The sequence below is a fragment of the Marmota flaviventris genome, chromosome 3 (genome assembly GCF_047511675.1).
Source record: "Marmota flaviventris isolate mMarFla1 chromosome 3, mMarFla1.hap1, whole genome shotgun sequence".
Lineage (NCBI taxonomy): Eukaryota > Metazoa > Chordata > Mammalia > Rodentia > Sciuridae > Marmota > Marmota flaviventris.
The window spans coordinates 44,778,614-44,850,702 of record NC_092500.1 but is presented as its reverse complement, the minus strand read 5'-3'; the positions used below and the strand labels follow the sequence as shown (position 1 = coordinate 44,850,702).

The window sequence follows — 72,089 nt, the reverse complement described above, 5'->3', positions numbered from 1 at the left end:
TGTGGGGAAATATAAATGAACATTGTTAATTTTAAAATCATGAGTTATTTCTGGAATTAAATATCCATCTTATTTCAAGAGCTCTAAATTCATACAGCATATGTAATAAATACAGTAACATAGCCACATAGATAACTTAAGTGTTTCCTTGTATTCAAATTTAATATAATGTACAGCAGGCCAAGATTTCTGAACGGGTACATGTGATTTCAGGCTCTATACAGCATTTTGAATGCAGAGATAAATGTTCATACTTCTTGCTGTATTTTTCTCAGTTCACAGGGAATCTGAAGTATGTGTTTACATGTATCTTCTCTATTGGCAGAAGGTTGGAGGGCTTAAAGTTGTGATATATGAGTATTCAGTAGGGAAAAAGAGGATTTACACCCTTTCTTCACTGGGAAAAATAGAGGCTTAGAACTAACTAAAAGAGAAGCATATAAGATAAAAACTTCCTCAGAGAAGTAACTGTAAGAAAGAACAGTTATACAATGGGTGGTATGATATTCAAGAGTGACAAAGTAAGTGCTCAGAATTCAAAGGGACCATGATATAAACACTAATTAGATGTATAAAGGAGAAAATTTATTTTTGGAGAACTGAACTATATAATTGCTTAGTTTTCATTCAGAAATCAGGTTATTTATATTTATATTGGTGAAATCAGGTTCTCAACTAGAAGTGATTCCCTGCAACACTTTGGGAAGACTTGCCAATGTCAGAATATCTATGTATTTCTTATGATTGGGATAGTTCTATTGGTACCCTGAGCACGGAAACAAGGATGCTGTTAGAACTCCTATCATGAAACAGGGTACTCTCTGCAATGAATTATCTAGCTCAAGATATGAATAGTGACAATGTAGGGAAATGTTGTTCTAAATTGATAGAAAACGGTTTGCAAGTGGATAAGTATAATCTTTTCCATGTGTATGGGCTGCTTAAGTCTGAGGAATGTTTGTGCTGGTTAAAAAACAACAACAAAAAAAGACACACCCTTAGCTTATTGCATTTGTAACAGCCTTTTATGTTTTTTCACATTTTCAAGACAAACTAGTTCATATTTATATTCTGCGGTCCATTTCATATCAGTTTATGTTCTTTATATCTTACTTGGTATGTGTTCCTTTTATCTCATGGCTGCCCTGTTTTATGATTTTGTTTAACTTTCACTTTACAACTAAATTAAGAGTTTTCCTATTCTACTTCTTCGAACATCTACATCTTCTAACATTTCCTATTCTACTTCTTCCCCTAAATGTCTGGTCAATTCCCATTTAGCAATTATATTTTGTCTTTCAGAATTTATCTTAGAGTTTCTGTTCTGAAATTTTGGGCAGTTTTCTTATATGCTTGGAATATGTGATATATAGCTCTAGCAACACTTCAAGAGAAGAAATAAAAGGCAAAACCAATACTTATATGATGCATGTATTGTTACTATTATTTTTAATTATGAAATTTTGACAACTTTGCAAAAAGAGGGGGTGCCGACACAGAGATTCACCATTTCTTTCTATTTGTTTTCCTTTTTGTAACATTTTGATGTTATTAAGTACTAATAGAAAAACATCAGTTCAATTTAATAAACAGGTATGCAACTTTTTATGTGACAGTCTAGACACTTTAAAATTACTAACTCATTTAATCTTTTTAACAATATATGAAGTATACATAGTATTATCTCATTTGTATGTGAAGAAATACAGTCACATAGAAATTAAGTAACTTATCCAAAGCCATTCAGCTTACATGTCATAGGGATGAAAATCCAAGGTAGTCTGGCTCACAATCTACAATTATAAACACTAAGCTTTAGTGTCTCTATATTTAGTACCACATATGAAATATGGACATAAACAGTCATGTGCCACATAATGTAGTTTTGGTCAGTGGTGTACTGAATTTAAAATGGTGGTCCCATAAGATTATGATGGAACTGAAAAATCTCTATCATAACATATTTTTACTGTTTCTTTTCAATGCTTCTATATGCTTAGATACACAAGTAACTTTCTGTTAAAATTATCTAAAGTATGCTGTTCAGGTTTGACTAGAAACAGTCAGCTATACCATATAACCTAAGTTTATAGTAATCTATATCACCTAGGTTCATATAAGTATATTCTATGGCGTTTGCATAATGACAAAAACACTTAACAATACAGTTCTCAGACCATATACCCATTGAGAAGAGACATATGACTATATGTGTGTGTATACATGAATATATATAATATATATTATATATGTGAATATATATACACATATATACATGTATATGCATACTTGTCTAAATGACTGTAAATAAAAAATTTAGAACAGAGTATTTCAAAATTTATATTATATTATTAGTTTATTTTACATGCACAAATATTCTATGAGATGGGTACACTTATTTCCCCTTTTAAATTAAAATAATATTTTCAAGTAATTAAATATCTTGCACAAAATTATGCAACTAACCAGTGGAAAAATATGATTTGAGCTCACAAATTTGACTCTAACCCACAATGAGAAATACTATTGTTCTTTACTCAAAACTTATACATTGACTTTTCATAATAAGTAATACATACTTTAAGTTGTAATTATCTTAGTTTTGCCAGTTGTTTTCTAACCTGCTACCTTACTTCAATACTGAGTGTAAATGAGGTGTGTAGGTGAATTCTTAGCCTTATTACATATATATCTTTCTGTTACCTGAGGAAGAGTTTCTTTTCTGTCTGCTAAATCCAGGTCAAGTTCCAGCAAAGAAAATATGTCAGACAAAAATAATTATCAAAACCATTTGGCTATGTGGGCCATAATTTCCCCTTCATACTAGGTCCTTATTGTTTTCACATCAATTGCTACTTGTGCACAATGAAGGTCCTATTTCTAAAAATTTAAGAGCTGAAAGTGTTTTATTCCAGTATAGCTATATTATTGTATTATTCTCCATAATATCTAGTATATATAAAATAAAATTCAGCACAAATAAGAAATATAATGTTAAGCCAATTATGATATACTTATAAGATATACTATGCTTCCTCTATTAAGTGTTATGAAGAATTTCTATTGTCATGGAAATATTTTTGCTATGTTATAGTATAAACAGATAAAATTAACATCTATTAAAAACATAGCATAAGAGATTAAAAGAAAATATTTTAGAACATACCTTGTAAATTTATTTATAAAAATGGTACTTTTTTACTTAAAATCTTAATATTTAATTTTCAGAGCTGAAATGTGAATTAAATCTTGAAGTTAATTTCTGTTTAAAAAAATTCTTAAAAACATGTTTTTATTTATTGAGGGAAGGGTGAAATTTTGTTTGCAGCCGTATGCACTTTCATACAAAAGTGTAAGGATAGAAAATATTTTAGCTTATTGAAAAATTATTGAGAAATTGTTATGTGTGTAAACCTATCCTTGAATTTTTAGGAATTAAAAAAATATATATTTCAAGATAAGGTCTTTGCTTTCCAGTACTCCACAGGCAAGTATAAATTACTCTAACACTAAGTAGAATATTAAAGTTTTATGGAAGAGATACAAATAAAGGAGGACATTAGCATAGGAAAGTAGACCACTGGACTATGAATACCTGAGGAGACTTCATGAAATGTAACATTCATGTAAACTTAGACACTTGGTGAGAGCTTCACATACAGATAGAATTTTTAGAAAGTGACTAAGAATCTAACTTGTTCTAGTTTCAAAATTCTTATATCTCAAACTCCAAAATGCCATTTTCAATGTCAACTCTAAGTGAGTCTTCTAACATCTTGTTAACTTGTAATGATGCTTCACCTATGCTGTTTTGAAACATCACTGCATTTTTTCTACTACTTTCCATGTTCATTCAAGTCAAAGTGACAGAATATGAGCACAGTTTTCATATACACAGAGTAGTCATCTTTCACATCTCATCATTTTCTTAATCTTGAGCTTCTCTTTCCTCTTGTGAGATCCAAAGGTGACAAGACCCTTAAGTAATAAATTCTTTCTGTAAAATATCCCATTTACTATTACTATTAATTTCCATTTATACCCTTTGCTGAAAATCAGTAATCACCATAGGAGTTTACCTGGATATATTTCCCAATCTGGTTACAGTATCAAAAAATATGCCTTAATTTAAATATTACAATTACACTGAAGTAATGAGAGAAAAACATTTATTTAATAAATGAACTAAAAATTCACACGTTTTGGATTTGAATTTGAGTTGTATTATTTAATTGTTTAAACATTTTTCCTTAGAAATCCTATACCTTAACAACATGGTTATTGGAAAGAGGAGGATTCTTAATTCTTTTCAGTATAAATCATGTCTAAGAAAGTTTTCCTTCAAAGATGAAATCAGAGAGTGAAATGAACTGCTTAGATTATTGATACCTGCCATCAACTAAATCTCAGAGTAGTATATCCTAAATCTTCTAAGTCTCAGCTGACACTTTCATGCCATTTTTATTTCACCCAGACCAAATTTGAAAGTATTTTAAGAGGAAATGCAGTCTGGTCATATTCTTATTTCTATCTAAAAAAAAAAAAAAAGCCACAGAATTGGAACAGCAATTCACATACCTTCTCTCAAAGTGTTTAAAACTTCAAGATAGTTCACCATCTAAATCACTGGGCAGTTTTTACCAGTTTTTATTGCGGTCGTATTCCTTTAAACTTCTTTGCCGGATGTTCATTCTGTTCATATTCTTAGTGCCCTGTCATTTTGACTGCTCTTGGAAAATGCTTTCTAACTTAAAAAATATGGTTTGAAGGAAATTGGCTCTGGCTCTGATCATAATAGCACAAGTGGCAAGTCTCCAGGTGACCTACAGTACTATAACACAGAGAATATTTGCATGTTCAGTCTTACCTGGTAGACAATTGGGATACCTGCCATTGTTAGAACACAGTTCAGAATGATGGCAAAAGTAAGCTCATTCTGAAGTGTTTATGATATTGAATTGCAAATCTTTACTTATATGGTTGAATTATCATTTTAAAAAATATAAGTAGTTCAACTTAGGTTATGGAAATACTCTTCATATTCACTTGGTGTACTTATTTCAAGCAAAATTGTTCTCTTTGGTGCCATTTAGTTATGTTTTCATTTCTCTTTCTCCATACTTCTCCCTCCCCCCAGAAATCATACACTCTCTGAATGTTCATGCAATACTAGATTGTACTACATACACATTTGAACAGTAGTTCCCAAAATTATAGTGATGGGAACAGAAAAGAAGAAATTGTATGGAGCATACATGATTATCAATATTCTGATCTTTAAGAATTATTATGTAATTAAAATGTGTAGACTTCTATAGGTATTCTGATTCCTGATATACCCTATGGTAAAGACCAATAACTTGAGAGGATAGAACTAAAATATTTTTTGTAAAGATGAAAGCCTTAAAATCTCATGTTTCCTAAGATCAAGTTTCCTTTACCATTTATAAAACCACTACAGATTTTTCCATTTTCAACATCAGTAGAAGCAAGACAGCCAAACCAGAGGAAACTGATTTCACAGTTATTGTTTTTCTCTGATTTGATTTACTTTGTGGTTTTCATACCTATAATTTCAAGAACTACAAGATTTAAAAATTGCCGGCACACACAAGAAATGTAACATTGAACATCAGTAAATGACAGTCTTGTGTTCATACATTTTTGTCATATCACTGGCTACCTGCTATGTTGCAGACAATTGTAGAATTTTTAATATAGTCATAAGTCAATCATAGCTCTTGGACTTAGAAATGAAAATACCACAACAGAGAAAATTTCCTAAATTTTCAATAAAAATTAATATAAATGAGAATATCTGATGTGTTATGTCACTGATGATTTATAAGCTAACTAGCTATATAAAAGGCATTTTGAAAGTGAATTTATTATACTTCACAAAAAGTTTGACTTTCTATTTCTTTTAGTTTATAATATTCTGTTGCATTATTTAGATAAGTTAAATAAAGAAGATGTAGCAAATATATCAAAACTCTTACATATGGTTACTTCACTTCCTTTTACAGTCCTTTTATGGGCCTTATCTCCCTTGATCTAAAATTCAGAGCATGGAACTAGTAGGAAATTCACTGTGGTCTTAGTATGGGAACCAAAGGACCTGCTGAAACCCTGCAGTAATATTGAGAAATGAATCACTATGAACTGATTTCAGTCTGAATAGCATATGTCTTTATACTGCATGGTTATATAAGCCTTGCTTTAAGAGGCAAAAAAATTGGGATTGTGTGGGTTGGACCTCTGGAAGGGAGACTAAATGGAGTCTATTCAAAATATTCAGGTCTGATTTATATTTGAAACATCTGAAGGAAGGAAAGAAGCAGACATTGTGGAGGGGAGTAGGACTGGAAATTAATGGTTATAACCAGAAGAACTATTTATCTTGATATTTTAGTTCTTAAATTTTATAGCAATAAATAAAGTATAAATATAAAAAGACTGGGTTTTTTATTGACTTGAATACCAATCAGGGAAAATGAAATGCCTGTGAGTTTAAAATGAAAGTGATTTTGGTTTTGCTGATCACTGCTGGTAGTAAGCAGCCAGCTAGGTGTCTCGAATCTCACTTTCAAAAAGCCTATTTTCTATTGGCAATGACAAATTTGCCCCTTGCTTATACTTATCAGTGGGTGTTCAGTTGTTACAGCAAGTTGGAAGTGATTCAGTCCATTTCTTGGGTATTTTCAAAAGCAGGGAAGGATTTCACACTCTGTGGAGTGCTGCTTCTCCAAAAGTAAAGAATATCGCAGTTTATGGGAGTGATAATTAAAGCCAATAATAACTTAGAAGTCTCCTGGGCTCTTCAATGCTGAGAGTGATACTTTACAATTGTATACCTGTCTGGTTGGGGATGTTCTCACTGGCTCCTGAGTCAGCCTGAAACTTCAGTTCTGATGAGAAATATGAAATCCTATTCCTAAACTTTCATATGGGGAGTTAAAATATGCAAATAAAAGTTGCAGTGATGAAGATAGGATATAAAAGTAATATTTTAGGCTGGGAAAACAATGGAAGGCTGTTTCTAAGTATGATATACAATTTTGTGTAAATGTGAGAAAATTAAAAAGAAAAACATATTTTTAGTCAAAAGGAAAACAAGATAAGCTCACAAAGAAAAATGTCCAGTGGATTCCAAATTTTATGAGGATATATTACAACCCATGCCAAATAGATAGTCTCTGACTGTAATGGGTATTTACCCATAATTTCTCCTGCAAATTAGTAAGAGTCCTGCTTTTGTTATTGAAAAGGAGACTAGTTGAGGTATTCCAAATTAAATCTATAGGAAAAAATAGCATTATCCAAAGAATATAGTTATAGATGATAATCATTGTGATGGTTTAGAATGCTTCAATGATAGAAGTAATAGTATCAAAAGCCATCAAAATATTAACTGGATAAGGGCAATCAGTATGTTTTTGATGCTCATATATTCAATCTTGGATTTCACATTTTTGGAAAGAAGTGCACAAGTGTTTCCAGAAGAAAGTACTTTATTTTACACTGGGTGTTATATGTTTGAAATTACTTATATAGGAGTTGGTGTAACAGAAACTGAGCAAGTAGGATTGAGTAAGCTATTTTGACCACTTCTTTACCATTTAAAATGCAAGCTTCCAGAGAAAACCAGTTGGGATTAATTGAACTTCTACATCCTTTGCCTAAAAGTGATATATTGCCTAAACATTATTTTTTGAATGACTTGGTAAAGTATCATAGAGGGTTTCAAAACCAGTATTTACCATAAATGTCTGGTCAACCTTGGAAAGTTGCTGAACCTTTTAGCCTCAACTTTTCACTTTTGTAAATAGACATACAAGTCTACTAGTAATAATATAATCATAATAATATAATCATAACTAAATAATAAGATAGTTATAATGATAACATTACTTAGCAGGTGTAAAGTGCTCAAGACAAGGCTGTATACATGCTAAGTGTTATACTAAATGGTGCCTATGTTATTATAATTATAAATTCCTCTAAATAAAAGAACTCATCTCTAATAATACTGACAATATATTTCTCATGTTATTATGACTCCATATTTCTTCATTTCTTCATTAATTCATGAAACACGTGTATTTTTATGTTCTACTGCCCTAGGCTACTGAAATAATAAGATTAATAAATATGTTTAGTCTTAATGAAAATATTTTTAAAAATAAAAGATTAATAAAAATATTTAGTCTTAGCCCAGACTGTTGTAATAGGAAAAGCCAACTTCAAAATGCTGAAAATGGAATCTTATTTCTCCTTGTGAGCAATCCTAAGTCATATACAGCTCTTTTCCATATGACAATTTGGAAAACCAAATTCCTTTCATTAATTTTCACCATCTACAACTATTATTGAGTTAGACAGCCACCACATCTGGGGTATATTAGTTGTGAATTTTAAAAAAAAAAATGTGTGTAAAAAGCACACCCACTCTCTTAAGGGGTCTGAAGTGACGTGTACAGTTTCTTTACACTTATATTCCATCTGTGAAACTTAACAAGCATGGCAACTCAAAATGTGAGGGAGACTGGAAATGTAAGATAGATAGGCAGCCAAGTCTGTGGCTATTGCCAAGAAAAATGGGGAAAGGGGATTTTGTTTTACAGATAGTAGTCTTTAGCAAATAGCCTTTTGAACCTCCATGCCTCCTGGAAAAGAATCATAATTGCAATGAAATATGAAACTTTTAATACAGTTACATGTGTATAACCAACTTAGGTATGGTAGAAAAAAATATCACCTCAGTGTTTTATTATATCTGAGTTTCTCTAAATTTGGTTCCTGGATCAATGGTAAATTTTGGTAAAGTTTTTACCTGACTGCTACAAAGTGAAAAAAATAAATAAAGATGTTACAAGCTTTCATAAATCTAAATTTATTTTTAAAGTTTTTTTTTTAATTTTATGTTTAAATTCTTCCTACATTCTGGTATTAAAATATCATTTCATGACATGATGTTGTCAGAAGATTCATTTTGTTTGGCTTTAAATGTTTTTAACTTTCACCTTCTTCTTCCTACCAACATTTTCTTTTACCCAAATAACAATTGCACAATTGTATGTTGAGTCTCAAAGAGTGGGCAGAGAAAATTTAATGATTTGTGTCAATGAACTGTTTGTCTTTTCTATGTCATGTTGTAAAATTATTGTATTAATTGGAAGGAAATATAAAAATGTTTGCCACATGTTAGAGAATTTAAAAATATGCAATATCATGGCTCTCATAGAAATATGAAATAAACACTAGTCAACAACTTCATCTAACTAAACAGGAAACCAGTAAGATGAATTCAAAGAGCCACATATTTAGGTAATGCAAAATGCTAAAGTGAATTTACAAATACATGCAACACTATCCAGTATCCAAAACACAATGATCACTTACCTCTTTGCCAGATATAATTCAATTAAATTTCACTTCCATAGATAAGAATAATTTGCATTATAATCCTATTTCTGTAATTTGTAAAACTGTAAACAGTTTGAAAATACAATGAAACAGAAATAATTCAGAAGTAGTTCATAGACAGGATGCCCACTCACAATTTTCTAGGGCATTATTAACTGCTCAATGCTGTTTAAAAATTTTTGGCCTATCTTCCCTCAAGACAGATTGATTGCAAAAACACTTAAATTTCTCTTTTAGGAGACATGGATGACACATTATTTATTACAGTATTTAGTTTACTGTTGTCCAAAAATTATTATTATTACTATTAATAGTAATAAATAACACTTTTATCACTAAAATAAGAGTAGACTACATGATTCAAAAAAATACACAAAGCCTATGAATAAAAGTTAGGTTCATGAAGATACTGAGGAATCTTAATGACACTATTTTAAAACACTTTATTGCTTGGGATTGAGTGTCAGACCTAGGCTTCTATCTTAGCAAATGTGTAAATTTTTATTCTCAGAGATGGTATCTCCAAAAGTTAATCTAATTTTACCAGTTATGTGGTTATTAATTGAATCAATAAGTGAAAAAAGAAATTGGTGTGTGTTCTATGTAGTGAAAGTGGAAAGAAGGTCTACCAAGTGCAGTTATAGAGGGTTCATGTGGAAAACATGCACAAAGAATATAACAAAAAAATCTTTGAATAACTTAATTTTGTCTTCTTTTTCTATTGATTTGTAAACTTTTGTCTGTATCTCTTAACTTTATTAAAAATTGTTGAGATGACTAAAGAACTTATTGCTCTGATTTATGTCAATGATATTTGTCATACTATATGCAAATATGAGTGATAGGGAGGAAAGTAATTTGCTCTCTGTACTTTCATTTCTTATATAAGATTGAATAGTACATGGCTTTGCTCTGAAATTATTGTATTAAATAGGTTTCGGTGGCTTCTTTTAAAATGGTGCTGATACTGGAAACAACAATGAACACACATTGAGTAAAAGAATCAATACCTGGATCTTCACCCATCTTGGGTCTCCTAAGATAAAGAAGCTCATGAACTAGTCCCTCACACAAAATAAGAAGCACTATTCACTCCAATGGATGAAGAGACACATAGATCATATGAAAAAGCAAGGGAGATAATTCTATTTTTCCTATCATAATGAAATGACATTAAAAATCAACAACAAGAACTAAAAATAGAAATCACAAAATAATGCTTGGATATTAAACAATACATTTTTGAATGACAACTAAATTGCAGAAGAAATCAAGAGAAAATGCAAAAATAAAAGAACAAATGAGAATAGTGATTCAGCACATCAAAATCTCTAGTACAGTAGGAAGGCAGATCTAACAGAAACATTTATAGCACTGAGTTCTTACTTACAAAAAAAAAAAAAAGAAAGAAAGAAAGAAAAAGAAAAAGAAAGAAAGAAAGAAAATCCCAAATAAATAATCTAATATTATACTGCATGTCCCTAGGGGCGGGGGCAAAACCAAACTAACACTCATATCAGTAGAAGACAGCAAATGATTAAAATCAGAGCCAAGATCAATTAAATTGGAAATTATAAAAAAAATACAAAAAATCATCAGTGAAACACAGAGTTGGTTTTGGAAAGGATAAACAGGATGGATGAATCCTTAGCTAAACTAACAAAAATAAAGGGAAACCCCAAATTAACAACAATAGAGATGTAAAAGGAAATGTCAACAGAGACATTAATGAAGTCTGGAAAAACCACTAAAAACTATTTTCAAAGTTTACAGTTCAATAAGCTATAAAATCTCAAAGATATTGAGAAATTCCTAGAGATATATGACCAATACAAATTGAACCATGAGGATATAGAAAATTTAAGCAGACAAATATCAGGCAATGATTTTGAAGCAGTTATTAAAACTTTTCAACAATGAAATACCAGCACCAGATAGATTCTCAACTGAGGTCTACCAGATCTTTAAAGAAAAACTAATGCCAATCATCCTCAAATTATTCAATACAAAAGAAAAGGAGTGAAAACTCACAAATTTATTCTATGAAGCTAGGATCCCCACATACCAAAACCGGACATAAACAAAGAAAAATCATTTTAGGCAAATTTATTTGATTAACATAGATGCAAACACTCTTAATAAAGCATTGTCAAACCACATTCAAGAATAAATTAAGAAAACAGTGCACCATCATAAAGTGGGTTTCATCCCACAGATTTAAGCTCTGTTGCAATATATGCATAAAGGACAAGAATCACATGATTATCTCAATAGATGCAGAAAAAATATTCAACAAAGTGTAGTGCCTATTTTGTTAATACGCTAAAGAAACTAAATATAGAAGCAATTTTCCTCAACAATGTAAAAGCTGTATCTGATAAATTTAAGGCTAATATCATACTGAATGGAGAAAAACTGAAATACTTCCTTTAAAAACAGATGGACAAGGAAGTCTACTCTTATCACTCTTATGATAAATGGTTTTGAAACTCTAGCCAGAGAAATTAGGCAAGAGAAGAAAATAAAGAGATATGAATAGGAAAAGGATCTATTTGCTGATGATGTGATCCTACATTTAGAAGACCCCCCTCCACAAGAAAACCAAAAACTTCACCAGAAGATTTCAGAGCTGATAAACAATTTTAGTAAAGTAGCAGGACACAAGATCAAAATGCTAAGTCAATCACTTTCCTGTACTCCAGTGATGAATTCTCTGAAAAATAAATTAGAAAAAACTATCCCATTCACAAAACAAAAACAAACAAACCAACCCTTGGGAATCAGTCTAACAAAGGAGTTTAAACACCTCTACCATGAAAAATATAGAAGACTGAAGAAAGAATTTAAGAAATTGAAGATCTTCAAGGATGAAAAGACTCCTCATATTATTTTATAGAAGGAATTAATATCATCTAAATGGCTACACTACCAAAAGTGTTATACAGATTGAATTTGCAATCCCTGTCAAAATACCAATGACATTCTCCACAGAAATAGAAAAAAAAATTTAAAAATTTACTTGGAAGAATAAGTGAACCCTAATTTTATATATAACTAAAATAAACTAATAAAAAATGAAAAAAGAAATCTGTGATAATATATAAACAAGACTATAAAAAATATCAACAAGGAATAGTAAATGCCATTTATTAACCCTCAGCAGAGTCACTTAAAAATAGTAAATATTTAAGAGATCAGGAATGTAGAAATATTTTATTAGAACTGTATAAAATACATACCTCAGAATCAAGGGGCAACATGAAACAAACTCACTAAAGACATAGTTATTAAAATCAAGAGCAAATCCAGGATGTTTGTCATCTCTATTATCATTTTATGTGATTCTAGATGTTGTAGATGTTCATATACTCATGTCCAATTCACGAATACATGAAATATATATGAAAGTTAAGACTCTTAGAAAGGAAGATATTAAATTATAATTTCAAATGACACAGTTATAGATCTAGAAACCATAGAGAGTCAATTGAGAACTATCAGATTTAAGAAGACATTCTTTACAAAAGTTAGATATATGATATATATACTTGTAATGATATTTCTAAATTTTGTGAATTAGGGATAAGTATCCATGGGAAGTTCATATGAATAAGCCTTTTCATTAATAACAAAATAATATATTGTGGGGAACTATTATCTGTGTTGAAGAGAGTCCATTCCACTATCCAAGTACTCCTGAAAATTGCCCCAGATGAGTTGTTTTCCATTTGGCATAAAACTGATCCTTAGAGGCTTCACTTATCCTCTCTCATCTTTTCACAAACAGTTCTCTAAGCTTCTGACATTCCATTATGCCTCAAATTCTTCTCTTAAATCAACAATTCACAGGTAAAACAATGCTGCATTGTCTAACAAATTTTATCAAATACCCGAGGACAACACAAAGAAATTACAGTGCATAAAATAAAAATGAAATATCAACTAATCAGTTCTATCTGTTGGACCCTTCTCCAGGAGCTCTCCTTCTCCTTAGATCTATTCTAAACAAAATTTCCATTAAACAACAACAACAACAACAAAACCTTGCTCTCTGGATTCTAGATTCTAATAACCCGATGTCTAACAGGGTACCCTTGTACTACTCAAAAAAGGAAAAAATAAAGAAGAAAAGAAAAGAAAAGGCATGCACAGTCAATAATCTCACAGAGATAATCCTGTGCCATAAATGAGTCTCTAGTTCATTGTTAAAGTGAATGCTTAATATCTTAATTGATATTTGGACACAATCCCAGATTCTGGACTCCCTTTATATTTACATAAATGAAAAGGCTTGCTAATGTTATTCACTCTAAAGAAAGGAGAATATGCTTCACAAAAAAAGCTCAGTTCTACTTTTAAATCCACAAGAGGAAGAAAATGCAGTCAATTTGAAAATAGCATTTTTCCTCAGCCACTATCCATCATGTTGATTTTCAGACCTGTTGGGCTTAAACTTAGAGAAGTACTATTCCTAGTAAAATAAAATAAAATTTAAAATGAAATGAAATAAGTGACATTGTATTCTAGCAATAACTGGGAATGTATAATGTATTTTTTAAAAAGCCAAATTACAACAGCTGCTGCCAAATAAACTGCCACCAAAAAACCATAAGAGGAAATGGGTGGGAACATGTGAATAAAATCACAATCCTTTACTGCAAAACATAAAAAAGAACTTGAACAATTTATGATATGACTAACATTTCTGTATTTTTCTGCCAAATATAAGCATAAGGCAATTTCAATAAAACTCTCATTCATATTGACATGGACTAAAAGAAAATAATAAGCTAGAAAAATAGAACTTAACACAAATTTTCCTGGAAAGATTCCAGAAAATTCTAAAGTCAAGGATAGTGGAAAATGAATGAAGTGGGAAAGTTTGTCCTTTAAGATATAAACTGGAATTTAACACGTATTAATTTAAACTAGTCATGGTGTTGGCTTAAAAGCAGATAGGGAGTTAGCAGACCACGACTAAAATACATAAAACAATTCTGGTCTGTGTATACACACACACACACACACACACACACACACACACATAAAACAAGATTAGTGGTATAGTGAAGCTTGTTGGGCAAATAAATTTGAAACTAATGTTTAAGTGTTTTTGTTTTGTTTTCCTTATTTACTTTTAAAATTTTACTTATAAAGACATTTTTTATTTTCATATTTTTCTCTGTGCATTATAATTATACATAATGGTGGGATTTGTTGTTATATATTTGTACATGCATTCCATATGACAGTATAATTTGGCTAATATTATTCTCTAGTATTTCCCTTTTCCCTCCCCTCCTTGTTTTCTTAATTCCCTTCCTCCACTAGCCTACCTTTGAGTTTGATGGAGTTCCCCCCGACACACCACATATACCTTTTATTTTTCTTTTACTCTAGCTTCTACATATAAGAGAAAACATATGACCCTTGACTTTCTGAATTTGGCTTATTTCATTTAACATACTATTCTCAAGTTCCATTTTTCCCCTACAAATTACATAATTTCATTATTTAATTCTTCTTTGTAACTGAATAAATCCATTCATTCACTGACAGATGTGTAGACTGGTTCCATGGTTTAACTATTGTAAATCCCTGCTGCTATAAAACATGGTGCGCAGGTGCCCTATAGTATACTGACTTTAACTCCTTAGGGAATAAACAGGAGTGGTATAGTTGAATTGTATGGTAATTTCATGCCTAGTCTTTTGAGGAAAGTTCATAATTATTTCTGTCATGGTTGAACTAATTTACAATCCCACTAACACTGAAAGAGCATTCCTTTTTCTTTACATCCTCTCCAGCATTTATTGTTTGCATTCTTTGATGGCTGGCATTTTAGCTGGAGTGAGATGAATTTTCAGTGTAGCATTGATACGCATTTCCCTAATTACTAAATATATTGGACGTTTTTTTTTTTAAAAAATTGGCCATTTGTCTTTCTTCTTTTAGAAGTTTCTGTTTAGTTTATTTGCCCATTTATTAATTGGGTTATTTGGATTTTTGGTGGTATTTCAGGGGTTCTTTTCATGTATTCTGGATATTAATTCTCTGTCAGAGAGTGGGTAATTAAGATTTTCTCCTGTTCTGAAGGTTCTCTCTTCATATTCGTTCTTTTATTGAGCAGAAGCTGTCCCATTTATTAACTAACTCTTGGCATTATTTCATGAGCTTTATGTGTCCTATTGAGAAGATCATTGCCTGTGTCTATTTGTTGGAATGTTGACTTTGTATTTTCTTCTAAGAGTTACATAGTTTCTGGTCTAGTTACTAGGACTTTGATCCATTTTGAGTTGACTTTGTACAGGGTGAGAGACAAGGACCTCGTCTCATTATTCAACATATGGATAACGACTTTAATCCAACACGATTTTTTCAAAAAGCTGTAATTATGCCAATGTATGTTTTTGGCACCTTTGTCAAGGATGAGATAGATGACTGTATTTATGTAGGTTTGTCTCTGGACCTTCTATTCTGTTCCATTGCTCTATCTGTTTGTATGCCAGTACCATGCATTTTTTGTTACTATAATTCTGTAGTACAATTGAAGTCAGGTATTGTGATGCCCCCAGCATTGCTTTTTTGGCTTAGAATTGCTTTGGCTATTCTGGGTCTTCTATTCTTCCATATTTTTGTCCTTAATTCTGAGTCACTTATTCTTTCACATTTTTATCCTTAATTCTGCTTGGAATGAAACCAACTTGGTCATGATATATAATATTCTTATTGAATACAACTCGCTAACATTTTGTTAAGAGTTTTTGCATATATGTGCATAAGAAATATTGGTCTAGAGTTTTATTTCCTTGGTAGGCCATTATTTGATTTGGGTATCAAGTGATACTGACTTCAGAAAGTGAATTTGGAAATATCCCATCTCTCCATATTTCATGGAATAATTTGAGGATCATTTGTATTATTTCTTCTGGCACAATTCAGCTGAGACTCCACCTGGTCCTGGGCTTTTATTTGTTGGAAGACTTTTTTTAAAAAATTGTTGTTTCTATTTCATTGCTAGTTACTGCTCTGTTTAAGTTTTCAGTGTCCTCTTTGGCAGGTCATCTGTGACTAGAAATGGGTCTATTTCTTCTAGGTTTCCAATTTATAGAAGTACAATTTTTCAAAACAGTTTCTAATGATCCTTTGGATTCCTACAATGTCTGTGGTGATCTTGCTTTTTCATCTCTAATTTTATTAATGTGCGTCTTCCCTATTTTTCCTTTGATTAGTTTGGTTAAGTATTTATAAATCTTGCTTACTTTTCTAAGATATATCTCTATCTTTATCTATTTATCTATGAACCAATCAGCAAAATATAATCTTAATGAAAATGAAAGCATCACCTCCACTGAGGTGGTCAAAACTGTCAACAAAGATTGATGATCAGTGCCTATGTTTGACTTTCCTTTCCATTTCTTCTAGGACTATGTACTCCTTACAGAAAGCAAATGATGGAGGTTGTTAAGCCCTTCCTCTTTTTATATTGCTCACTGAACTGCCAGCTGGAGTAGCCTAAAACTGAAAGAGCTTTGTAATGTTTTGAACAACCAATAAAAAAAAAACAAAAAACTGAAACTGGTTGGTTTAAGGGGTTCAACTTCCCTTCCCACCATATAAGGATGTAATGAGAAGTACTGTTGACAGGATATTTGTTCAGAAAGATCAAATCGATGCCTTCCCAAGTTGGGGCTGCTGCAGGGGGCTTAGGTCTAATCAGGCTTTTTGGACTTAGTGTGGTAGTATCCACTCCAGAGAGATTAGATCAACCCATCCTTAGGGCTAGGCAGACAACAATTTCTGCTGGATCTCAGGAACCTCTGGAGAATTTTACTCATAGGGCAGGGAAGCAACCCTCCACAGGTCTCTCATACGCTGCTGCTCACAAATATGGTTTCCCCAAGCTCAGTCCCTGAGTGTATTTATGCCCACATTATCAGTTTGCTGACTCTCTTCAGATGATCACAAAGTGAGTTGTACTACTCTCCATATCTCACTTGAGATCCATTGCATATAATCTTCTCTGTGCCTTTTTCAATTACTTTCAGCTAGGCTAGTTATGCCATAGACCACGCAGTAGGCAATTGCCAAGAAAGTATTGCAATATTTGCTATGATCTCTTGGGCTCCCACAGCAGTAAAGTGCAGCATGGCTTCCTCAAGCATGACCTCCTCAAGATGGCTCCTACCTTAGCTCTCCACTTTCCTGCTGAAAAAAACAGAACACTTTTCAAACACTGTGTAGCCTCTGATCAGCTAACTTCCTGCTGCTTTTCTGTTCTACAGGTTTTTCTATGCCATTTATCCACTGTGTTTCTTTCTCTGTGTTAACCTTCCCCTCCCTGGTGGATGAAAACCACTGACCTGCCACTGCTACATTTGGCCTGGCTCCAACATACTCCTCCTAGTTCTTTGTTCAATGCAACCAATTTTCTGAGACTCTAAGGGACTCTAACTCTTTGATATTAAATGTCAATGAATCCCCTCTTTAATCTACTTTACTGAGTGACACTATTCCTACTGCTTAAATTCTAAGTCAGGGAACAACTAGAAATGCAGCCTTCCTGGAAGTGCCATCTTGAATCCTCAATGTATAAGCTTAAAAAATCAAATTGTTTTTATATCAGGCCATACAACAGAATGAATGCTAAGTGAATTAGTTGGTTGGTTATAAAATAAAAAGCAATTTTTAAAGAAGGGTAAAACATTGGTAAAAATATATATTGTCCATAGAGAGGTCACAATTTTGTCTACATATATATTTCCACAAATTTAAAATAAAATATCTGTAGAAATTAAATAAAATAGACAAAGCAGAAACACTAAAGAATATACTAGTGAAATATTTGAAGAATATATGAAAAGAAGTAAAATTAAAACATGTAAAATTCACAAAAATAAAACTCCAGTAGAAATAGAAAGCAATGAGGACATAGAGGCAAATTAGAAAAACATAAGAAAGAAGAAAACTGTCTTGAAAATATTTGTAAGAAAAAATTAACCTCACTTAAAAATCAAAGACATTTAAAAAATTAACCTCACTTAAAAATCAAAGACATTTAAATACATTAAAAGGAAATATTTTTCAATGTCCTTTCAAACATATTTAATCTAAGTTCTGAGAGGTGCAAAGTAATTTATATCCTCGTTCACATGATGAGAATTCAAATGGCTGAGACTGTAAGACAATGTGTTAATACTTATTAGAAATCTTAGATATGTTCCTATTCCTTAACTCAGTAGTTCCATTTCTGGCTTTAAAAGACACATGGGAATCTATTTTAAAGAAATAATCATAAATATGAATAAAAAAGAACATATAAAGTACCAAAAGTACATCTGTGTTTATAATAGCAAATGAGTTAAATATAAAATAATGATTCTGGAACAGTGAAATCATTAAAAAAATATTAGGAGCATCTTATTAGGGAAATGTAACCATCATTAAAATGATATTCTGACAAATATGTTCAAGATATAATACTGAATTAAAATTTTAAAAAATTCATTACAACACTGTGAATTTGGTGTTATTTCAATTACATGAAGAAGTTGCCCTTAATGTGAACTGCGGTTCGCAATTGGTTTCCTCTCCTTGTGGACTTTTTCTTTTCTTCCCTCTTCATTTTCCTCATCCTCATCCTGTTCTTCCTTGTCTCTTATTTCCCAAGTTTTATACAGTAAGCATGAATTTATTTTGCAAATAGAATATGTTAAACAAAACAAGGGTGCTAAGCAAGAGAAAGGCTTAAGGGAATTTATGTGATAGACAAGGCTGCTGAGATAGTGACAAAGTTGTTACTGAATCCTTCCTGAGCAACCCTTACCACCCAATTTAGTTTCTGTGAGACAGCTGTTTGGGTTTTCTTCCTACCACATTGGCTATTTTTAGGTTCATCTAGAAGAAAAGGGAAGGATCCTTTCTGCTACCTATATTCATCCCCAACACACCCACATGGATATTCATGTTAAGGCCCAATGCTATTCACTAGCTTAATAAATCTACAAAGTAATTATGCAAGTTTCTTGAGATACATATTCATTACCTCAAGTTGAATAAGTTTGGAGTAAAGATACATTGAATTAGGAATGAAATGAGAAAAATAACTTGTAAGACTTGATGAAAAACAACTCTCAGTATGAATCAGGCCCTAAACATGAATTCCAGCAGTAGGTATCATTTCTGGTAACTCAGGTGCAGATCTGTCAGCCTTGAAGAATGAAATTTCAACAGTTGTGATGAAGATGGGAAAAACATTCCAAGTGATAGGGAATATTGAGCTGTTACATGGAATTCAGGTACTGAGGGTTTTATATTATTTGTTTATTGGTGCATAATACATCATCCCCAAACTCAGTGATTTAATCCATTTTATTTCATAAGAGTCTCTGTCTCATCTCCTGCTAATCTAAGGGCTTCTGATGATCTGAGCTGGATTTGTCTGACCTTGGCTGGGATTACACGTGTTTGTGGTCAACAGGTAAATTGGCTGGGGCTGATTGTCCTAGGATGCTTTCACTCACCTGCATAGTACTATTTCAGATGTCAGTTGAGACATGGAACTGACTAGGCCAGGCAATGATTATGCTCATCACTTAACAGGCGTATTCATATAGTGAAGTCAGAGTACAGAGGCACGCAAGTCATCTTGAAGCATACATTTGAGATTGACAAACTGGCAATTTCAGGGCATTCTACTTGACAAGGCAAATCTCTCAAGATGGAGAAATAATATTTACATCTTGTTGAAAGGAGCTTGAAAATCACATTGCAAAGGGTGTGAAAATGAGGACAACAAAGGCTTGCAGTCATTTAGCAACCAATCCATCACAAACAAGGAATGGCTGATAAACATTGGGGATTAATGAACAATAGAAAATTATTCTGACCTTCCATATGCAGAAGAAAGCACTATTAGAATCCTGCCTTGAGATCAACTGATGAGAAATGAATTCAATTAGGGATAAACTATAGATGGAAAATGCTTTAATCATGTTATTTTCAATATGTATTCATATGACAACATGAGTTGGAATTCAGTTCATATTTAAAGGCAATGGTAAAGCTGAGTTGTTTATATAGAATTGGACAAAGCATAGGACTTTCTAGTAAGAGGAAGGAATGAAGCCATGCAGGGTTCTATGTTCTTGCAACAGTAGACTGGTGTCAAAATCTAAACATGAAAGCTAAAATGAAAGGATATAATTTTAAACAAAATTTGATATGGTATGTCATTTTATTATTATTTGTGTGTATATGCATGAAAAACATGTAACACTTCCTGGAAATAATCAAAATCAGTTATTGACATAACATGAGAATTCTTACACAAGAGTATAGTCCTCCTCAAAATTCATGTTGTTCCCATTTCCTTTCCTTTGGTACTTTTTCTCATGGGGAAATCCAGACCTCCTCTTCAGGAGTGATTCAATCAATATCTTTCAGGTCATGCTTCTGAAGACTTTAGAAATTGAATTATCCTCTTGGAGAAAGTAGGAGTACTTTCAACAAGAACTGTTTCTCTTCTTTTTATTTATTGATGTCAAAGAAATAAGGAATGAAAAAGAATCCTTTCCTTGATTTAGCTCCTATTCTTAGAGAATTTGTGCCATCCTTTCTTAGAGAACCCAATATTCAGTCTTCCTTAAATATCTACTCTTGTTTGAAAAATAATAGCTCTCATCTGCTGAGTACTTGCTATTATGAGGATGTATTAAGCTGAATTGTGGATACCCCAAATTCACATTTGGAATTTTTAAGCATCAGTACATTAGAATGTGACCCTATTTGGGAAAAAAAAGATGTAATTAGTTAAGATGAGGTCACTATAATGGGACTTAATTTAACAGGGCGGGTGTTCTTACCAAAGTAGAAACTTTGGATCCAAAGATATACACACAGTGAGAATACTATGTGGAGACAAAGGCAGAGAACTATAAGCCAAGGGTCAAAAAGATTGAAGCAAATCAACAGAAGCAAAAGAAAAAGAGTGAAACAGATGGCCCCTCAATGTCCTCAGCAGAAATTCTCAGAATTGCAACATTGAAACTTTGCCATTTTGCCGGTTGATGCCTTGAGACATCACACACATTCTAATTCCTTAGAATAACACAAATTGCTTAAACTAAAGATAGATGTATCTATAACTATCCATAAGATTTATATCCTATTGGTTCTATTTCTCTGGAAAACACTAACACAAAGGAATTATGCAATTTGCTAATGAGAGAGCTATGAAAATACTCATCTCACATATGACAATACTGATGTTCAATAATTTTCATAACTTGCTCATGGTCATACAATCTATAGGCGATGAAGAGGATTACATTTAAGTATCTTTGACACCAAAGCCCATTATCTAAGGCAATGTGATATATAACAACATATTAATTTAAATTGGTTTCTGTTTTCATTTATGTGATCTCAGAGAGAAAATCTCCCTGCTATTCTTTTGGTACATTGAGGAAAATTGAAATTGCATTTTGTTGGAACACATACTTATAAATTCAGTAATGTAGATGATGAGAAGATACAGTATCTTTAAAAATGTTATGGTCAAACAACTAAGATCATTAAAGTTTGTCCTACTGTGAATTCCTGCTTATTCCCGGACAGAAGCACAGAGTTCAGGAATTAATCATAACCTCCCTTCACCAATGCTTTAGAGTAGTTACATCAAGGTGAGTCTTTGTATCTTTAGCCTCTGAGCTTCCTGAATTCAATTTGGAAAACTATTTTCTTTCATATATCTAAAAAATATGCTCTGAGCAGCCTTCAGTAAAAAAAAAAATTAAGAATTTAAGAATTATTTTCCTGTTAGAGAGCTTCTGACAATCTAAGAATATACCCCTGAAACACACACATGTACATTAAACTCAACGTTCTCACTCTGCAAACTAGACTTTTCAAGCAACTGAAAAGTAGACATTTCGATAACACAAAGAGGGATCAAATGATAAACTCAGTTAGTATGTCTATGTAAAAATACAGAATTTCATTAGAAGCAATTAAAAGACTTAAATGGATTGCATGTAGGAATAGCTGCACCTTATCCTTCACACCTGTCAAATTTGTTTTAACTGATTCTGTCACTTATCTAATCATTCATCTTTTTTTTCTACTTCCCATTGTGAATGTGAATCCCTTGCCTAAAGCTGACTCTGTGAGAAGCTTTGAGTTAAAGAAGGAAAGTGTAAATATATTCTCCTAATCTAGGGCCTGCTGTACTTTCAGATAAGACAGACAAGGATTGAAACCAGGCCCACTCAAATTCTACTTATGTCAGCCTTAGAAAATAACTTTCCCATTTTTTATTCTCACCTGTAAAAACAGTAAATGATGTAGAAAAAAAAATGGGTTCATGAGAATTAAATTCACAAGTATAAAGCTTCAATTGCAACCTCAAAAGGTGTCCTGAACAGATGTGGTGAAGCTTATTTCTGCTCACAAATACACAGAAAAATATAAGAGCAGCTGGAAAGAAAAAGTTTCAGTAAGTATCTGAGATTTCTGGCTCATGACAAGATGACAACCCAGTATGCCTGGTCTCTCCCCAGCTCAAGTTTAAAGATGCCAGAGAAGAAATGAAAGTGTATAGAATCGAGTAATTACAGCAAATAAGTGTGAGAAACCCCTGAGGATAAGAGGGCAGGTGTGACCTAGTGTAGAAGACAAGCACCCGCTCAGGGTGGATAGACAGTGAGCTGCACTGTGGAGAGTGGGCAGGTAGTCTATTATTTCTGCTCATTTTTTTTCCCAGTCCCCCATCATTGAGGGTAGACAAACACCAGCTGCAGTCGAGAATCGCAATCAGTAGGGGTAATATCAAAACCATGCCAAGACCAGCTGGGGCGAAGGGAGTATAAAAACAAGTGAAGGCTGATTACCAGGACTAAAGCACCTCCCCTCCTTTCTTCTCCTCACACTATATAAATTAGACAAAGTCATCAAAGAGGATAAAACTTGCAAGAAGCTGAGCACTCAGATGTTTCTCACCCAACTGTCTACATATTATAGGAAAGAAGAGGAGAAAAAGGGGAAAAGGAAAGGATGCCATCTTTTTTAGCAAAGTACCTTCCCCAGAAACCACCAGCAAATTTCTGCTTAGGGCTCAAGGTCTGGTGACTGTTTTCTCAGCCACTTTTCGCTTCCAGGATGTTAGTATGTTTTCTATGGTTGTCAACTGCACATCACTCCAGCTCGTATGGTTTGAAAAAAATGGAAAAATATTTTTCACAGCTCTGGAGACTGGAATTCCAAAAATCAAGGAGTCAGCAGGCCTATGCTCTCTCTGGAGACTCTGGAGGAGACTCCATTGTTTTGGGGTTCTAAAACATGATGATGAAGGGTAGCATTCAATGGCTTGTGGCTGCATCGCTCCAATCTCTACAGTGACTTCCTATTGCCGCCTTCAGTAGGTCACATTTCTCTCAAGTAGGTTCTTGTGAGGAAACATGATGCATTTGAGGTCCACCTTGACAATCCAGAATAATTTCCCATCCAATAATGTTAACTCCCTCACATTTGCAAATCTCTTTTACCAAATATCATAATTGCTGTTTCTAGAGGTTAGGGCCTGATATAATTAGGGACATTTTTCATTATAATCTAGTACTTATTGCCATCCAGAAACATTTTTGTGCTAAATACATTTTGGTTTCTGATAAGAAAAAGGAAGATGAAAATGAATTTTTGGTAAATAGCTAGAAACTACCAGACATGGGCAGAAATTTCAATATCGACAGTAGAATTCAACATCAATAATATCAGGAAAAAAAAGAGTAGGAAAGACAGCAAAATAAATTGGATATAACTTTCCTATGTTCATATATAAATACACCACTAGTGTAACTCCACATCATGTAAAACCACAAGAATAGTAAGTTATACTCCATGTATGTATAATATGTCAAAATGCACTCTATTGCCATGAATATCTACAAAGAACAAATAAAAAAATAAAAAAATAATATCAGAAAGAATACAGAGTTGTTATAAATGGTAAACCAAACATTCAGTATATATTCACACAGACATAAATTATATCTTGAAATCATCATGTAAGATATCCTACTGGTTTTGCATACTATCCCTTAAGTAACCATAAGTCCCATTTCAATGTTGCATTCAAATGTTTAATCAAATCAAAACTGTTCAGAGGGGCTGGGGTTATGGCTCAGCCGTAGAGTGCTCACCTACCATGCATGAGTCACTGAGTTCAATCCTCAGAACCACATAAAAATAAAATAAAGATATTGTATCCACCTAAAACTAAAATTAAATATTAAAAAAACAAACTGTTCAGAGAGAACTTGCACTCTATGCTTTGCAACTTTCATTCTTATTACTTGATATAATTTTTTCTATAGCACTTGATGCTATCTCATGTCTTATAAGTTATGCTCATTTGTTTTCTACCTTGCTCTCCCCTCCCCTTCCCCTCTATAAGCTCCCCTAGGGTAGATTTTTTTTTTGAGATTTTGTTCATTGATATGTGACTAGTCCCTTAAACAGGGACTGACACAAAATAAAATCTCAATAAATAGTGAAGGAGGAATTAATTGACTGAATAACTATGAAACTGTGCTTTATATATCTACCATCTGCAGTGGTAGATATATGTCATTATACATTTGTCAAAATCCATAAAAACGATTTAGATTAAAAAGACTGAAATTTAACATAAATTAAAGGTGTAGTTAATAATAATATATCAATATTGGTTTAATTGTAATTAAAATATATTCCAAATATATTCCAGTAATGGAAGATGTTAATGATAGTAAAAAACTATATGTGAGTGTATATGTGAGTGTGTGTGTTTATGTGTGTGTGTTGTGGGGGGGGGGGTGAGGTGAGACGTACATGTGAAATTCTCTACTTCCCACTTAATCTTCATGCAAATTTGAACCTTTTTCTAAAAATAATTTCTATTAATTAAAAAGAATCATTAGAAATGAAAATAAATTATAAGTAACATGTCTAATTGAATATCGTATTCTTAAATACTTTTTGGACTGAAGAGAAATTCATATGGAAACTTCAAACTAATACAAATGGTACATGTCAAGATTTGTGGACATTACTGAAGCATTACCTATATAATAGTGTATAGCTTTACTTCTACTAAAAAGGTCAAAATACATGAAGAAAACAATAATTCAACATAAGACGAGAGAAAAAGACAAAGAATCAAATATGAAACAAATATAGCAACATGTTCTTAAAAATTAGATTTTAAATTTATAGAGATTGACAGTAATAACCATTAAAACCCAACACACTGACAAAAAAAATTCAATGAAATAGATACATTTGTAGAAAACGGAACCAAGGAAAAAGTAGAAAAAAAATTCAGAAATACACAATGCAAACAGGTATAGCAGAGATATAATAATAATGTACAATAGGATAAAATATAAAGATGTATATATGAATTTATTTGTGTAAACATTATATAAGAATTTGCTAAGTGAAATACATATATTTATTAAATAATGTAAATTCCAAAACTGGTATCACAATTAGAAAATTTAAACACATAAGAATTGGAAGATAATCAAAATCTTTATATCTCTATTTGTTTATTTTTTAATGTGGTGCTGAAGATTGAATCCAGTACATCACAAGTGAGAGGCAAGTGCTCTACCATTGAGCTACAGCCCTGGCTCTCAAAATCTTACCTCATCCTTCATTGCTCACTTAAAAACTGTTGAAGGACTATGTGACTTTATAGGCATTTTTCTTTTGACATGATTCCCAGGCTCTGATACTTCCATAAAATATAACTCATTCTAGAAAATATGCAGAAAGAAATTTGTTCATAGCTTTAGAGAGTTGCAATTGAATGAATGAACAATAAATATGTGCATTTAAAACCAGATCAAAGTATAATTAATACAGCAAAGCCAACAACTAAGCAACTTCTGCTGGTAACTAACTATACATGTGAAAAAGCTAAAATAGAGTATTAATAATATATCATAAAATATATCATAAAATAATATCTATTACAGAAATTCAAGAAAATATGCTTTTAAACCCGGGTAGAAGACATCTATGGATACAAGAAATCTTAGTGCAAATTTGGCAATGAAAACATACATTTCCCCTTAGAAAACAGTTGAATCTATGCCACTCATGTGATACAATAACCTCCAGCTTTGAAACTGACTGAAAACTGACCTGAATCAGGGAACTCCACAAAGCCATGGCAGAGGCAACCACAAAGTAGCACCATAAGGACATATTGACAGGGTCAATATGTGTGGAAATGCTCAAGGGTGGATCTTCTGAGGATTAAATCACAGAAACTACCAATCACACCATGATGTTGCTACCAGGAGAACAAATCACAATGGAGAATTACAAGTGAGAGGCTGGTGCCAGCAAAGCAATTGGCAAGAGAATTTAGAATAAATGTTTGAGATATTCAAAGATAAAAAAATTAAGAATAAAATCCTTAACACCAGAAGAGAGAAAGTTGTATATGATTTCTTTGAAAAAAAATCAATAAAACTGATTTTAGAAGTCAAAGATATAGTATTTAAAAATAAATTTATGTACAATAAAAAAATTGGATGATAATGATAATTTTGAGATTTCTCCCTAGTATCAGGGGTACAAAAACTCCAGGGTTGTTAATATGTAGTGTGTGTGTGTGTGTGTGTGTGTATGTGTGTGTGTGTGAGAGAGAGAGAGAGAGAGAGAGAGAGAGAGAGAGAGAGAGAAAATATATGCTTTCATTAATATAGTTATATATGGCTATTTCTTTCAAAACAATTCACCTTTTGCATACTTCTTCCTAAACATCAGGAAAACCATAACTCTCACGTTTCAGAAGGTGTACAAAATATAAATGTACAATATAAAATTTAGTTTTGAACATCATTACTAAAAATAATTACACATTTGATTTCCAACTTTTTATATCTTGGATTTTGCTTTCCATAAAGAAATACTTTATGAGGAATCTTACTAAGCTATGATTAACTATTTGGAGGAGGTAGTCATGTTTTTGTTTGTTTATTTTGAGTACTGGAGATTTAACCCAGGGATGCTTTATCACTGAGCTATGTCCCCACCCCTTTTGTTTTTAAAATTTCAGACAGAGTCTAGTTGCTTAGGGCCTCCCTTGCTAAGTTGCTAAGGCTGCCCTTGAATTTGCAATCCTCCTATTTCAGCTTCCAGAGCCACTGGGATTATAGGCGTGCACCACCATGACCAGCATAATGTTGTTTTAGACATGGGATATATATTTTTACCTCAGTATGTCTATAGAGAAGTATCAAGACTCAGTCTGGCCACACTTTTTTTTTTTCCTGTGGATCCTTCTAGCCGGAAATTAATTCTGATAATTAACTTGAGAAGATTAAATGCAAGTCACTCAACCTAGTAAATATATGTGTTCTTCCTCTATGTGCACTCCATTCTATGGAAGAAAGCCTTAAAGTTAGATTGTTTCATATTTAATATATGTGAATTTTGTTTAAAATATTTATTGAGCATTTAAATATGTAACTATACATGAAAATAAAGCTGGAAAAATTGCACTACCTTTGCTTAATAACTTCTAGTGAAATATGTTCTCTTAAGAAAAGCATTTGATTAAAAAAACGCAGGAACTAGTAAATGATTTATCCTGTAGATTTATTTTCTGCTTCATCTGGCTGATCATATTTCCTTCAGTGATTTTAATTAGTCTTTCCTAGGGCATGTGACTATGAAAAGCTTTGTATCAAATAAAAGAAGTGACACCTATAGAATAGGTTAGTAGAAGTGACTTTAGGCTGCATTGTTGATTCTTCCAGCCTCTAAGGATCACTTCAAGGGAGAATTACTAATTAACCATACCAGTAGTCAGCTACTGGAGTGACAGATTGGGTACCTGAGGGCTCAATTGGTGGATAAGAATATCACCAGGTGATTTTAAATTCTATATAGGACATTTTCTGATACTTAAGTGAGTTTGGTGTCTTTAGCTGAAAGCGATTGAGAGGTATGATGAACAGTCTTTAAAGGAATAAAAATTTAAATATGAATATTGTTCATGCTTTAGAATAAAATATCATAGTCTATACTTTTTTAACTTCTTTCCAATGATATTCCCTCCTTCCACTTATTGGTTTCACTTTAAATATTAAATTTACTCTTTGTTGCAAGGAGCCTTGCTAAAAAACAAACAAACATGAGATTAGATCCCATGTTTTATATTGATTGATTTGTTTACTTATTGAGTAGAGTTGAAGGATAATATGAAAAATAGAAAAGTGATGGCAATCAATATTTTTAGTGCTACCTCTAGTCTATAAGTGTGATATTTTTTAAAAAAGTTAAAAGCAATAGTATTTCTTTATGTACCAGCCATCTTTAAATATGAACATAAACTTGATATCTAGCAGTCCTTATTAAGAGATCTTTCTCTCTCCCTCTCCTCTCCCTCTTTCTTCCTCTTCCTTCTTCCCTTCCTTTCTTTCTTTTTTCCTTTAAATCACTATTAGATTTTTGTCTTCCAATGATTGTGGTAGACTCTGCAAATTCTGTGTAAGAATTTGAAAACATTCTGGTGGATTAAAAAAAGGCACTCAGTAATTCCATTATTACTGAAATATAGACATCCCACCAGATGTGTTCTTTATAACAAGAAAATTACATATATACACACACACACACATACACACACACACACACACACACACACACACATATATATATATATATATATATTCCCATCTACATATACATAAAGTGAGTTTGTTGGGAAACATAAATCTCACAATATAAAATACATTGAACTCTATAGATCACATGATTTTTTTTATTCTTATTTACATATCCCATACTTTATCACTCTTCAATATTTCTAAAGCAACTTCTCCACTTTTTTAAAGATATTCAGTATTTCAAGTTCAAGACTTGGCTATACTATTTCTGTTGTGCATATTTTTGAGGAAAGGGTCAAAAGTTATTAATGGGTTTCTCAGCCTTCCTCCTGCCTGCTCACTGGGTTCTGACCTTGTCTGATTATTTAGACTTGGATGATGAGAATTGTGGAAAGACAATAAAGTAGAAGGACAAAGGCAACTCAGTCAAATTATCATATGAGAATGGCCAGAATAAAGATGAACTTCTTTCTCTTCCAACTTAGCAGAGGACATAGCAGTAAGTTAGGGAGTTGGGAAGAAAAGAGGAAATTGCACTCAACTAAGGGAAGCAGAGAGAGGACCTTTTAGAAATTTTCCAAATATAGAGAATAGAAAAAGGCATACATTAAATAAAAAATGGGTATGAACAATATGCTTCAATTTCCTCTAATACTATTGAGATGTGATGGCAATGACTGACATTTCTTTAGTGCTGAACCTGGATTACATGACCATAGATTTATTTAAATGATATATCTTAATTTGAGTGGATCATCAGCCATACCAGCCCTCCCAATGATGAGCAAAGAGGTCTTCTAAAGTTTGACAATATAAATTGTAATAGTGCATTAAAACTACATTCTAGCAATTCTTTGGAAAGAATATAGCATATTTACTAATTGGTACTATTTATGTTTTAGCATTTGTTGGGTCAAGTAAAAGGATTCTTAGTACAAATTTAGAGAATATGTCCCCAAAGGCTATTAATAAGAGAATTAAGCAACATTTTGTTATGTGGAGATGAATTTAAAGTAAATCAGAATATATTCTGAATATTTCTTAAATATCCTCACCTTGAAAATTATACACCTCTGATGTAAATGTAATAGTCTTCTTCAGGCATGTTTGGGCATAAAAGAAACAAACAATTCCTTTATTACTTATTGACTAACTGAAGAGAAAGGAAGTAGGGTGAAAGTTGATTTTCATGTAGCCATCAAACCAGGCATTTTAATTTTGCTGATAAAACCAACATAATGTTAGCTTCATCCTAGAAACTTGCTTTAGAGGTCCAAGTCAGGAATTTAATCAAATAATTAATGAACAAAATTTCTGAATCATATTTAATATATTTAAGACTTAAGGTTTAAAAATTTATTCCAAAAGTGATTGCATATTTTATTTAAAGTCAGAAAATAAGGTCAGATTTTCATTATTGAAAAAAGCACTTCATGCCATTATTGAAGTCCTGCCTATGCATATGCATTTCAAAATTCTATTTAATCATCAATAAAATCATATTTAATAGAATTTTCATATCACTTGCATGTGAAATTATAAAAGTCAAATTTAGAGAAATGAAGAATAGAATGGTAGCTGTCACAGACTGGTGTGGAGAAAGTGAAAAAAAATGTGGTCGAATTGTACAAATTTTCAATTATAAGAAAATAAGATTTGAAGAGCTAAGATATTGCATGATAACTATAGCTAATTATATATTGTATGGTTGAAATTTGCTAAGATAATAAATCTCAAGTGGTCTCATAACAAAAGATAAAAAATAAAAAGTGGGGTGATGGATATATCAATTACCTTGTGAGAATCATTGAACAAGGAACACTTTGATTGAAATACCACATTGTATAACTGAAATATGTATAATCTCTTAATTTGTCAGTGGTACCTCAATAAAGCTGGAAAAATTTTTAATAGCTTTCAAATTATAAACTGAATTCTCTGGTTTGAGATGTTTATTTGTTCACCCCTTTGGCAAAAGAAATGCAACATGCTGAGTTTCTCTGACGATTATATGGGGAGAATTGCCACTGAATCTCAAGCTGTTCAAACTACTTCTCAATAGCATGCAGGATAATCATTGCTAGCATGGCATTGAGATGGATCCTACTCCTGTAAATAGTGTTCGAAACTGATGCCTTGCTCTGGAAAGCAGTTCCAGCCACATAAATCGTCAATGCCATAAAAATCGTTTGACAGGAGAGGTGAAATTGATAGGCGATTACTACTGAAAGAATGATTGACAGCAAGACAATGCAAAACATCTCTGACTGAGGGAAATGTGGCCCATAGGGGACTGCTTTTTCAACCTGTGAGAAATGGTTTCTACTAGAATAAACAGGAAAATGCTGTTAGCTTAGAGTTTTGCCTAAAATGACGGATTATGAGAAAAGAAGAAAAAAGGAAATAGAACTCCATATATTGAGGAATAAAGGTGATTTAAATTTCACTTCTTATGAGGCAGTGATTCTCAGAACTGTGAACACATCACAGCGATTAGTGTTTCTTATGAAAAATAGAGATTCTTCATCCCTGCTGCACATCTAGAGGATCATGAATTCAGTGGAGGGGTCTCAGCATTTTTTAAAAGCCTCTCCAGAGATTTTCATAAGTAGCCAGGTTTACTAACCACAGCTAAGGAATACTTTTATAGTGATCCCTGAATCACTTGGCTTCCATCTGATTTAAAGTCTATTTTGATTATCTTCATTTCTTCCATATCATTGATTTTACATTAATATACATTCACACCATAAAACTTGCTTTTTACATTAACATACACATTTTCTAGTTTCTGAGGCTACATCAAGCAATATAATTTCCTTTAAATATTAAAGGAACATGTTATCAATTATGTAAAATCTCAACATTTTTCAATGAAAGATATGGTGGCAATGATTGATATTTCCTTAGTGTTGAACCAGGATTACATGACCATAGATTTATTTAAGTGGTATATTTCAATTCAGTACATTGGTTAGATTGCCAGCTACTCCATCCCTCACAAATAGGGCTTTCCAGTTTGTTTTTAAGAACTTATTTGTTTTGAGTACTTGATCCTGAGGAATTCATGATCAAGCCAAGTACTTCTAGACAGCTATGCTTTTGCCTACAAGAGTGGGATTGCAAAAATTATTTTTTTTATTATTTTTGTAAATGATAAGTGTTCACAAAAGAAATAATTGAAGTTATCCAAGGATTTAAACTCAAATGGTAAAAACAAACAAAAACTTCAAAGTTTAGGGTAGCCAGTATGATGAAGAGTGAAAATGTGAAATAGTAGATCAAAGTGGCCAAAATTAATATAAACAATATTAAAACTAGGAATATATTATAGTCTTCAATGACAGGAACTAACAGAGGTACCAAAGTACAGAGAGAAAATAATGTAAGCTCAATAGAAAACCAGAAAGAATTGAAAATATGGGTAGATAGAAATATCAAGGAGATAAGTTACAAATTTTGTTATAAAATTTTTTGAATTTCTTAAAATAAGCCTATGCTAGGTAGTTGTCACTCTGGTGGAAATAAAGATAATTTTCTTTGAAAAAATACAGCATCCCTGAGATAAGAATACAAAATTTTTCATATCATGATTGAGATTTGCCAGAAGGTAGACAAAGGCTTAGGTAAACAGGAAATAGTGAACAAGAGAGTAAACTGTCCCTGATAAAACTAGGAGTGGAAAATTAGAGGATGGCAGTGACAAAAATGGAAGAGGAGGTATAAAACCAGACATGAACTCAGACAAGGAGAAATTGATGAATGTGGTTGAATGACTTTGTGTGAGAGAGAAGGGCAATGAAAATAATTGCAGCCTTTGGCCTTGGCCTCAGTATGGTGTTTGTAGAAAGTGTCATTCCTCATACCTTTTTAGTCAGCTTTCCACTACTCTAACAACTACCTGAAAAATAAACTTATTAAAAGGTAACTTTGGCTCCCAGTTTTAGAGGTTTCAGTCTATGACTGGTTGACCATTCCTATGGACTATTGGGGAGGCAGCACATCATGACATGAGCATGTACTAGAACAAAACAGCTCTCCTCATGGCCAGGAAGAAAAAAGAGTGAGAGAAATTGTCAGAGGTTCCCAGACCCCTTCAAGGACATGTCCCAGTGACTAAAACCTTCCCCAAGCCCTCACTGTGAACATTTCCACAATCTCCCATTAGTGTTATTCTAGGTGCCTAGAGCCTCTGGGGACACTTAAAATCTAAACTATAGGGTTCCCAATATAATTTAACATTTTAACAAATATATATTAGCTATTTATTGTATGTTGTAAACTGACCTCCATTTTAGAAGCAAAGGGGAATATACTGGTGAAGAAAATGTACTTTTACCCTTTAAATGTGCTTACAATAAAGTAATATGGATCAACACACACAATAATGTATAAACAAGAATCTAGGTTAAGGGTATTTAAAAAGATTTATCATGTTCTAAATATGGAACAATTTGCTTCAAAATTCCAAATTGCAAATCTTCCATTGTGGTATGGGAAACCATTTTAGCACTCACCATTTGAAATTCAATGGTAATTTTGAACTTCCAATATTGGAAGTTAGAAAGAAAAAGCTGTAAGTTTATATCTCATATTTGTTATTTAAGCAAAAATGTTAAATGATGCTGGAGCTTAAATTTTTTTCTTGATAGAAAGTGAAGCATTTCATGCAAAGACATCAAGGAAGCAAGGAGCAAAAGGAATTCTCAACTGATTCATTTCATTAAAAAGAAACAGAGATAGAACTTTATGAAGCTTTCTTTGCTAGATGATATGAAGAGAAAAAGTTAACCATGAATGTATTTATTGAATTTGTTTTATGTGATTTCTAGTTTATTTTAATACACATGTAACTATTTGAAAAACAATAGAGATTCCCCTAGATATCCAAAGTATTCCGTGTGATAATCAATGGTTCTTTGGTCTTAGACATGAGAAGAGGTGAAAAATAAACATACATAAACATATTTTAGAGATGCAATCAAAAGGACTTGATGGCACCTGATTATATGGGTCTACTGTGAGGAAGTTAGTGAAGAAGACTGTGGTTTCCCCCACTGACAAATTGGACCTACAGTGATGCCATGCATTGGAAGAAAGCAGCAAAAAAGTCCAGAGTCAAAAAATTAGATTATGATAAGTGTTCTGCTTTGGAAATATTTAGTTGAATTTAACTTTCATACATCAAAGAAAGAGATATGAGTCAAATAATTGGATTTTAAAATTTGAATCTTGGGATAATCTTTCTTTTGGTAATGCAAATTTCGATTATATTAAATAACCTAAGAGGTAAAGGAAATACTGATCAGCTAGGTCTTCAGTTAAAGCTCATGTTGAGGAAGATCAGTCTGCCAAGGAATCAGAAGAGTCAGATAGAAGGTGGAAGGACTGCCGGGAAGTAAGGAGTTTGATTCATCTTGTGAAGTAAATTAAGCTAGTCACACAAAGATAAATACTCAACGTCTCTCTCCTGAGTGGAGTCTGAAAACATTAGTCTCAAAGAGAGTAGAATTGGTGGTTACTATAAGGTTGTGTGATTGGGGGAATAAGGAAAGATGTTGGTTAAAGGATATATATATATATATATATATATATATATATATATATACACACATTTAGATAGCAGGAATAAATTTTAGAAGAGATCTATCACCATAGATAGGTGAATGTAGTCAATGATGATATATTATTTTATTGAGAAATTTAAAGAGTAGATAAGTGCTTTCCCTACAAAAATAACTATGTGAGGCAATGCATTTGTTGTTCATCTAAATTTAACCATTCTACAATGTATATGAACTTCTAAACATGTTATGCATGATAAAAACATACAATGTTACTTTTTGTTTTTTAAAGTTAAAAAAGATGAAAATAAGTTGAGTCTAATGCTGCTTTGAAGTCAAATAAAATGAAAACTAAAAGATTCTATTAAGTTTACTGCTTTTATTACATAAATTTGGATTGTTTTAAAGAATGTGATTCAGTTTACAATTGAGATATAGGTCAGTATCTGTAAGGTAAGAAGTATTCCAGCAATAGTTTGTTAGCTTTTGATTTTATATTTCATTTCATTTTATTGGGATAATCATCAAATGCTCTTGTCTCCCCCTATCATCACTAAAGAGAAAAAAAAAAGGAAGGAAGGATGGAAGGAAGGAAGGGAAAAAGGATTTAAAAACGGAAAGAAAAAAGTAGAAGAAAAAATTATGTTGCTGTCAGATTGTTAGTCTCAAATCCTTTGGATTTTTTTCCCTTTCTTCCTCTTTTATTCCTTCTTATGTAAAAGGAAACACTCTCAAACTCCTGCAGGAGCTAAAAATAATATGGTGCACATAAAAAGCATAAAAATAATGTCTTAAAGGAATGTGATACTCCTCTAAGAGCAATTATATCAAAATAGTAGCAAGCCAAGAGGAACTGTTGAGGCTTATGCTTCTGATCTGTTGCTGGATGACAATATATTGGAGGCCATTCATATGAGTTGGAAAATAATGTCCTAATAAAACAAAACAGGCTATACGTGAAGTAATAGGCTGAGTGTGATGTGTTTAAAATATTAAATATTTAGTTCCTAGCATATTGAGGATGGTGATTGCTACATTTAAATAAGGGATCAATTCTCTGTTTTAAATGACTCTACTTTGTAATATATCAAGAACAGATTGCTTCCAAACTAATGTTTGTAATAAGAATCATAATGAAATTCAAATGAATAGGAACCTTTGTTTTGCTTACAGGGAAGATATCCTGATCCATTTAATACTGATGACATCAGTGCTGACTCTGAGTTTCCGAAATGTTCAGTAGAGTCAAAGATTTTGGTATGATTTCATTTCAGCATTGAATATTAGAATAGGGAATGGGTACCAGCCTTTTCTCCAGGAGAAACCATCTTCAAAGTCAACAATACTCAGTAAGTAGTAAGGGAATTGGTAAGTAGGCTACATGTTTCTTTATTATTCTATTAAAAATCAATATGTTTGAATAGTCAAAAAATTCTTGTGATAGAAAATAGGAAATAATTCAGAGAAATCAGTTTTAAAGCAACACTTTACTTTTCTATCTATAATAATACCATTGTCTATTATAAAATAAAAGTACATTCCTTAAAATGACATCTAAGATGTGGGAGAACTACATTGGAGGTTAAAAGAACATTGTGTTTTTCACACCATAGCCCCCAAATTTGTAACAAAGGAAACAATATGAGGAATGGCAAAGAGTGGTTACTGAATAAATAAATCTTACAAAATCATTTCCCAATACACAGAATTTGAAACAAAGACCACATGTTTTTATTCTATATTAATTGAGATAGATATTACATTACATAGAATCAGGGAAGTACCATCCTGAGAGGCTGAGTAACTCCTTCCCTTATTGTAGAAAGCCCAGCGACAATGTCTTAAGGTTAATTCTTGATTTTGAACTCTGGACTTTTAAACTGCTTCAGTTATGTGAATTTGCTTTAGGTAATGCTCAAGAGATTGAAGAGTTTACCCTCTGATCTCTTGTGTTTTTTTTTAAATGATTTTTTTGTCTTATCTTCACTCGTAAAGGTAAATGAGAATCTGATTATATAATTTTAACTTAACAGATGGATGCTCTTATCAATTTAATACTAAATTTTCTATATAGGAGTTTTCCTAGATTAGCAATGAATACAAGAATCTAAGAGCATGTATAATACTGGCGTTTGTAACATTACTATATTTATGTCATCTTTGACTGTTTTCTTTCTTATTTCTCAGCCTATATGTTTTTCACTTGCATCATGGTAATAAATGATAACATTGAACTCTTTATTCTCAGAATCTAAGAAGTGTTAAAAAATCTGTCATGTAAAACACTAATTCTGATTACACAAGGAGCACCTAAAGTTATTGGTATGTTAATTGAATGTGGTTTGGGAAAAAGTGTCATCTGCCTTACAGCATTCATTTGCATATTAATAACAAAACTTTGTTCAGTGGAGACATTTTCTGATTAAAACTCTAACGTAAGAGCTCACTTAGAGATTACATGATCTCAAATTATGAAGCGAAATAGTCATAATTTCTACAGAAAAGTCTTCTCAGTCAAGCTATTTTCATAAAAGAGCAAAGAAACAGATTGAAATGGGTATCAAGTCTATACACACAAAAGAGCAAAGAAAGAAAAGTTCTAATGCATGTCATTGAAGATTTCTGGTATTTTGAGAAAATTTCTTCCCTAAGGATGATACAGAGTTGTGTGTTGGCCAGACAAGTGTCCAAAGATTCTCACAAGGACTCTCGAGAGCTTCCCCCAGAGGCTATTGTGAGGTTGAGGGACCCTGAAACTCACACCTACTATCACTACCAGTAACTATCAGGCTCGAATTAGTTTCAACAGTCAGAAATACTGAAATGCTTCCCATGTCATAAAACTACTGTCTCACCGGTCTGGAGCCTACCCTATTCTAGATGCCGAGAGCTTCATTCCTTCAATTCTCTGTCTACCTCATTTAATTTAGATTTTTAACTAAGGGTGTGTAAATCAGGTAGACTGGATAAGAAGCTTCTGCAAAAGTTTTCAGCAAGCTGTTTTCTAAAAAGAGTTCATGTTTTCAAGAGCTCTTATTACTTAATTGAGCTGCTTCAGACTTTGCTTGGTAATTATAAAGTTTCTTCGGTTGAATACATATTCATCTCATGAAGATCATAATTTTACATAACTGCATTGTGGTTTTGTAATTTTTATTACATAAAATTCCTTATAATATAATAGTCATTCATTTTACATTCATTATTTGATTTTTCCTAGGTTAAAGGGGATAAAATTTGAACTTGAAGTCACAATAATTCATAATTATAAATACGTAAATATCAGCATAAACTATTGAGTAGTATTCTGTGGGGTTTTGTTGGTATCATCCTATTTGTGGCTTGGACTGTTCCTTTCAGGTTATTTTATTTTCAAAATAGAAATAAATATAAAAAGGAAGCTTTTATTTATTAAAAATTTAAAGTTGTTCTTTAATTTATTAATTATCTTCTTCTAAAACAGTGATAATAGTGGGCAACCGTTAGTTGTGGTGATATATTTACATTTAATCTTTTATTCTCTTCTTCTACTATTACTTGTCACAGCCTGAAGTCTACTGGTAAGTCAAAAAGAAGAAATTATACCAAGAACCATTAACTTGACTTCATTAAACACCAAGCTAAGTAGGGATAGGTATAGACAACACATGAGCCTTAGAGTAATTATTCTAGGAAAATTATGTTCAACTTTTCCCTGGATAGCTTTACTTAAATGCTTCAGAGATATCCATATGGATAGATACACTGAAAGCACATATGTTGGAAATGTAATCCCTAGATCTATATGCTAATGATATCTGGAAGTGGAACCTCTGGGAGGTAATTAGGATTAGATGAGATCATGAGGTTGGGCCCTTTTGATGGTATGAGTGACTTTATAATAAGAGTAAGAGAGATTCTAGCTAGCACACTTGCTCTGTCTCACCATGGAATGCTGTCCACCATGTTATGGTGCAGCAGGAACACCTTCGCCTGATGTGGAGCCCATGATGGCATATTGCTCTAGGACTACCAAGAATCCAGAACCAGGGACCAAGTAAACTTTTATTCTTTATACATAAGTCTCAGATATTTTGTTATAGCAACAGAAAATGGACTAAGAAAGATAGCTATATGCATTAAACTAGGTTTATGTTTTCTCTCTTCTTCCTGGATTTGCTCATCTTTTTATTTTCCCAGTCTTGGTGAGTAGCACCACCAGAGTACTCATTACTTATGTCAGAAACCTGAGAGTTCACCTTAATTACTTCTTCTCATTTAACCTCTAATCTCATTGGGTATAAAACTCTGTTTGCCTCCTTAACATTGGTTGAATTGCTCCCTTTGTTTCCATTCTCAATGCAATTGCTTTATTTCAGACCATCATTGCCCCCTGCTAGACTTCTCTAAAAGCTCTTTCACAGGATCCCATGCTGACCTAATTCAATCTCCCCAGTTCTAAGAAAGATCTTTATAAATAAAACATTAATATGAGCATGTCATTTTTCTGCTAAGAATCTTTCAATGGCTTCTTTCACTTTCAAATTGTAAAAGAACTTATGACATACTATAAGAAACTTTTATATCCTACCAACTTTTGCCTTATAGGCCCTATGTATTGGCAGTCATTCTTCAGTTCCTTCTTAAACTTCATGCTAAGCTTAAGGATAGCATCCAACTTTTTTTCTGGGTTTATGTACATGTTTTTCTTGCAGCCTATACAGGTCTTATCTTTTTTTCTGCTCAGCTAACTCTTACCCCTCTTTTAAACTTTTATGAGAATGTTTTGGCCCTCTCTCACCACCCTTCTGGTTTTTTATGTACTTTCTAATAATTATCTTAAGATCCCAACTTATTAAGTTGAATCACTACTGTCTTCCACTATTCTGAACCCAAAGATTATGTTTCTTTATTGCCTCCAGTTTTTCACAGTGCTTAGCATACAGTGTATTGTTAAAATTTATTTGTTAGAATTATTGAGTGAAATAAAAATCTGATTTATTTAAGATTATACTTCATTTATTATTGTTACTATAGTCATCATCATCATCATCAGTAGAAGTTGCTCCACTCAAATTCCTGACTTGGGCCTGATATTAAACTTATTATAATTTCAAGCAATTCTAAACTTTAAATCATGATGAGCACTCTCAACTACCCAACCAAGAGGATGCTGTTTACATAAAAGTTATCTAGTTTAATTTTAGATGAACGGAGAATGCAGCATTAGCATTGATTATTTAAATTTTAAATTTTGCCTGCTTTCCACTAAAAAATATTCCTGTGAATAATTTACAAAACAGAAGTTGTTATTTTGGCTGAAGATTAGGAGCAGGAGCTAGTCCAAATAATGAACAAATTAATAATAATTTCTTGTGTGAACAAAGCTTTCCCTGAATGCTGAATGTCTTATAGTTTGACAATGGCTTTAAAATCCTAGTTATGGTTAGTTTATTTTGCAATTCATGTTTTAATACCATTTCAAAAATTATGATCTAAGATGTTAAATACACTTGTAGAAAAAGTAAAAAAAATGATAATATACTATTTAAGCATATATTAAAGATTTTAAATCTACTTCGCACTCTGATATTTCTAATTTTATGAGTCAAGAGACTTAAACACTGTCATGAGTACATGATTTTCGCTTACAGGTACATTATAGCATACTCAAAACTACAATTGAATTATGAGTAATAGCTGTGATTTTAGAAGCGGAGAATAAAATGGAATAGTATAATATTTACCTCTCCTTAGAGTATATTTAGTCTACTTAGAACACGCTGGCGTAGATTTGAGCAGGTAATAATTGACTGTATTTTAAAGCTGGAGGCAAAGCCTAAGGTGCTAACTCAAGCAGGTCATTAACACACTGGTAAAAAAAATGCTTAAAGGATATATTATGGCTTTCTATTTGTGCATTTTATACATTATATTCATTACTGAAGATGCTTGAACTACTTGAGTTAAATATAATACATTGGCATAAATGGATAATTCATTAATATTACTCTGCAAGTTGACTATTTTAGAATCTGTTATGTTTTCATATGTAATTTTTCTTTTTACTACCCACCTTATTTCTTTTGATGCTAATGAATAACTACAGTGTTTCCTCATCTTGGCTTTTGCATGCTGTAATGTGTATTAGGCAAAACTATAATGTCACATTTTCCTGATGTTTGAAAAGTTATGTCTGTACTTGGTAAATATTTATTAAATGTTTATTGCCTATTGAATTACTAATCAAGTATTTAGTATTTTAGCCAGCATGCCAATATATTAAAGATTTAAGGAATTAGGGAACTATATTTTTTAATAATGAAAATCTAATCTGTAAAATTCAATTTATTAAATACTTATTGAAAAGAAATCTTTGCCCTGACTCCTCTGCTTTCCTTTACAAACAAACTCTTGACTGGATCATTTCTCACGCTCATCTTTGCTGGAGTTTATTAAAGATATTTAAATTCTTTTTTCTTCTTCTTCTGTCCTTAAGATTTTTTTTTCCTGCTAAATGAAATAAAGTTTCCTCATTAGAAGTCTCTGCTCTCCAATTCTTCCTGCCCACATCTTCTCCACACTGAAGTCTGTTCAACACCCTTAAGTCTTGCTATTTTCCTGAGGAACTTGAGTACTTTCCTTAATTTTCCTCTAAGAGGTCAGAAGCCAGTTATCTACTGTAAACAGATTAGAAGGCAGCTATTGCCCAAAAGGAGTGGTGGGACTTGCAGCAAGGGTGTAGAGCATACTTTATCTAGAACATTCAAACTTTAAAAATGGCAAATTTGCACTTGCATTGAGTCTAGCAGTTTGTAAAACTTGGCTATGGGATCAAGCCCAAACTCTTAAGCGTAGCTAACTCTGTCTTTCCACATCTGGCCCTGTCCTCTGACTCAGTCTGTCTTCCCCCCGTTTTTTGATGTGCAAGACTTCCATTGCATCAAAGCACTGTATCAACCTCTCCTCATCCCTTCTATAAACTTTGTACCTTTTCACAAATTGATCTGTCTGCCTGGATTTATCCAGCTATCCCTTTCATATATCTCTAGACTGGTTTGAAAACTTCTCCTTTCCAAGTACTTGTTTATTACTTGATTTGACCTAATATTATGGTTGCATGATTATTATAGAATTCATTATATGAAAGTATAATTATTTATCTCTGACATCCTAATAAGACTTGCAATTCTTGTGCATGTCTATCTATAACTTTAGGATGTCTTTTTCTTTTCTTTCTTTTTACCTATCCATTGATAAGACTTGTATGTATCAATTAGTGATTGTTTTCTGCTATGGGGTTTTGTCTCACCCCATGAGACAGATGAGGTGAACTACAATGTTGTCAGAAACCCTTTTTCTTGTCATTTCAATTAGCCTTTGTTAGCTCATAATTTTATTTTAAGATTATAAAATGACCTCTCACCTCCAGCATTACAGCTGTATTCTCACAAGAAGAATCAAAATGTAAAAGGTGTCTGTCTGCTGGCTTGGTTACTTCTCTTAAGAGATACTTTGTCTTGAAGAACCAGTTCATTACTCACAATTGAATACAATTTGACAAAATTATGGTACATGAACATTTTTAATTTACAGAAAGAGCTAGGCAATAATAAATTTTAGTGGATCCACTCCCACCCTACATAAAACTGAACTTTGCTATTAAGGAAAGAAAGAATGACTATTGACTTCATTCTGTGTCTCTTGGTTCTTGTTATTTCATAATTTGAGCTCCTGGTAGGACATTTCCATACAATAGCTAAATAAATGTCTAAAGATCAATTGACTCATTTGGAGAGAAAAATAATGGAAGAACAATAATTAATAACTAGGAAAACTAAATGGAAAATGAAGAAGAACACTTTAATCTCAAGAATTCATTTAGAGTACATAGAAGTATAAGCTTATATTTGGAAGGAAAAACACACACAATAGGAATAGCAAGTACCCAACATGCTCATGTTTGCCATGAGTGAGAAAGGGCTCCCTGTCTGGAGACTGGTTGGGCTCAGCTCAGTGCTGTTGTTCAAGTCAACTCCATAAAACTATTTCATCCACTTCCCATTTTCTTGTAGATTGTTATGGTTAGTATATAAGGTCTTCTCTGAAAGCTCACATGTTAGACAATGTGGCAATGTTCAGAGATGAAATGATCAGATTTTGGGAGCTGTAACTTAATCAGTGGATTGATGCATTTGATAAATTGATAATTTGGATGAATTAGTCAGATGGTGACTGTGAGTTGGTGGGGCATGGCAGAGGTGAGATGCTGAGGCTGTACTCATAGGGATTATACTTCCTTGACTCCTTTCACTCAAACTCTCTCTTCTTCCTGGCTGTCATGGACTGAGCAGCTTACTCTATCATGATCTCCTGCCTCACCACGAGCACAGAACTATGGAGCCAGCAGACTATTAGCTGAACCTCTGAAACTGTAAACCAAAATAAACTTTTCTTTCTCTAAGTTGTTCTTGTCAGGTATATTAGTCATCTCAATGCAGAGCTGACTAACACAATATGTCTCCTTTTCATGGTGATATCTAAATTGCTATTGACTAGTAGGTGATAATGAATCAATACCATGTCCCACCCAAAACAGATAAAAATACTTTTACAGAAGTATTTAAGAAAGTAGCTTTAATATCAAGAAACAACTAAATGTTCTTCCCTAGGCAAGGCCATTAGAGAAATAATTTGGATCAGTATGATTTTTATTAGTTATTTTTAGTTATACATAATAGTAGAATTTGCTTTGATATAGTTATATAAGCTTGAATATATCTTACGCTAATTAGAACCCTATTTTTATAGATGGATATGATTGTGGGATTCACTATGGCATGCACATATGTGTACATAGGTAACCCACTTATTGTGGATTACCTTCCACATATCAGAGAAAACACTGAATCTTTGGCTTTTGGGGGACTGGCTTATTTTGTTTAGCAGGAGAGTCTCCATATAGATCCATTTACTAGCAAATGTCACAAAGTCATTCTTCTTTATTGCTAATACCCCATTGTGTATATATACCACATTTCCATTCATCTGTTGGAGAGCACCTAGGTTAGTTCCATTGCTTAGCTATTGTGAATTGAGCTGCTATAAACATTGATGTGGCTATGTCATTATAGTATGATGATTTTAAATCTTTTTGAAATATGCTGAGGATTGGAATAGCTGGTCAAATGATGGTTTCATTCCTCATTTTTGAGGAATCTCCATATTGCTTTCCAGAATGATTGAATCAATTTGTAGTCCCACATTTTGTAGTCCCAATTTCCCCCCACATTCTCATCAACATTTATTGTTTCTATATTATTGATAATTGTCATTCTAACTGTAATGAGATGACATCTCCATGTAGTTTTAATTTGCATTTCTCTAACAGCTTGAGATGCTGAACATTTTTGTAAATATTTGTTGACCATTCTTCTTCTGAGAAGTGTCTGTTCATTTTCTTTGCCCATTTATTGATTGGGTATGATTTTTGTTAGCTCATGAGACTAGAAAATATACACAATTTTGCTTTGTGAGCTATTGAGAATAGTTAGTTTTATCCGATCCACATATTATGGTCATGCTCCACCAGTGCCAGATTTTTAATGCTACAAGCCACCATTTATAAATCACAATCAAATAGCTCATTAATAAATCACAACTGAATAAAGATTCATTTTCTTATACTTGTATGCATAGAGTTCCTAAAAAACACACACAAAAAAAATATTCCCCCCTACTAATCATTCCATAGAACACCAATCACATGGAATAAAAGTATATTCAGTGCTTTATCTTTGTATGGAAATCTATCTCCTTGTGCAGAGTGTTTAAAAGAATTCACACCACAGAGAAAGTTGGCTGCTCTGATTGCACAGGACTTACCCATCCCTGAGAGCAAGTTCTCAAATGCATCAGTAACATCTGGATTATTGCAACAGTCTCCTTACAAGTCTCCTTTATGCCAGGGACTGGTGTCCATGCCCTTAGAGAAGTTCTGAAATAAGCATCTGAAAGACATGATTCTTGATGCTTCACTAATAACTCTTCATTGTTTAAAATAGGTAAGCATGATATCAAAGCTACTCAAAAGTTTATCCTCTAAAGCCTGTAGATATAGTAAGTAGATTAGTCATTACCTACAGAAGGGGAAGAGATGGGAACAAAAAGTAAAAGTACATGAGAGATCTTATTGTGTAATTATAATGTTCAAAAACTGTTTTGTTACCCTTGAACAACTTATTTGCTCAAAATAATTTTCACATTATACACTTGAAATGGTTGAATGGCTATGGTATGGAAAATATGTTTCAATAACATTTGTTTGAAAAAAAATCTATTAAGTAGGCACTGCAAGAAACAGATGGGGCCAATCAGTGCAGGATAGGTGGGCTGAAGGTGAGGGATGAGTTTGTGCCCACTAGTGTATTCACCACCACTTCTGTTCCCATGAGCTTCCCAGCCTTTTTCCCTCAGATCCCATCCTGGTTTAGGCAGCCCTGAACAAAAAAAAAATTGACACACAAGAGACCTGGCTGGAAGAGATTGGAGTCCCCCAGTAACTTTCAGATTCAAAATAACCATCATGAAATTTGGAAGCCCACACTTACACCCTACCTCAAGAAACCCAAGAAGGGTTCAGTGACTACAGTGTACTTTTGTCATTATTTATACATATGTGGGGCAGTTTTGTTATGTATAAGATTACTAGGTAACTGCTATTTTCTCTTTCTTTAAGCTGGGACAATGCTTTCAAAACACAATTGGAAATTCACTTAAATATGTTGAATCTAACTTTCTTAAAACCATGAAGTGAAATGGAGGAATATTTGGAAGAATACAAGGCCAATATTAATGAGGGCACTCAGAGGAAGGTATAGCCAGTTCTCACCCTGGCAGTTCCCATGAGGGTACTACCCATAGCTTCATCACATTGTTGAAGTCTTCTTTAACACAGACATTTTCCCAAGACATACTCTGTAAAAACTTTTAAGTTAGATATATAATAGTTGTGGAGATGCTTTCCATGGAAAACCATAAACTACATCTCTGTCCTGCTCTTTCTCCTTCTAAGAATTATAAGTCAAAAAAATGACTGAAATAGCACTGAGGAAAAATGGGATTAAGACAAGAGTTTTTGTTCCTGTATTCTCTTGACTTTCAATGACCACTGTAAGTTCTCACTAAGAATCCAAATTTCAAATTATAACCTCATTTTAGGAACAGTATTGTCCACTGATGTCACAAGATTACATGAGCAGTGAGACATATAGTTGATAGACAGACTCAGATATTTTGATTCTAAGTGGTGTTTTTTTTTTAAAAAAAATCTTGCTGCTGAGTATTTGAACAAATTGAGGTATTGCATATGAATTCCTCTGATTCACCAACCCCTTCTTGCTAACAAACAATGTAGTCTTTTTTAAAAAATATTTTTTAGTTTTAGATGAACACAATACCTTTATTTTATTTACTTTTTATATGTGGTGCTGAGGAAGGAACCCAGGGTCTCACATGTACTAGGTGAGCATTTTACCGCTATGGCACAACCCCAAACATACAATGTAGTCTTAAAGGAGAACTGATCTTACTGATGGATGTGGTCCATGACCATGACTCCGAACTTACACTTAAATTCTTGACCTCCAGTAAGGCCATTAAAGGACAGAGATTTAAGTATCATTGTGAGAGAAGCTATCACTTGAGGACAATGATAATTACCTTGGTTCCAATAATTGCAAGTCCATGGATATTTAGGGATCATAGTGTCCAGCTTCACTGATGAGACACTAAAACCCTCAGACACTTCAAGAGTATAGTTAGCCCAGTTTTAAGTGTTCCCTAGAGAAAGACTTCATCTTATAACCACCTGTCTCCAAATGGAGGTGAGAGAGAATGGATAGGCAGAGTCATCTGCTAGAATCCATGGACATTTTCCTCTATTCCTTTTTAGCTCCAAAGTCAATCTTGCATATATGTTTGGTGAAAAATCATCTTGTTTGAGAACTCTTTTAGATTCTCATTGGTTTTTTTTTTAATTAAGAAGGAAAAAACATTTTGCTAAGTAATATTCGCAATAGCTGTGGTTGATGATTTCATACCTGCTTTTGCTTCTTTTCAACTTGACTTTTCTTTCTTTATTTTGTCACTTCAGAGCATAAAAGCATGTTCCATGGCACTGTATAAACGACAAATTTTCTCCTTATTCCTGTCACTATCCACATCTCTGCTAAAACTCTGTGAAAGTGTAAATAACATTTTATATTAGAACTCCATGTATTGCTAGCTCTGATACAACTTTCTGTTCTGAGAGATACACAGGAAAATAACAGGGCATCTTCAGAGACCATTATGTGTCTGTAGGAACATTAGGGAGTACCCAGAAATTGCTTGTAAACCCCTAACTGTATTGTCCACAAGCATGAGGTGTTTGAAGGGCTTTCTTTCTTGATTAGTAGGTGTTTTCATTTTAATGGTCTCATATGTTCTCCTACACACACAGGTGGCACTTATATCCCATCACAACAGAGACTGCTGGGCTACAACAATGGGTAGAATTTTATTTGGTGAACATTTCTCATAATTGCCAATATTGATTCTCTTTGACTGTGTAGACTTGAACGATATTATATATCTGGAATGAGAGGGTATATTAAATATAAACAAACCCTATGAATCTTTTCAAAAAAAGACAAAAATTCCATAAGAAGATAAAGAAAAGTTTATGTAAAAGTATGAACAGAAACAGTGTGAGCCATTTCCAATGTTAAATTAAGTTTAAAAGAAGAGTCTTTTTAAAAAAAAATAGTTCATATTTTAATTCATGACAAACAGAAGTTCATTACTTCTTAGAAAACTAATGAGAGTTAAATGAGACTATCCAGAAAGTCTATTGAAATTTGTTTTTATATCCTATAAAATGTAGTTTCTCCTTTATAAATTTTTCAATTTATATTTTCAATGTTTTCTTATCACCTGACTTAATATCAAGAAAAATATGTTTAATTTTATTTTTAGAATCACAAAAATACTATCCAAACAGACAATGACTTAATTTTATGAGTACTTTCATTTCACCAGATAGTGGGGTGCAGTATCATAGTGGGCAAAGACTTATTATATAGGGGCACAGTTATAGTTATGCAAACATGACTATCCAATTTTAGTGCTTTCATAAGAATAATTACATTGTAAAATTTATTAAGAAATATTAGCTTAAAAATATGGAAAGTATGTTATTCTGTCATACGTCCTTTTACTGGACAAGAACTATTCGGTTTTATAATTATTTTATAATTTATTCACAAGTTTTTCAAAAGTGCCATTGAACTTCTTCATTATTCTGTTTAGTAGAAGTTCACTGGATGCATTCCAAATTCTGATTGCTTGGCTTAATTGAAAAACTTTTAGATTTGTACTAGATGTCATTTTTTTACTCTATAGAAAATTGCTTAATTTTTCTTCTTCAAAATAAACCTTCTCCCCAAATCAAGCACACACCCACAAGAAGTGATTCAACCTGTGACTGCTTCTTGCCTATAATTTTCAATGGAATGGAAAAAAATCACAGATTCTTTCTCCTGCAGGGTTGCTGACAGAACATCACAAGCCTAGAAACAAAAAAAAAAAAAAAAAAAAATGTTTGCACTGGAACTTGGAACTAACCAACTGTCATGATTCCATAAATAAAATGAAAGTAAATTTATATTTCACTTCATAATATTTCAACACTTATTAGGCTTTTTTTCAGAGTGATAGTTTAAAAATATTTCATATAAACAAATATGGAACAAAAATCATTTGACATTAAATAGAGCATATGTAATTATATCTAGTTCCTAGAATAGAAGGTAGGAAAACACACTTTTTGTGCAAACATGGTATTTCAATTTCAGTTAAAATTTATATTTTGCATTTAAAAAGGATACTAAGCTGTTATTTATTAAGAAAATGGCAGTGGAGAAAAATGTAAAGAATTATGCTCAATTAAGTAGATGCTCAAATTAAATACACAGGTCAATTTTGATAAAACAAAAATTTCTGAAGGCCTGCTATTATGTGACTACCACTGTTAATCAACTTCACAAGCCATCTTGCTTCTCTTTCATGTTTCTACCTTTATTGAGGTACTCTTGACAAATCCCAATAGTATATATTTGAGGTCTATAGCCTGGTGTGTTGATATATCTGAGCAATAAAATGTTCAAAATTGGGATAATTAACATATCCATCACCTCCCTTCACTTAGCACCCCTCCTTTTTTTTTTTTTTTTTTTTGCATTGAGAACTCTTTAAGCACTTACAAACTTAAGATTAACCTTCTTAGCTAATTACAACTATACACTACAGTATTGTCAACTTGAGTCACATTGCTGTACATTATATCTCCATAAATTATTTATCCTGAATTTTTTATCATTTGGCCAACATCTCCAAAATTTTCTCATCTCCCAGTGTTTGGAACCTGGGGAACATTATGCCAAGTAAAATAAACCAGACATAGAGAGGTACTGCATCACCTCACATACATGTGGAATCTAAAAAGTCAGTGTCATAAAAGTAGAAGGGAGAAAGGTGGGTGATGTTTTTCACAAATGACACGATTTCTTTTCTTTCTTTCTTTCTTCCTTCCTTCCTTCCTTCCTTTCTTTTTAAGGCTAACTGACATTTCACTGTATGTATATATATATATATATATATATATATATATATATATATATATATATATATATTCCACATTTCTTTATGCATTCAACCTTTCAGAGACACTTAGGTTGTTCCCATATCTTGGTTATTTTGAATAATGCCACAGTGACATTGGCTGTAGCATTCTCTTTGAGATACCAATTTCATGTCTTTGAATGTATATTTTGGAGTGGTATAGTTGGATCCTATGTGGTAGTTCTATTTTAAATTTTTTGAGGAACCTCCATACTATTTTCCATAATTCTTTTATCAATTGGCATCCCCACCAACTGTGTATAAGGGTTTCTACTTCTACACATCTTGCTATCTTTCTTTCTTTCTTTTTTGATAATAGTTATTCTGACAAGAATGAGGTGATATCTTTTTTGTTTTGTATTTGAATTTCCTAGCTGATTGGTGATGTTGAACACTTACTTGGAACATTTTAGCATTTCCATGTATTTTTTTTTGGGGGGGGGAGAACATATCTATTGTTTTTTTACCCCATATTTTAATTAGTTTATTTGTTGTTTTGCTATTGAAATGTATGAGTTCATTATATAATTTGGATATTAATACTTGTAAAGTATATATTTTACACATATTTTAACTCATTCTGTAGGGGATCTTTTCACTCTGCTATTTCATTTTTTTCTGTCAAAGACTTACATTTTGATGCAATCTCATTTGTTTGTTTTGGTTTTATTTTTGTCTGTGTTTGTAAGGTCATGACTTAGAAAAATTATAACCTGGATAAATATCAAGAAGCTTTTTGCTTTTAATCATCTTATGGATTTAGATCTTAAATTTAAGTGTTTAATGCATTTGGTGTTGATTTTTGTAGATGATGTGATAAAAGGATTCAACTGCAACCTTTGCATGCCAACATTTATTGAAGGGACTGTCTTTTCCCCATTGTATGTTCTAGACATCCTCGTTAGAGATCAGTTGACTGGAGTTATGTGGATTTATTTCTGGGTTCTCTGTGTTATTCATTGGTCTATATGTCTATTTTCATTCCAGTAGCATACTGTTTTCATTGCTCTCTATTTTTAACACAGATGCTTCTTGATTTACAATGGATAATGTCCAGATAAATCCAACATAAAGTGAAAATATTATAAGTTGAAAGTGCATATAATATACTTAACCTACTCAACATCGTAGCTTAGCAACACAGTACCCTGTAGAGTATGTTTGTTTACCCTGTGATTGCGTGACTGACTGGAGGCTGTATCTAGCTGCTCCTGCCCAGCATCATGAGAGAGTATCATATTGCCTAATAGTGGCTTGGCAAAAGACCAAATTCAAATTTGAAGTACAGTTTCTGCAAAATGCATATCTCCTTCAGTATAAAATCTAGTCTATAATGTGTTTATTAGAGTTCAATTAAAATAGTGAATTCAAATGCATCTTGATTTTTCTATTAGAAATTTTGTTCACTAGTATTCATAATAACATAGGAATGTTACACAGTATTCCAAAAATTAGCAACAGAGCTAGTAGCAAAATTTTGTACTAGTCAGAAATAAGTACTCATTAATTTATGCAAAAATGAAACATATCCAAAGCTGATTAGGAAGGGCATAGTATCAGTGGGAAGTTCTGGTGAATTGAGTTCAGGAAGGACCCAGAACAGCACAGCAGAGTCAAGAATGTAGCACAGGGGCACCATGCTCAGAACAGCAGTGCTTCTTTCTGCATTGCTGATGCTGCTTAGCTAACTTTGGCCTTTTATTTTCTTACCACTGGAATTTTTGTTTTATCCTAGTTTAGTGAAAAATTGGATAAACTGGGTTATTTTTTAGATTATTTATAAGTTTTTTTAATTGATCCAGCACCCATGGAAGCCACCTTGAATAAATACATTTAATAGAATTTTGCCAATTTACTGAACTATGAGGATTATGTCAGAAACAAATATTCCCTACTAGATTTTTTTGCTGATTATTATTATTATTATTATTATTATTTATTTATTTATTTTTAGAATTTCTCCTGTTGAGTGCTGGAATCTGGAAATGTGGAATTCTCATGTAGTTCCCAACTACAGTCAAAGACAAGTGGAGAACATCAGGAGAAATGCCTTCTATACAAAATAATACCATTAGCCAAGGTTGTTACAAAATCTTCCAACCAGCAAAATAATTATTCAGATGTGGGAAATATTCTGATTTGGGTTGAAAGTATCCCTAGTCACTTTAAGCACCTGTATATTCCTCTCCAATTATTGGGGACCAACTCCTCTCTACAAATGCCATAAATTTCTCATAGGAGATTCAATGAATCAGGGAAATCATTTCCTTTTATAATCTGACAATTTCTTGGGGGCAAATCCTAGATTATTTTATTGACACTACAGTCAATAAAGGAAAGACACTACTTTCTTTTTAAAAGGAACCCAAGAAGGACTTGGATTGCAAACTTTGCCTTGGGCTGTGGATTTTGATATCTGATCTTGTCATTGTCTTACTATTTCCAGTATATAGAAATAGATATTTTATTTTCACATGTCTTTGAAATGGGATTATGGCAATTGCCACTCATATCTCAAAAACTTTTCGGTGAGAACTATATTGCAGGGAACCACAGAAATGCATAATACAGCTCTTTCTCTACATTATACTATAGAAAGACAAAATTATCATCACATCATGCTAATTAGATGTTCGTGATCTTTGGTTCTATATAAGCCAGAGAACAAAGCTCAGATGTCGCTATGCCCTTGAATGTCTGCTAGTCACAGTTTGCAGTTACAAATAACAGAAACAGATTAAGCAGAAAAGGGCTTTATTGGAAGGGTTTCAGTTGAGTAATAGATAGACTTATTAGGAAAGCCGGAGAACCAAGCTTGGGCAACAGCCTAAACAGGCAATAGCACATCCAATAAGGTACCACAGGGACTGTGTGCATTTCATGCAATTGTTAGCCAGCTGGATCTTTGCCATTGCTACTGGTGCTACTGCCACTGGATCCTAAGCTTTCATTTTCTTATACTTACTGCATTGTTTTTATAATTCCATCTATATTGTGCATGCCTTGGCAAATTTAAGTTATATATCTTAACCACGGCTCACTAAGTACTATAGATATTGTTATTTTTTACATTGGTATGTAATTTAAACACTATTGCCAAAGTTGATTTGTTTACTTTTTAAACATATAGATGCTTGAAACAGTATTTAAGCAATTTGCTGAAAAAAAACAAAACATAACCGATTTTGGTGTAGTTGTTTGGACTCAAGTATTGGCATACATCTAAATTTCTAATCTATCATCTTTTTTTCCTCTTCCACTGGCTACATTTCCTCGTTTATTTTCACTTTGCTTTGGAAAGAACTGGCTTTCCCAGCCTTCTTTAGATTAACCCAAGAGGAATGATTGTGTCTGCTTTGGCTTTAAGCCTTCCCTGCTTGGGTTCAGTGGTGTGTCTGTTAGGGATGAAACCATATTGCCTCTTGTGTGATGATGTAGAGAAACATGGTAGCTATCAAAAGAAATGTGTATCAGGGAAATTATATACATGCCTTCCTGATTCCTTTCAAGTGCCCTCTGGATTGCTGGGAAATGGTGGAGTTTGACTCTTTGTTTTTATTTCCTAATCAGGGAACACTGAGGAAAATAGATATATTTCAGTTCAACAGAAAGGAGAGGGCTTAGGCTATAATATTCTCAAAATCAGAATCCTATAACAACTTTTATACAGGAAAAAATGCAAGCCCACAACTTTAGTTGATTATTTAGTGTAAATAAAATATGCCTAGTGCTCAAATACACAGTGGCCCACAGGCAGGGCAACGGACTCAGTTGACTTAGTTCAAATGTTGTAAACTTCATGTGCCCACAGGTTTATGGCTGTATTTTGTGGAAGTAATTTAAGTGGGGCAAAGGTGAAATAGACACACACACACACACACACACACACACACACACACACCCCAAGAGGGGGAAAAATCATAAAGAAGACAAGCAAGATCTAGTCCTAGCTCTGTTATAGGACTTAGTTTATGCATTATTTTCTGCATCATTAGATAAAATGAGGTAACACATGTAAAACTCACCTTGATGTATGACACATTGTTTGGGATTCTCAATAAATGTCAGATATCATCCTTATCACCATGATATAAAGTTATAAATGGATAAAATTAACTATCTTAAGCTCATATCCAGCATCATCTTGCTAAACTACTTACAGATTTCTAAAAATGGAGGTAGAAAAAAGTAGATTCTGTCTCCAATAATTGAGAGGCCTGTAAGCACAAAACAAAAACAAAAATGTTAGTCATTATGAAAAGAATGAAAAATAATACTAATAAAGAATCAGATTATATATAGATTGTATAGTAACAAACAGTGAATCAAAAGGAATGGATTTCATGAAAAGCCATAGATAAATTAAATAGAAATATAAAAGTTCACAATTTATATATTAGGTTTTGGAACTTAGTCATAAATTTTTAAAAATAATGTCATGTCTAATTTGTTTAGATTTATAATATGCTAGTAGATTAATTTTAAGGAAAAATATTCATAGCACCTGGGTAGGGAACAAATATTGAAATAGATGGTCCAGGAAGCATTTCACTATGTGTATTGTTTATTTATTTATTTTTGTAATATACGAGTTTGTAAATTTATAATTATTTTGGAACTCTGATAACAGATTAAAGAGAGAGTCTAACTAGGGAACTATTAAGAGACATAATAGAAATCCATTTACACTAACTTAGTATAATTTTAGAACAGGTTAAATCTCTTTTCATTGCCCATTAAAGACAATAATATCAATGACAAATGAACCCAGAGCCTACAATACCAAATATAACCTACAAAGAAAGAGGGTACATCCTTTAAAGAAATTTATTCTGAAATAGTACAGGATTAAAAATTACGTTGATAAACTGAAACTATTTTAAATATCATTTACTTTATGCTTTCAAAGAAGTTAGGAGCCTTGTATGGTGGCACATACCTGCAATCCCAGTGTCCTGAAGCTTAGGTAGAACACAAGTTCAAGGCCAGCCTTAGCAATTTAGTGACACTCTTAGCAATTTAGAGAGACCTTGTTTCAAACACACACACACACACCCCCCCCTGGGAATGTAGCTCAGGAGTAAAGGGCCCCTGTGTTCAATCCTCAATGCCAAAAAGAAGGAAAGAGAGAGAGAGGGAGAGGGAGAGGGAGAGAGAGAGGGAAAGAGGGGGGGGGGGAGAGAGAGAGAGAGAGAGAGAGAGAGATGAACAGATAGGAACAAATAAATAAATTAAGAAATTAGGGATGTAGCAAAATAGGCATTGCCTTTTTTGTACTGGAGATGGAACCCAGTAGTTGTGTACCACTGTGCTACATCCCAGCTCTCCTTTTCTTTCTTTCTTTCTTTTCTTTTTTCTTTTTTTTTTTTTTTTTTTGAGATGAGTTCTCAGTACATTGTCAAGACTGCCCTCTAACTTGGGATCCTCCTGCCTCTACCTGGGGTTATAGATATGCATCATGGCACCCAGCTAAAATAAGCATTTTATTTAAAAGTGAGATAACTATATAATGTGAGAGGGCATTTTCTGAGTTAAGGTCAAAGGAGAAAAACAAAAATCTATGATCCTCCTATCAGATGTGAAAATATACCAAGTGGCATGGTTCAGCAAAGTCTTGATGAAGAGGAATACCAAGATCTTCACAGAGTTAATATTAATATCAAAAAAATTTAAGAAATAAGATACAATATTATACAAATGATATGCAGGTTCAATTTAAAGAATAATATTTAAAATAAAAATTTATATTTTACTATACAGTAAATAAATAAAAGTAACCAGAGACTTCAAGTCTGTTTTGGGGCCCTACTGATATATATGCCCCCCTGACAGAGACTGCCAGTTTTTGACATTTGGTGGAATTTGGTGAAAATGTCTTATGACATATACATGTGTATATTTATATATCAATCATCAATCTACTGTGTATCTGCATCAAAAACCATCCATGATTTAGTTTTACTTTATTTTTACATTGTTATAAACAAAATTATGCTATTTGTGTATTTCAAGGACTTTTTCTTTCTTCACACTTGTGATTTTCAAATTTTCTTATATTGATATGTCCAGCAGTACTTTACACATGTTTTCACTTCTTATTTTTATTTTATGTTATTTATTTATATTTTTTGTTACCAGGGATACTTAACCACTTAGCCATATCCCCAATCCTTTTTATGTTTTATTTTAGAACAGTGTCTTGCCAAGTTGCTTAGGGCAACTATATCGATAAGTTGCTGAGACTAGCTTTGAATTTGTGATCTTCCTGCCTCATCCTCCCAAACTGCTGGGATTACAGGGGTGTGCCACTGTACCCAACCACTTTATGCGCTTTACTGAATGAATATAACTTATTCATCCATATGTCTATTATTGGATATTAGAGTTGCTTCTAGGTCTCTTTTTGGTTGTTGTTTTTATTCCCATGTCAGTCACACACACATACACACATACTTGAAACACTTGAAATTACTGGGTGAAAGGCAAAATATAGGCTTTTATTAGATAATATTATTTTGCCACTAAATGGCTTTGTCGACATTACTAGAAGCATTGTGTGATCTTTTTGTTTTCTTTCCTATCCTTTCCTGAGTACCACCAAACCTTTCAAATTTTATAATTTATTGTATAAAATTATTTTGTATCTTGACTATACTTTGCCTTTCTCTGACTTCTTTTGAGGGAAAGGCACACTTTACATACATATTGATGATTTCTAAGCTGTAAAATGATTATATCTTTGGGCTAATTTTGTATAAACTAAAATTTGCTTGATAATTTTATGTAAAAATTATTTTCTTAACAGCTTTATTGAAATATAATTTACATATAATAAAAGTCATCCATTTTAATATATTTTAAGAGAGAGAGAGAGAGAGAGAGAGAGATTTTTAATATTTATTTTTTAGTTTTCAGTGGACACAACATCTTTGTTTTATTTTTATGTGGTGCTGAGGATAGAACCCAGCGCCCCGCGCTACCGCTTGAGCCACATACCCAGCCCCATTTTTATATATTTTAAATACATAAAATTAAATACTATGACCCAATTATGAACTATATTAAACTTATGGTTGTGTGTCATCACATTTTAGTTAAGTAGTTTTAGAACATTCAAATGTTAAAGATACTAACATTTTTGCTATTATAGTTTTAATGTATTATAATTGAGACCTGAATATGTGTAGTGTTCCTTTGAAATTTGTTGAAAATTCTTTCATTAATATTTTATATATATCAGAAAGAGAATATAATTTTCAAGTTTCAGTTGTAGTATCCTATATATGTCTAATTACTCAGATTTATTCATTATACTGCTCACATTCTCTGTACTATTACTGATTTTCTTCTTGTATTATTTTTAAATAAAAGTTTGTGAGCTTTTTTTTAATACTATAGTGAAACTTGTCATTCCACTTGGAGTGCTAATAATTTTTATTCCATGTTGATAATTGCAACAATTTTAGGTACACAAAAGTTTAGAATTGTAATATGTTCCTGTTGATCTAACCATTCTGACAATATTCAGTAATTTTTCAAATACAGATGCTTCTTGGCTTACAGTGGGGTTATGTTCAGATAAATACATCGTAAGTTGAAAATGAAGTAAAAAATATATTTAACACATGTAAGCTACTCATAGCTTAGCCACAGCACACTTATGGGTACCTGATTCTTATGATTGTATGGGTGACTGAGATATACAGCTTGATGTCATTACTTAGCAATATGAGACTATTTTAACTATATTTTGCTAGATTATAAAAATATCACAACTCAAAAGTATGTTTTCTGCTAAATGCCTATCACTTTAGTGATATTGTAGAGCTGAACAGTCATGTCAATCCATTCTAAGTCTGGGACCATAAATATGAGAATGTATAATAATGCATTTTGCTTTAATTTTTTTCAACTTGGATTTATTTTGGTCACAATTACCTGCTAAATAGGTTTGCAAATATTTACTTTCAATCTTTTATTGTTAAAGTGTGCATCTTGTAAATAGCAAAATAGCTCCTTGTGTTTATGTTTGACAAAATGTGTTTTAATTAGAAATTTAGTTCATTCACATTAGTATGCTTCTTATATTTAGATTCATTTGTTGCAAACTATTATATGATTTCCTTTGTTTTCTGTTTCCATTTTTTGCCATCATTGTATTTAAATTTAACTAAACATATCAACTCAGAGGTTACTATGGACAATTTAAAATGTGGAATGACTTTTAAAATCTTGAAAGTCTTGAATAACCATGAGAGCCACTTGAGAGGAACCAGGATAGAATAATGGTCTGAAAAGCTGGTCTTAGTCAACGTGACAGCTTTGTTCACTAGCTAGAACACAAAGATTATTATTGGGTTGAAAAATGCAGCAAAAGTTACCATCCTTCACCGTTTTTTTTATGCATGAAGTATACACATTCTAATTCCCATGATAGGGATCAATGTAGAAGAAATAAAGCTTAATAATACATGTTTTCCAGTGTGGGATTTGGGAGGCCAAGAATCTCTTCTGTCTTCCTGGAACAATTAGTATAAAAATATGGAGTTTAAAATAGTTGTCGACAGCATTGACCGAGGATTTCTGTACCTAGAGAAGAACGCTATATGATATTAGCATATGACAATCTAAGGAAAGCTGGATTGCAATATTTGCTAATAAACAAGATGTTTAAAAATGCAGAAGTAGCAGACATCTCCCTGTTTTTGAAGGTAACTTTTATTAGCTAACTTTTATTTTACATTCCAAATGCTCTTACTGGTGAGGGATTATGCCAAGCACTTGAATGGATGATGTTGTTGTTTAAGTGTTTAAGATTAGAAGGTTTCTATGGACCTTTTCTCACAGGTGTTATAAAATTGAAGGGCTGAACTTCACTTGAAAACAGAAAAAAAATGGTGGTTTAGATATATCAAACCAATTTAATTTTTTTTCTCTAAGAAGAAAAACTAAAATCATTTATTTGAAAACAAAGATGAAGTCTCACCTTCCAAATTGCCTTCTCATTATTATTTCCTTCTAATGGACATTGTTAAACCTGTGATTGACAGTTTTCTCAGAATCAATTCTCTCAGGACATTGTGTAGCCTGTGCAAAGTACAAAGGGAGATGAAGACAATTTGAGCTTTAAAAGCTTTATTATTTCCACAACTCTCCATAGTCAAATGTTTCTCTTTTCTTGTTCCATTAAATCAAAATATAAATCAGCTCAGATATTATTTCCAATATTTTAAAATATATTACTTATGAAAATATTTTTGCATACAGTAGTTTATGTATTGTGTATATGCCTTAAATTCAAGAAAATGGCTTCTTTTTATGTTCTATTAATGCAAAAATTGACAGTGTCCTTATTTATCATTCTAAAGATATAAATATGGGTGGGCATTTATGCTAAGTGGGTTTTTGTATTTTCTTACTAACTATTTTTTATTGTATTAAGCAATCCCCCAAATTTTCAAGTTCTTTTAAATATATATTTGTTTTGTTTGAGAGTCTCCTTCTTAAGCATTCTGGGTGGTTTTATATGAGAATCATTTTCTGCTTTATGTATTCTTTTTTCTGTTGCACCTGCCCTATTTGATGCCTAGCTTAAAGAACAAGACTCATTTATAAAAATTGAATTTAAACATCCCAATTATAAAATATAATATGTGAAGATTAAAACATACAAAAAGACAAAAAAAATCCCTTAGAAATATTTCATAAAGCATAGACCTGTGCGATTAAAACTCAGAATTCCTACCTTGTCCTGGTGACCCCTACACACCTTACTTTATAGGAGAGTAATGATGCATTTAGAGAAGCCAAGTCTTTTATAATGCATAGTAAATATGTGTGACTTTTGATTCTACTGAAAATTCTACCTTATCTTAACTTTTAACATTAAAAATTAATCTTTTCTCTTTTTCTACTTCATATTAGTGGAATCATGCACTATATATTTTCAGTTTCTTTCACTTGATGTAACATTCATGAGATTTATTCCTAATGTTGTGTCTAGTCACACCTGTATTAGTTTTAAACTTAAACTTAGTTTTTATTTTTATCAAAGTTATACAGGCATTGGCCTGGGGTTGTTGCTCAGTGGTAGAGTCTTGCCTTGCACGTGAGAGGCATTGTGTTCGATCCTCAGTACCACATAAAAATAAATAAACAAGTAAAGATATTGTGTCTATCTACAACTAAAAAATATTTTAAAAAGTTATACAAGCATATGAAATAAACTCATTTATATCTATACATTCGCTATGAAAAATAGTAGTATTCCACCCAAAGCTCATTCCCTATTTTATGCTCCCTGAGGAAATTATAATTTTAAGCTGACATTTAGTATTTACTTTAGACTTTCTAAATCACATTCTTACAAGATAAACATTTTAAAGTTTTAGACATTACATATTGATTTCCCTTCCCATGTCTTCTGTTTTGTTTGGTCAGGTCTGGTGGACATCTCGACTTATACCTTCAATTTTACCCTGAACATTCTCTCCCCACTTGCTGCAAGGCATCTCAGACATCTTCTGTGTTAGTTTATTCTCTTGTTAAAACAAAACACATCCTCTACAGAAGGTAGAATTGACATCTTGTATGTCTTCAAATATCTTTTTTCTACCTATATGGTTAGGGATCGCTTCCCAAAATTATAAGATGGTAATAATTTTCCTTCAGATTCTAAAATGCAAATACCTGTTGTTTACTTTCTCTCAGAAAAATCACAGTGAACTTTCACCTTTTCACATACAGGAAACATTTCACAGCTTGTCTTTGGCATAACTGAATTATCAGCTTTATTACTCTTGTGCTTTGGGAAATTATTAAGCAAAATAAAGTTTACTTGAAAAAAATATTGCAATTCTCTACAGGGGATCTGATAACTGAAATGGGATCTGAGTTACTAACAGGAGAGCAGCTCATAAAATGAAGATACTTTAGATAAAGAGATGATTTGTGTCCCAAGTGGGAAGGAGAGAGACAATGTGAGATTTTGTCATGTTACTCAGAACAGCATGTGATTTAAAATTTATAAATATTTTATTTCTAGAATTTTCCATTTAGTGTTTTTAGATTATAGTTAATAATGCTGGAAACTGAGCTACAGGAAGTAAAACTGTGTATAAGTGGCTCTACTGATTTTTTTTTCTGTAAAGAAGATCCATGATTAAATGATATATAGTTGGATTCTTCCAAATACATTAGAAAAAAAAAAACTGTCATCAAATGTACAATAATTCTAAGAGGAGATTAATGGGAAAAAAACAATATTAGGCTATTCTTATAAACCTGGCATAAGCTAGATACTAAACCCTGGCAAACAATATGAGGAATAAAATTTACTTAGGAATCTCTCTCAGGAGTGAAAATATAGATATCTTAAACAAAATGTATACACATAGCATACACAATTCATAAAAAACAAAAATAATGTTCAAATGAGGTTTTCTGCCTCAGAAAATATGGGTGTTTAACATTTTAAAATGTATCAGTTTATATCACATTAATAAGACAAAGGAGGAAAGTTAACTGTCTTGATAAATTCAGATAAAACTTTTGACAAAATTCAATCCAGATTTGTTTTAGAAACTCTTAGAAATGTAAGTATCAAAGGAAATTTCCTCAATATGATTTAAAAAAAACCAAAAACTACTACACCAAGAGAAACACACTTAGTGGTGAAATTTGAGGAGCTTCCTATCTGAAAGAGTAAAATAAAGTTGAATGCTCTCAATACTTTGTTTTCATATTGTAATGATTTCCTATGCTATTCAATAAGACAATTAAAAGATACATTCTTTAAAAGAAAATATCAGATTTGAAAAAAAAGAAGAGTAGAGTGCTGGGGGGCAGGGAAGAATACTGGAGAAAGCTGGTGGTTCTTCCTTGAATACTTCTCAGTCTATGCCTTGAGGCTGGAAGAGCCATCCACAGTAGTAAAGGGGACAATGTGTGTAGTTCTCACAGAGCCAGGAATACTGTCTGTTGCCATCAGCCTGACTCATAATTTAAAAAAGCTTTTACCTTAACAGTAAAGAGCAATTAACCCTAGACTGAATATTGCATTAGACTCCTCTAACAAAAATAAGACCCTTGAAGAATCAATTAATTCTAAATAATTTCACCTGGAAACAAACACTGAAAATATATATAAGAGTATGGAAATGCTTAACACCCAACAAGGAAAATTTTGCAATGTCTGTCATCCAATGAAAATTTACCATGTATACTGAAAGACAGGAAACAGACCACATAAGGAGAGAAAATAATCACTAAAACAGAATGGACACAGATGTTAGAATTTAAAGAAAAAGACAATGAGACAGTTTATTACAACCATTTTCTTTTGTTCAAAAACATTAGGTAGAGACATAGAAGATGTAAAAAGACATAAATCAGTTGTATAGTCATGAAAACTACAGTTTCTGAGATAAGTACAGAACAGGCTTTGCAGAAGAAAAGATAAGTGAACTTTAAGGGTTAGCAATAGAAACTATCCAAAGAGAAATACACTGAAAAAGAATTTTTTAAAATGAATAAAAAGAGCATCAGTGAGCTGTGGAACAACTCCAGATAATTTAATATCCACATAACATGAGCCTCTAAGGAATGAGAGGAGGATACAGGAAAACATTTTAATAAAAACCTAAAGTCTTCCAAATTCGATAAAAATTATGAACCCTCAGATTTAAGAAACTTGACAAAAATCTAGCACAACAAATACAAAAAGAAAGTGTACCAAAGCATATTGTAACAACATTATTTCAAAGATATATCCTACGAAAATCATACCATCTCTCTTCATAAGAGCCCCATAATTAGAAAATATAGAAATTTCCACCAACAATCAAGCAGATAATTAAGATACGCTTACACAATGGAATACTATACTGCAATAATTATATACAAACTACAGCTACAATGATATAAAAAAAGTCTCATAACCATAACGCTGAGTGAAAAGTGCTAGATATAAGAGTATATTCTATTTTATTAGCTTTGAATATATCAAGTCAAGCATAAAGAATCTAGAGTCTGATTTCTAAATAGCCAGTTACGCTAAAAGAAAAGTAATGGATTAAAGGAAGCTGAGCAATGATTTTGAGATACTGGTTGTGCTTTACTTAGTGATCTTATACTGGAACTAACATTGAATATTACTGAAAGGCTAGTGTATAAATTCAAAAATTTTGTATATGCACTATTAAAATGACTTAGTAAATTCAGCAGAATCATGTAAAAGATACGTACAATAAATAATTATAGTTTTTTTTTACATAAATAATATACAATTAGAAAATAAAGTGTTAGAGAAAGGGAAGACTCCCCATGATGCCAACATTGAATACATAATATAAATTAATCATAATGGTTTAAGACATATACAGAAAAAAAATTAAAAGATTTTTGAGAGAGGTTAAAGAATAATATCATTAAATAAGTAAGATGATAAGTGCATAAAGGAATTTACCATATTCATATGTTGCAAGACTCATTGTAAAGTTGTTATTTTACTTAAACTGAAACTTGGTTGAAGTTCCAATTAAATTCTAGCAGAGTAACTGGTGGATAGTAAAAGCCATTTTAGAATCTTATCTGAAAAATAAAAGGATCAGAAAGAAATAAGACACTAGGAGATGAACAAAGGAGGGAAGACATTCTTTGGCTATGATCCATACTTATTATTGAGCTAGTAATTAAGACAATATGATGATGAGGGTATATTGGAAAAATAGATCAATAAAACTGTAGAGAGAGCAGAAATGAATCCACAGTCACTTCATTTATAAAATAATTTATCAAAATGCAGCAGAATTAAATATGATCTTTTCAGTGCACATTGTTGGATTTACTCTATATTCCTCCTAATACCATCACCATGGGGTTAGAATTTCAACATATGAATTTTGAGATGACACAAGTATTCAGACCCTGAATAATTTCTGATAATTCAGAAATTATCCAAAATGCTTAAAAAGTGATAATGTCAAGGGTATTAGTCAGTGTTTTGCAGAGATGCAGATGCAACAGTATGCATATACATGTGCTACGTTTGTGTGAGTCCATGTATGTGTGTGTAGTGAGTGATGCATACACAAGCACAGAGAGAGAGAGAGAAACTTTATGGATATGTATGTATGGAGACAGAGAGAGAGAGAAAGAGAGAGAGATTTTAAGGAATTGGCATATGCTATTGTGGGAGCAGGCAAATTGCATTCTGTAGGGCAGGCATTCTTGTTCAGGGGACCCCAACCTTTTTGTCAAGGCTTTCAAATGATTAGATGAGGCCCAGTCAAACTATGAAAAGCACTCTGCTTTATTCAAAGTCTACTTACATTAAAATAAAAAAATTACATTAAGATATTCCTTTAAATTAGTATGTAGTTTGGTGTTTGAAAGAACAGTTGGCTACTACAGTTTAGAAAAATTCACATATAAAATTAACCATTGCATCAAGTTAAATAATATGTTTATGGCAGGAGGATAAATTGATTAAGTCTCTTTGGAATTTTGTTTTGTAGTATTCATTTGCCGCAGTCCGGCTGCAGCAAAATAACCGGGGGTGGGGGGGTGTGATGAGCAACTTGTGTACATTGATACAGCAGGAGTGGGAGCCGTTTATTGTAGGACCGGAGGGGTACATATACATTCCACACAGCTTATCTTAATTAACATAAACTAGATACAGCAGTCAACCAATAAGGAATCTCTACACTTAATGGCTCACTGGCATTACTTCACAAACCACTCCCTCTGCAAAATTCGAGGTGCCATCTTGACTTGTTTACAGACCTTAACATTCATTAAGACCTGCCACATGATTCAGCAATTACATTCCTACGCATATACCCAATAGCAATTTGTACATGACTATAACAAAAGATATGCAGTTAGTAGTGATTGGAGTAGTACTAGTTGTTTGAGCACCAAACTGAAAATAATCCAAATATCTATCAGGAGTAAAATAGATAGATAAATTATTCAATGAAATACTACACAGGAAAATAAACTACTAGTATTTAATAATGGATAGTTCTCACAGGCATGAAATTGAGAGAACAAACTGACAAAGATACCAAAAATGTGCATTGGGGAAAAGATAGCCTCTTCAATATTAGTTATCAAAGGAATAAAATTGAATAAAAAATACTTATTCAGAAGAGTATATAGAATATGAATGTATTCAAATTAAATACCGAATTTGACAAGAGTTGTTTTATAGTATAAGAAATTGAGAATAGTAACTAGCATTAAGGTTGATAATACTCAGGAGTTGTATGGATGACACTTCTAGAATTATGCTAGTTTCATGTCTTTATTTTAATAGTGGCTACACCGTTTTGTCCACTTAAAATTCTTTAAACTGTATACTTGAGATCTGTGGACTTCATTGAATGTGTGCTAAAGCCTTAATAAGTTGTTTAAAAGATCAAGTTAGGCCTTTGCCTAATGCTCTGCTAGTTTAATCCATGAATAGCAATGTACTGCAGATAAATATTATATATATATATATGTGTGTGTGTGTGTGTACAATAAATAATAATAGTTTTTTTTACTTAAATAATATACAATTAGAAAATAAAGTGTTAGAGATCCAGCATATATATATGCTGGATCTTGAAATCCAAAGACAAATATGGCAAGTCTTCCTGAAGTTTAATTGATGCTTATTCACTTTAAATTGTTTTTACATTGAAGATAATTTTGACTTATAGTTAAAAAATAAAGCATGAGGCTTCACAGACAATTAATCAAGCAATAGTTTCTTTAGGCTTTACCTCTAATGCCTGGATGTAACATGCAACTCTTCTCTGTCAAGAAATGTCTTTGTTAGAAATACATAAGAATCACTGCCCAAGACTAAAATGAGGTCCAATGGATGAAAATTTCAATGTTAAATAAAACAGGAAAACATGTACATACTGAGGAAAATCTTACTAAGCTACTAAATATTTAGGTTAAGAAAGGTGCATTTGTGTTTAACATCAAACAGATACCATGTAGTAAAAGATTAATTAACATTAACAAAAGCAGAAGAATATTTTTTAAATGCCACAACATTCTTATATAATTAACCATTGATGGCAAATGAAAACAACAAAATTTAACCAAAAACTTTAAAATGGTAAATAATAAAAAATTAAAATTGTATATATGTGTGTGCATGTGTATACGTATATATATACATATATATGCATATATATATGCACACATATATATATAAATTTAAAAATCAACTTGGTTATTTAAAACAATAAAAAAAACATGATTAGAAATTAAGACAGGATATGTCCATTCTTGAGATCACTTATTCCAGAGAAGTATATGAAAGCAAAAATAAATGAAAAGGGATAGACCTCAACAGATCAGCAAGACTATCTTTATTAAGCAGCAAAATGGCACATTTTCAGGAGAGAAACTGGCAACTGGTTACAACAGGAGTCTGACTTTTGTAGGGCTTAAGTGAGACTAAATAATCATAGCGGAATGTGTAATGAGACTTAATCATATGCATTTAATCATAGCAAAACGCATTGGTTGAGCAGTCAGAGAAATAGTTGTGCAAATTCAAAACCCAAGTCAGGGGGAGCACTGTAAAAGTCCAAAGCCCATTGTTGCTGGGAAATGGTGAAAGTCCACGGCCCATTATTTTCCTTCTCTCCCTGGGACTCTCTGTTCTCCCTTTCTCCCTCAGGGTTGTTGTCTCCCTTTTCCCTGGGGGTTGTTGTTTTCCATATCCTTCAGTCTATCTCTTTTAGGATCCCCATGGCTCAATTGGAAGGAATTCTCAGGAAATATCAGAACTAGTTTGGAAGGCTTTTACTTGGAATTCAAATTAACAATGGGAAGAACGAAATGCTAGGTTCAGAAATCAGTGTTCTCTTGAAGTTTGCTTCGTCTCTTCCTTTTCTCCAAACTCAGAGCTTCATGTTCATTCCACCTTGAGATCTTATTATATTTCAACTCGTTGTAGGGGTTTGTATTTTATGGTACTGAATGTAACCCAGAACCTCTTAAATGCTTTACCACTAAGCTATATCCCCAGCATGGGATTGTAGATTCTTAAATAAAGAAACTTGTTTTTCTTATGGACAAGAGGAGTGCATGAGATATAGTCAAACTTAAAAAAAAAAAAAATTGTTGAGTGGAATTGAACTTGGTAGTTGCAAGACTTCTAGAATTACCCAGGAATCTTTCAGCCTCCAGATGCTAATCTTTATATGCACTTTGTACATTTACTTTGCCAATCTAAGTTACCCCAGGTTATAAAATTTTCTCTTGTGCTTTCTGTAACTCATAAACAAACGACCTAATAGCATTCTTCTGTTCTTTCCAAGTTTTTTGTGTTGACTGAATCTCATCTTAGTCCTGAGATGTTACACTCCTAGCTGTCCTCTTAAGGGTATGACTGTTTCTTCTGCTCTTCTCAGAAAACTAGCTGTGGGGTTGGAGGTGGGTGACTGTCCTCCTTTCTGTTCAATTGTAGCTGCCTGCTCTCACAATTGTGCACTTTTCAATTAATGTAATTAAAGTACATCAATCATCACCCTTCTTATTGCCATTTTCTATTCGTGTGACTTTCATTTGTCTGTTAGATTAGTATTCCTGGATAATTTTACCTGTCTTGATGTTGTTTCTACTGTAATTATGAAATATTTAGACATCTGTATAGATGATCCTCCTAATACCTTTTCAATTACTTGATTTCTGTTCTTTTCTTCAAAGTTTATGCACTTCTCTCAAGTTAAGCACTAGTCCTATGAGCATAAAACTAGAAAGTCAATTCTCCTCACAGGCTACTAAACAAGATAAAGCATTCTATCCCCTATTCTAAAATATGGCTATTTATGTTAATACTGAATTCATAAAATATTCACTTTAGGTGTCTCAAGGCATTAGAAATGAAGAATTTTTGTTTTGACTCCTTTATGTATAAAGGCATTTATCATTCTTCTAAGCATATGCTAACTTTTGCTCTTAGCTTTCTACCCTTGTAAACAATGTATCCAATTATACAAGTATAATTTAAAAACATAGCAGAATTTATTACAATTATTAATATGTCCACTTTCCCCCACATTGTACTGTGAATGTACCATAAGTCAAATATTTACTGTGAATCAAGATGAATTTTCAAGTGATTATAATGTTAAGTGGAAATCTAAAGGTACCAGTGATCTCAAATTGATTCCATGTCTGTAAATAGGACTTAAACTGAATTCTCAAAAGAAAAAAAGCCCCTAATCTATTAATCCACCCTCACTCTTGAATTCAGTGCTGTAAACCGTTTTCTCAGGTCAGTGGAGAGGATAACGGGTTTTTGAATGATCACTTCTCAATGGATAAATGTTTAAGACACCATGCTACTTTGTTTGCCTGAAGTTATCAATCCTTATAAGTTGGGAAAATCTAATCAAAGAGTCTAAAAGCATGTGTTCCAAACATGTAAGCCAACTTTTAAGATCTAAAAGAAAATACAGCCTCCAATATTTGTTGTTAATGTATGCATTAATAGAACAATGAAGAACATCTTTGGGTGACAAGAGAGGAAATAAATTAATATACATAGGTACATTATGTTTTGTTGCTGTAATTTCAGAATTTCTGCATGAAACTCTCCTGAAAATTGTGAATGATCTGTCTGCTTGGCTGAAGACATCAGAATTTCACATAATTGTAAAAGTTTGTTCATAGAGGAGGAGGTGATGGTTTCATATAAATTCTCAGTGCATTTGCTGCTAGCTTAGAGAAGATGGAACAGAATGCAAGCTGCCCTTCAGAAAAAAACGTTAAGTTCAGTATAGTATTTTATTCTGCCTCTAAGGAGCTACTAATCTATCTTAAGTATTACTAATTTTATTTTACATGGAGTACAAGATTATTTCCCAAATATTTCAGTGATTTTTGTAATACAATGAATAAATAGTAGTGGAAGTACCATTATATTAGTAGGTTTGCAAATGGTTACAACTTTATAGGCTTAAGTTTTAGTTATAGTATTGCTATTCAGTAGATGATCTACTTGGTTAAGTCAATTAATTATTATACTAGCTAGGTTTCTCTGAAGGAAACTTACAGCTCCAATATTCTATAACTTCATATTATAATTATCAGAGTTTCTTTTTTAGAAAAACCTATCTAGATAAATTTTATGCGCACATGCCAATAAATCATGTCTTTTGTAAACTTCCTTGGTGTTTTGATTGGACACTTACAGAAAGACAATTTGCTGTCATAATAATTTAGAGATGAATTCTGATAGATACATTGAAAAATGAAAATTCTGAGAGATAATATAATAAGTATTTGTCTCCTGGTATGTGGGTGTGTATACTGCAGGATGAATTAAACTTTGATCTTAGCTGGCAAAACAGCATCATGAATAATTTTAAATATATGGTCCCTAAGATATGATCTTTGGAAGATCTAGTTGCTGCACATCTGAAAGGAAGCAGGATAGATTATAGTGGGATTGGTTTCTTATGTCTGTATTTGGTAGCCTCTATATTTTATGCTTCCTGCATAAGTATTAGAAGCAATAATTTAAGAATTTATTTTATTTTACTTTTGCAGCCTAAAAACATGATGCTTTTTCATGTCTAATTGAAAAGGAAGAGAAATAACTTATTTATGTTTTCTCTCTATAAGAACAATAGTAAAATTTGAAAGGTAAGCTTACATGCATCTAGTTGTATGATTCACTGCTATTTAAAATCGCTTCCCAATGGGATAAATGACTAATGAACTAAGAAAAATATAAGCATAAAATTTATAGTAAAATTGTATTGTTTAACTGGTACCACAGTTAGGTGAATAATTTAAAAATTAGTGGTTTGAATAAATATATGATATAATAACGCATAGAGGAGAGCTTATAAAGATCCCCCAGAATACCTTATTATCCATAATTATTGTAATCAGAAATGTAGTCAATATAAAAAATATAACAGAGCACTTAATTCACACAAAATTTGGCATGTTGACCATTCACCTTTAACTCGAGATCACTTAGGTCTGATAATCAGTTTTAATTTTTTGTTTATTAATTAGTATTATAAATGTTCAAAAAAATCTTTGACACTTGATTGAATGAATTTCTATTATGTTTTAGTCACTGTCTTCGGTACTGGGTATAGGAAACTAAACAAATATAAGATTATGATTTTACTCTTGTACTTTGCAGTCAAGTTAAGGAAATATTCAAAAACTAAACAAACAAATATAAACTATGCTATAGGTGTTTATTTGTTGTTGTTTTGTTTTGTTTTTGTAGAGGCATTTAACCCAATTGTTAAAGTAAGCAACATTTCTTGTGGTAGTGCTGGTTGACCTTTAATCTGAATATTAAGAGGAGAAAGAGAGTATCCCAGCCAAGGAAACAGCTTGTTCCCTTCCACAAATGGCAGAGACACCATGCTCAACACTAGGAACTGATATCAGTCAGGTGCAGCTAAAAAATGAAGATAAAGGATAATCTAGACCATACCACTGTCAAGAGACCTCTATATGTGGTTCTGCATGCATCACTCTGCATCACATTCCTCTGATAGTTTCACTACAGCATTTGTCAATTCCCATCCAAAATATTTTTTTTATAATTTTGTATTTTACTTTTTAAAATTTTTATCTTCCATGCAAGCAAAAACCTCATGTTTCTTGTTATTTCTATGCTACAACTCCAATAACAACAATAATGTCTGAATATTGTAAATGTTGAATAAATGTTGACTCATTCAATGAAAAAATAAAGAGGATCTCTCTATGCCACTGGCAAAAGTTACAGAATCTAATATGTGCAAAGGCAAGTTTGTCAACCAAGTAAGAAAGATGGAGTTAGACAAAACATGAGTCTGGAGGGAGACAGGTGAACTTTCAAAAACAAATTTTTGCCCTCTAAGTTAATAATTTGTTGTTTTTGAATGGTTCCTCTCTCTTTTGACTTAATTTCAAATCCTTTTGGTGGGATACTGCCACGGGAATAGAATATAATATTTTTGGATTTCCATGTTCTGATTGTCAAGGTTGTATATATTATAATAATTCATTTGACATATTTTTGTGAAGAAAGTGAGATAATAATAACCTCACATAGAATATGGACTGTGGTAGACAATCCATAAATAGGATTTGTGAAGCTGTTGATATTTCTGTTAGCAGCTGTAGCTGCTGCTACTGCTACTACCTTAGAGTTGGAGGATGGATTCTTTGCAATGAGTGTAGGAAGGATCCTTGGGGTCAATACCTGTGGAGGGAAATATAGGAAGTAGGGTTGGCAAAGTGAGAAGCAGAACATAAATGTAGGCCAAAGACAGCCTTTATTAACCCCACAAGGATTTCCACACCTATAATTCCTTTAGAATTTTTCTGAATTAAGGCTAATGGCCAACTATTTCTTCTAAAATTCTCAAGCTCCGCATACAGAACTTCTATGTATATCTTTGTATGCAGGATTCCCCAAGAAGATGAGTAATCTCCGGAAAGGGTTACTTTCTTTGCAGCTGAAGCCATCACTGCAGGAACTGACGTTGAGATAACAACTCCTTTGAATGGGAATATGTATGCACATCATATGTCCAACATACCTGGTTTCTTCTTTCAGTTATCTACTTGTTAAAATCCAGCTCTGCCACGCGACCAGCGCTGGCTTCGTGAAAGAATGTTCATGAGTAATTGCTAGAGAGTTTTTAAATTAAAGAGACAAGACTCTTATTACCTTTAATACCAGCTCCAGGATGGCCTCTCCTAGCTCCTGCCTCCAGCCACCTAATGCGGTAGCAAGGTTTACAGAAGAGACTAGTGAAAGAGAGAGAACATGCCAGGGAGTGGGCTTTTATTGGGGAACAAAAACTTCTGGGGAAAATTCCATCCAATGAAGGTTAAGGGGGACAGCATCCCAAGGTCAGGGGCGATGATTGGGTCTTCTGGGCAATGGCGGACATGTCTCTGCACGGACAAAGCCCTTGGATCTGGAGAAGGGTGGGGAAAGCTCTGACACAGCTGTGTCTAAGCGCCTCTCACCCAGTCAGGGAGGTAACTCAAATCACATGCCAGGATGGCCTCCCACACAGCTCTCCTAAGGTTCAAAAGAAAAGTCATTGTTATGGCCAAGGAGCAAGAGAACTCTAACCCTAGTGTTTCTACCCACTGGTTGGGAAAACTTTGATTCTAGTGTATTGATTATTATTTTGTTCTATGGAATGTCTATCATGAGATAGTTACTGTTATTTACTCAGACACATTTGTCCTCTTTGATCCTTACTACTTTTAAAACAAATAAAATGAGGTTCAGGGTAGTAAAATATGACCTTCAGATAAGCAGTTTACAGACAACAAAGCCCAGACTCAAGTCTAGTAATTTGATCTCTAATTCAGGTTTCTTGGACCAACAGATGTTTAAGGTGATTTCAGTCCTAAAACTCCCAAGTGTTAAGGCACTGGAATCTAATTTGACACAGCAATAATCTACATACTTCATTTAAAAAATACATACCTCGTGTAACATCAAGAATTAGTCAGTGTCTTAAGGGAGATTATTTATATACATGTTAATATAAACTGATTTATTTATTTTGAAGTGTTAAAATTGTTAATTCCCTTGTGAAAATTTTGCAGGTTTTTTTTTTTTCAGGACTGATTAGTAAAAATACTAAAAATATTGTTACCAACATTGATTCATATATGTAAAAAGAAGACTATTATAGAATCTGATTTTCTCTACTTTTTGAATATATGTATTTTG

General features: G+C 32.5%; 1 pseudogene; it reads left to right on the top strand.

Moving 5' to 3' along the window:
- The first annotated feature begins 38,580 nt into the window (after nucleotides 1–38,580).
- On the top strand, nucleotides 38,581–58,224 carry LOC114086019 (ADP-ribosylation factor-like protein 5A pseudogene; annotated as a pseudogene).
- The last annotated feature ends 13,865 nt before the right edge of the window (nucleotides 58,225–72,089 follow it).